At 41.4% G+C, this 72,089-nt stretch overlaps 1 protein-coding gene across 7 annotated transcripts; it reads left to right on the top strand.

Annotated features, from left to right (window-relative positions):
- Nucleotides 1-27,688: 27,688 nt before the first annotated feature.
- On the top strand, nucleotides 27,689-48,899 carry LOC121161074 (SSX family member 2 interacting protein). 7 transcript variants are annotated; one of them, XM_040987374.1, is made up of 14 exons: nucleotides 27,689-27,819; nucleotides 28,885-29,054; nucleotides 30,118-30,330; nucleotides 32,320-32,430; nucleotides 35,290-35,425; nucleotides 36,846-36,921; nucleotides 37,007-37,184; nucleotides 37,809-37,811; nucleotides 38,363-38,513; nucleotides 40,209-40,345; nucleotides 40,666-40,836; nucleotides 43,088-43,202; nucleotides 43,682-43,847; nucleotides 47,535-48,193. In XM_040987374.1, exons 1-14 carry the CDS (start codon nucleotides 27,777-27,779, stop codon nucleotides 47,707-47,709), a joined length of 1,845 nt encoding a protein of 614 aa, XP_040843308.1. In that variant the 5' UTR covers nucleotides 27,689-27,776; the 3' UTR covers nucleotides 47,710-48,193. The 7 variants fall into 7 exon arrangements, with proteins under 7 accessions (XP_040843308.1, XP_040843307.1, XP_040843305.1 ...); XM_040987373.1 differs by having other exon boundaries at nucleotides 40,663-40,836; XM_040987371.1 differs by lacking the exon at nucleotides 37,809-37,811 and having other exon boundaries at nucleotides 47,535-48,899.
- The last annotated feature ends 23,190 nt before the right edge of the window (nucleotides 48,900-72,089 follow it).

The raw sequence follows: 72,089 nt of genomic DNA, 5'->3' as shown, positions 1-72,089 counted from the left end.
GGCAGGGGGTGGGAGGAGTGGGTGGAAAGTTTACCTCAGTTTGAAGACTTCCATTCATTCCAAAGCAGGTTTTTGAATGAAAAAAAAAAAAAGAAAAGATTGCTATCAGGGCCAAGGCAGGCCCGAATATGTTGGTAGTAGGTGCCAATTAATAGGAGAGCTCTATAAACCCTGCTCTAAAACTTGCTAAAAGCCTTTGCAGAGACCTTCAAAGGTTTGTAGCAAATGGAGCTGGGGCAGATGCTTGGGTCAGCAGTTACATCGCTGCTTGGAACATCAGGCTTTTTATATCAGAATGCTCCACTTCCCATCCACCTTCCTACTAATGAGCACCCTGGGAGCCAGCAGATGATGTTCAAGTTTATGTGCCCCTGCCATCACCATAGAAGACTGGAGTTGAGTTCTGGGCCCCTGGCTTTGTCCTGGACCAGTTCTGGCTATTATGGACATCTGGGGGAAAAAGTAGCAAATGAACAATCTCTCTCTCTGCCTTTCATATAAAGCAAATTAAATAAGAGTAGAAAAAAGAGGTGAAAACTAAAAAAAAAAAAGTTCATTTTAGCATCAAGAATTTTGAAATTCATGTATAGTTTGTCTATAATATACATTTTCTATTAACTTTTTAGAGCCCTTTCATATAAACTTGGAAAACGTATTCAACTTCATTAATTGTCATCTGAAAAGAGAGGGAGTATTGATACCTTTTTTTATGAGATTATTGTAAGGATTAAATGAATTAATACGTAAAGAACTTCTAAACGTGCTTCATAAGTAGTAATTCCTAATAGATCATTAACATTAATACCAAGAAATTAGCATATATATGTTACATAAGCTAGCCTAAGGTGTGATTTGTAAGAAAAGTACTTATTTCCACAGCTAGTATGTAGCAAAGGCACAATTTTTGTACAGAATTTCTTCTCTATCTCTCTTTCTAACATTGCCTTTCAAATAAAGAAAGACAGAATGAGAGAAAGGGAGAGAGGAGATAGAGAGATAGAGATCTTTCATCTGCTGCTTTACTCTCCAAATGACCACACTGAGCAATGGCTAGGACAGGGTCAGGATGAAGCCAAGAGCCTTGAGCTACATCTGGTCTCCCATGTGGTAGCAGGGACGCAGGTACTTGGACCATTACCCGTCGCCTTCCTAGGTGCACTAGCAGAGGGCTAGATTGAAAGCAGGGTAGCTGGGATTCAAACCAGCACCCACACGGGATGCTGGTGTCTTAACCTGCCACACCATGACATGACACACTTCATCCCAGTCCAGAATTTCTTCTCTTAAAAAACAGATGACACAAAACTAAGGGAAATAGGAAGAATGCGCTATAAAATCATTCTTTCTAGATAAACCATCATATGTAAGACACTTTATAATCTGCTTCTTCTTATAGTGGTAAGAAGGGTTCAATCTGTTCTGTAATGGCCAGAGTTCCCATGATTGCATTTAGGGCACTTCCCATCACTCCCACATACACTTATGACTAAATATATCATCCAGTTCTGCCCTCCAGGTTCAGGCTTTGTCTTCCTACTGTTGCAAGGGCTTCAGGCAGATCATGTTCAACAGTTACATGAAAATTAGAGAGTTTTTCCCCCTAATACTGCTTTATTTCTCTAGTATGTCTTATTGTTCCCATTCCACCTCATTCTAAATTTGGGTTTTATGGGTGACAGCATATGCAAAAGTTGAAAAACACAAGAAAGAGCTTGAAAATCCTCATCTGAATCACACTGACTACAAGAACAGCTGCTGAGATAAAATGAATCCATGAGAGCCCAGCAACCAGAAGGCAATTGCTTTTCTTCTTAAAGAGACAGGCAGACTTACAAATGACTTTAAATCTGAAGCTGTTATTTTAGAACAATCTTGCATTTTCAATATTGTCAAAGTTTTTAAAATTTGAAATGTTATGTGTTTTACTTAGTATATAGAGAATTCTATGCTATAGTACTTCAGTTTGAGCAATTATTTGTTCACATCAAGAGAAGTACAAAATCAAGAAATAAAAAGCCATCAAGAATCAGATTTCTTCTCCACAAAGAACACAGGAAAGACATTTTTCCTAGTGAAATATAAATAATACAGTCAAATGCAAATTTATACAGATAAAACCAAATTGCCAACTGCAAAATTTAAAAAAATACAAAATGTTTGGTTGATGGCAACATCTTAAGGAGCCTTCTGTCGTGTGATTCATGCTACAGAAAAATCTTCATTAAAACTATCACACATAAGTCTGGATTTTAAGTCATGATACATAAAAGTGTTTTAAGGAAATCCAGCGTAATGAAATAAGATCTTTAACAGTGGAGCAACGAGAAAGTGCGTACTTGCTCTACAAAGATGTCATTCAGCATACCAAAAACCTTATCCTAGTTTTTGTTTAAAATATCTAGCTTCACTAGTACATTTAGGATATAATTTAATTTACGAATACATTATTTAAGTATCATTTTTCCTGGAAAATACCTATGCAAGAACTGGCAGGAAAACATAGTCTTGTGGCATGAAATTTTCAGAACAATAAGTCATGTTGAAAAAAACATTTATCAATATTCTTGAGTCTTTCTGCTCTAACTAGTAAGAAAAAGACAATTTAAAAAGATGTTTATGCCTTAGATATATCTTTTTAAAATATTTTATTTATTTTGGAAAGTCAAGATACACAGAGATAAGGAGAGAAAGAGAGAAAGATCTTCTGTCTGTTGACCCACTCCCCAAGTGACCGCAATGGCCGGTGCTGAGGTGATCCTAAGCCAGGAGCCTGGAGCCTCCTCCAGGTCTCCCACACAAATGCAGGGTCCCAAGGTTTTGGGCTGTCCTTGACAGCTTTCCCAGGCTACAAGCAGGGAGCTGGATGGGAAGTGGAACCACTGGGATTAGAACCAGCGACCATATAGGATCCCGGCGTGAACAAGACGAGGACTCTAGCCACTAGGTTATTGTGCCGGGCCCAGCCTTAGATACACATTATAAGGCATAAGCAATCCCATATTTTTCCTGCTTCCTATCTCTTCACTCCATTCAGTCAGCACTTTGTGGATAACTCCTATCCATTTCTCACGGACTTGTTTTGCTCACCAGGCTATTCCTACTGGCGATTCTTGAACAGGAACATGAACTGTCATACCCCTAGGTCCTTGACTGTCCTTTTCACAATGTACCATCAGACAAGGTGCCTTTGGATACAAATAACAGACAACCTAACTGAAGGTGGCCTGGAGCATAAAGCTATTATTAAACAGAATACACAGAGGAATGATGTCCTAGGTCGAGTTGGGAACTCAGTGAAGCCAACTACAGACTCAGATGATAGACTCAAGATTTCAGTCCAGGCAGTGTGAACTAAGCAGCTACAGTATACTCTACATCTTCCTGTAATACTTGTACTTTCATTATCATGCCATCCCAGGAGACTCTTGATTCCTATTGCCAGCAACGACTTTTTCTTACCTTATACTTCTCCATGATCATCTGACAGAAATCATTTGATAAATAGGCAACAGACCCTTGAAACCAACTTCAGATAGGAGGAGGCGAATGAGTCTAGGTATACAAATATACAACTTAGTTCAGATTATTCAAGGTGATGCAGTACCTTTTTGCTGTGTAGTTTTGAGAAAAACTTCTGTAAAACTAGGAACTGTCTGGGGTCACTAGGAGTCCCTCATTTCTTGGAGTATCCTTCGTTGGCTGAGCAACTGGATTTAAATTTTTGAATTTCAAGAGCAGACTGAGCTATACTGCTCTATATGAGGAAGATTTCAAAGCCCCTGGAGGAGCAAGGTTAGTTTGGGTCACAGAAGTGTATCTACACACACTCTAGAAGGGAAGAATGAGCCCAAACAAGGTGTTTTGAGAGAAGCCTGAGAAACGTTTGGTGACAGTTTTCTAGTACATTAAATTATATAGGCTATAGAATGAAGCTTTACAGGTTTTCATGAAAATCACAAAAATCAAATTAAATATGACATTGGTGGATACTACAGATGATGAGTTTGTGTCAAGAACTTGAGTTAAAATGACTGTATTTGAACAGTTTAACACAGGGTTAGAGCTGTGGTACAGTGCATTAAACTGCCGCTTGAAACACTAGCATCCCATATCAGTGTCAGTTGGAGTTCAGGCTGCGACACTTCTTGTCCAGCTCCGTGCTAATGCTCCTAGGTGTTACCAGATGATGCTTTAAGCTCTTGGGCCCTTGTCACAAACATGCAAGGCTTAAATGGAGTTCCTAGCTCCTGGCTTTGGCCTGGGCTAGCCCCAGCTGTTAGGATCACTGGGAAGTAAATCAGCAGTTAGAAGATCTCCTTCACTGTTTGTGTGTGGTGTGTGTGTTATTCTGCCTTTCAAATAAATCTATTAAAACATTTAAGACAGTTTTCAGAATTACTTATAGTGATAATTTGCCAAGTCTGTGCACTGAATTTCCCACAGGTTGTGGGTTTCTGCCTTAGAAACATGGTTTGAAGTAGTCCCATGGGTACCTGAGTACCTTTCTATAAGAGTAATTCAAAATTTCTCAAGTTTTTATGGATAATCAAATTTTACATAGCCCACATAAAATTAATAGATTGATTTGGGAACAAACGGAGACTTGAAGCAAAGTGTTAAGCACTTGGTATTCATGAGGTAGTCTTACTAAAAAAGAATCCTTTCAAAATAAATTATAGGGAAGGGCTGACACGGTAGTATGGTAAGCCAATCCTCCAGCTTCAGCAACAGCATCCCAATGATTCTAATCCCAGCTGCTTCACTTCAGATTTAGCCCCTTGCTAATGGCCTGGGAAAGCAGCAGAGGTTGGCCCAAGACCTTGGGTCCTTGCACCCATGTGGGAGGCCTAGAACAAGCTCCTGGCTCCAAGTTTCAGACTTGCCCAGATCTGGCTATTGTGGCCATTTGCGGGAGTGAACCACTGGATGGAAGATTATCTCTCTCCCCCACCGTGTGTGTGTGTGTGTGTGTGTGTGTTTGAGAGAGAGACATGGGGCAAGGCTGAGGGGGCTGCTGAAATATGAGGGACAGTTTGCTTCTCTGAGTGTTTTCACCTGGGTGGAATGAGGAAGAAGAATGAATAGCAGTGTTTTTTTTTTTTTTCTCTCCATGAAAACTCTACCAGCACTTTGTAAGTGACACACTGTCATTTAACTGCTACTGGCTGAAATCCAAAAGGACTGGCCAGAAATGAATCACTTTTGGAAAGGCAGCATGGTGCAGAGTTTCTTTGACAGAACAGCCAAGCCCAGCTACACTGAAGTTCCAGAACTCAGAAAACAGAGCTGGGGGTCTCTTCTCAAGGGCTGCTGCCAGGTTTGCAGGCTGAAGATTGCAACAAGGCCATACTCTAGAATTTTTCTCCTTTAAGGAGCACTCCCTGCTCATTCTAGTCCCACAATAAGGACTGGCAGATCTGTCAACCCTTGGACTCTGCTCTGTATTGCTTTGCAGTATGTTACAAATAACTTTAAATTGGTCTCACAAATAAAATGAGGCCATGGATATAAAAGTGCCTGGGCAGCATCACGCAAGACTTCCTGTGTCCTCTGGCCATCTCTGGAGAGGTAGTCCTGGCCAGAACCCAGAAGCACAGGAAGCAGAGATATGAAGCAGAGGTGACTCTGCTTGTGACTTGCGAGAGCATCCCGGCTCCAGAAGCTGTGCTGCTGTTGAAGTAACCTAGGTGGTCTGCATGATAGCAGGAAGTATCTTTCAGTTGGCCTCTTATTATCAAGATTTGAATATGTATGTTAGCAAAAGCCCTGTGGACTGCATACCTACCAGGGTATTTAGAATACTCATTTCGAAGGAATACATTTGAGTAGAAAAGGGGGTGCCTTACTAACTTAATGCATATGTTAAAATCAGAGCCAATTCATTTCAACAGAAGTAAAAAGTTTTTAAGTTTTAAAAACATAGATGAAGGAAATGTTCCCTCACCTCCTTCCCTGCTGCTGAGTAGTTCATTTTCTGTTACTATAACAGAATACCTGAGGCTGAGCACTTCATGAAGAAAAGAGGTTTACTTAGCTTGCAGTTTGCAGCTTGAAGGCTGAAAAGCCCAGGACCCAGAAGCTGTAAAGTTCTGCCAATGGTGAAGGTCCACTAGGCTGTGTCCCAACATGGTGGACAGCATCATGATAGGAGAATGAGTAAGAGGGAGATGCCGCAGGGTGAGACAAGAAGCCAGAGAGAACTTCAGGAGCCAGTCTCTTCTTGCCAACCTGCTTGTGGGAACTAACCAAGATTTCTAGAGAACACATTCCTTGGAGAACACATTCAAATCATATCCAAACCAAAGCAGTTAGCAGCCCTCCAGTGTTGGCCTGGAGGAACAAGGGCAATTGGGCCCGGCGCAATGGCTCAGTGGTTAAGGTGCTCGCCTTGCATGCCTGGGATCCCATATGGGCACCGGTTCTAACCCCGGCAGCCCCACTTTCCATCCAGCTCCCTGCCTGTGGCCCAGGAAAGCAGCTGAGGACAGCCCAAAGCTTTGGGACCCTGCACCCGCGTGGGAGACCCGGAAGAAGTTCCTGGATCCTGGCTTTGGATCGGCATAGCATTGGCCGTTGCACTCACTTGAGGAGTGAATCATCAGACGGAAGATTTTCCTGTCTCTCCTCTCTGTATATCCGCCTTGCCAATAAAAATAAAATAAATCTTTAAAAAAAAAAAAAAGAAACAAGGGCCATAGATGCAACACAACTGACAAGGGAATATGAGTGGAAGAAGACTGATCCTAGGCAAATAAATAATCGATTGATCAATCAATTGAACAAGTCAAGTCTGAGAAGAATGGATTGCATGTGGAGGCAGAATCTGAATGTGAACAATATTCAATCTTGAACTTCTGTGGTAAGAGCTTTCCAGACATTCTGAATGGTATGTGCAAAGATCCTGGTGGGCCAGAAGGGTACTGGTATGGCTGGCATTTTGTGTGCCAAAGGAATAGCTCCAAGAGGAGGATAGGGACCGGGACCACGTAATGCCACACAGGACTGGACCAGAAAATTCATTTTCACATTGTATGTGAAAGGTCATTGAAGGGTCTTATTGGGAGCAAGAGGAAAAGCAAACTGATTTTCGTTTACAAAAAAACAAGGTTGAATTTGTTTATTTATTTGAACATCCATGAGAAAGAGGGAAAAAAAAAGATTGAGAGGGAGTGAGCAAGAACTACTTAGGTCTGCTGTCCACTTCACAAACATCTAAAACATCCTTCCACCTGGGGCTAATTTAGTTGGGAGCCAGACACTTAGTCTGCACCAGGAACTCAATCTGGGTCTTTTCTATGTGGCTAGCAGAAGTTCTACCAACAGAAACATCACTTCTGCCCTCCATGGTCTGCACTGGCAGGAAAGTGAAGTCTGGAGCAGAACTGGCATCAAACCCAAGCACTCCTAAGTGTGAGACATGGACATCCCAACCAGTGTCTTAACTGCTAAGTTAACACCCACCTCTGGTTTTCATTTTTGAAGAATGATTCTGATGTAGTGGGTACAAAAATGGTAGTCTACATATAAGTTTATAAAAATCCACTGACATACACACACAAATATATAATTTGTTTTTTTAAAACGAATGCTGTCATTAAAGTATAGTGTTTACTCTGTAACTTGTTACTGGTATTGCTTTATTGCACCCCTCTTGGAAACTGCATTCATAGTCAGTTTACCGTCTATTTTGGAAAAGTAAGCATCTTGTCTGTTTACTTTTCTTTACTTATCCAAATTCAGTAACTATAGAAAAACACAGGGTTGGCCTCTTACCATTTAGGCCCAAAATGTGTTAGCTGTCATTCACTTTTGGATTGCTCCAAAAAACAGATCTATTCTTAAACACTTTCAGCAAATTCAGTGCCTGCTATCTACAGATGGGATACTCCAGGAGCACTACCACCGGAATGTGCGTATGGCCCAATGTATGAAAAACATTCATTCGAGGTTCTTAGTTTACTCAGTTACCACATAACATTGAGCACCACTTACATGCTGACAGATACGCATGCATCTTCTTACCAGATGAGGCTTTGCACTGCCTTGAGACACTGCCAGCAAGAATGCCATCACCAGACACTAAACCAACAGGGCCTTTCTGGTCTTATACTGTGAACATCCAAAGTAATGGGCTGAAACAAACATCCTTTCTTTACAATATCAGTTGTTTCATGTGTTTTGTTGTGGCAATAAAAAGCTAACCAGCAGCACAAGCACCAACCACAATGCACCTGACACTCTTTCAGGCATTGGGGATATATTAATAAAGTAGACAAAAAGCTCTCTTCCTGCCAAGCTCACCTTTCAGTAACAAGAAACAGACTAAACAACCAGAGTAAGTTAATTACATGTCATAGTTAAAGTTTATATAAGAATAAGGTTAGATTTGGAAACTTGGCAGGGGATTCCAACTTTAATTAGATGTTGTTAGGCTGGGCAGACTTGAGAAAGAAGTCCTAAGTAATACACACACTAAGGGGAAGAACATTCAAACACAAGGAATAGCCAGTGCTAAGGCCCTGAGGCAAGACTGTGGTCAGTAAGCTCGAAGAACAATGAGGGAACTTGGGGTTAGTTGAGAGACTGGTTGATAGAAATGCAAGAGTTGAAATCAGAGATGTGGAGGACAATTTATAAAACCTTACAGCCTTGATAAGCACATGACCTGAGTGAGGACAATCAAAAAAGTGACATGACCTGACATGTGCTTTCAAAGAAATACTCTGATTGGCCTCTGTAGTGAAAATAGAACATAGAGGAGCAAGAGTGCAAGTTTTGGTGTATTTTAAAAAATAATGGTATTTCAATCACATGCACTTAATTCTGTTGCTAAGAACAAGAAAAAAGCTAAAGTCAAGCATTGAAAAATAATTCCCATATTGTGGCTTTCTTCATTTTTTCTTATACTAGCAATATTCTACCAAGCTCAGTTTCTTTTAGCCCTGAACTAAATGTGACCTTATACCATTTTCACATTGCAGCCAGATTATTTGTTATCTCAGTCAGGATCTTCTTGGTTGAACACCTGAGTTGGTTTAAACAAGACACAGAGCTAAGGTAGGTTCATCTAGCCACTCAGTGACATTTGGATGCTGAGTTGCCTTTTGTGCATTTTTCTGGCTTTTCTTTCTTGGATTCAGGAAGTGTCACTAAACTTGTTTTTCTCACTAGAGACTGGTCACCTCCTGTCCTCTCCCCATATCCATATCCCTTTATGTCCAACCAGGATTAGGTCAGATGCTTACCTGCTTTGCTACTCACACACAAAGAGGGATAATCAAGTTAGGTTGAATCAAGAAATTTTAAATGTATTATTTGTAAAAACAACAACAACAGCAAAAAGAGTTCTTAGGGAAGATCCCTAAGTCTCCGACATGGTTGAAACTGTCATAGTACTAAGATTTTGTTTGGCTCTTTCTCATTCATTCTCCTACAAGTGCATGGTACAATTTTCCAGAGTCGACCTGAAATAATGAACTTTGAATGCAGAGCAAGAATGAGACTCTAGATGACTTCTGGTATTCCAAATCAGGGTGTGCAGCCTAGGGTTAACACTCCAGCATCCCACCTCGAGTTCCTGAGTCTAATAACCGCCTCCTGCTCTGATTCCTGTTTCCTGCTAACACAGACCCTGGGACAAAGGAGTGTTGTTTCAAGCCATTGAGCTCTTGCCACTTGCGTAGCAGACCCAGCTTGGATTTCCATCTTTAGCTCCAACCTGAGCCCCTCCCTGGCTCTATTGTCTATCCTTGGGGAGTGAAGGAGAGCTCTCTGCCTCTTTCTGCCTAAATTTTTTTTTAATTAAAGTAATAACATATTAACTTACTAATCTGGGGGAAATACAACCTTCTATAGAATCTGTTATTCTTGGGGTTGGCTCAGCAGTGTGGCATGGTAATCCACTGCCTGCAGTGCCAGCATCCTACATGGACCCTAGTTCCTGTCCTGGCTGCTCCACTTCTGATCCAGCTCCCTGCTAAAGATCTGGGAAAACAAAGCAGGATGACCCAAGTCCTTGGGCTTATACACCCACGTGAGAAACCCAGAAGCTCTTGGCTCCTGGCTCCTGGCTTGGAATTGACTCAGCTCTAGCCATTGTGGTCATTTTGGCAGTGAACCAGTAGATGAAAGACCTTTCTGTTTCTCCTTCTCTGTAAAAACTGCCCTAATATAAATAAGTAAATCTTTGAAAAATGTGTTATTCTTGTTAATAACATTTACTTTTTGTTTTAAAAATAAGTTAATTTTTTTTCATTTTCAATTCTAATGTGATATTGATACAAAGTCTATGTACACAAAAGCTTTTTAGAGTCCTCAACAATTTCACATGTGGAAAGATCTCCTTAGATTGGAACTGCTGTTTTCCAGGAGGATCTGATTCTTTTCAAAGTTGGCCAACCCTCCTAGAGCTCACCTCTGCCAGACTCAAGCCTTCCTAACAAAGGACTTGGGGTGGGAGCGGGGCAGACACTGCTCACTGCAGTGACTTTTCTCAACATTTCCAGCTAATCAGAAGAGTCAACTGGTCAAACTGAAGCTGGAAGCACTATTTCAAAGCAAAATGGTGATCAAGTTGCTTCTTCAGATTGAAACAGGTGTGATGTTTTGGGAATGTACAATTGAAACTTGGCAAGTTCTCTTGAGAGGGGATTGATAACCCCCACCCCTCTTGTACAGTCTGAGTTAGGAGGAGCAAGGTGATTTGATCCTTGGCAGTAGTAACTGGCTTCTGCCTTAGCCCCCAGCTTTGCACCGGGCAGAGGGCCTTTTGATGGTTTAGGCCAAAGACGAATGAAGCATTATCTTGGACCTGACCTTGTCACTACTGGCGTGCTCCTTTTCTGTCCTTGACCTTTCATTCATGGTTGTGTGTGTGTATGTATAAGCAAGAAATGGGGCACTCCTCCTCTTGGCTTTCAGTGTCAATGCTTCTTGTTTAAAGCTTCCTCAGGAGCTTCCTATTTTAAAATGGCAAACCTGTTTTTCTGCTCTTGAGTAAACCTTTTGGTTTCACAAAGAAAAAAAAATACCCAAACACGTGAAGTTTATAAAGCAACTCGTAAGTCTGGAGTTTCAGCATCTCTTTCTCTGCCCTCTCTGCTTTCCTGAAGGCAGACATGGGTTTGGCGGAGTGGGAGAGCCGCTGCACCCTGACCTTGGCCACTGCTCCACACCTGCCATGCATTTTCTATGCACATGTTTTTCAGAGTGGGTGTGGGACATTTTTGCATTAGCTTCTAGAGCACAAATGCCCTTACAGCCGAACTTGCACTGAGGTCCGTTTCTTTACCCTAATTTTACGTGTAACTTTGCCCTTGTTAGTGTTTGCATCCACAATTCTCAATGCCTGAAGTTCCCTTGTGCGAAGACCTAATTCTGGCTGCCAGGTGGTGTTTGTTAAACCCCTTCGCGTTTGTGGTGTTTGTTAAACCCCTTCGCGTTGGCAAACGCACATGGCATACCTCACTTTTTTGCTCCTAGGACAGGCGTTGGGATTCGGCGACCCCCTGCCCCCACTGAGCAGGAGGGGGCGGGGAGCAGAGCTCGGCCGGGTGAATCTCAGGGCGTAACAGGTGCCGCAGCCGCAGCTGCGCCCAGAACCCGCTCAGGCTCCAGGGACAGGGGTTTCTTCAGGGCGTTTTTTTGGGTGGTGAGGAGGAGACTCCGAGGCCCCCCACCCGGCCAATGCGGGCCGCGGATGTTCATCGCCTAGCAACTGGCGGAGCCAATGGGAGGCGGCGAGGCCTGCGGCGCCGGCGCGTGAAGGCGGAGTGGGAACCTCGCGGACCTGCCGCGGCCGGGAGGCGGTCGGGAGGCGGCCGCGAGGGGCGGAGCGCAGCGGGCCTGGGAAGGCGGGAGCCGGCGGCGGAGGAGGGGCTGCGTCCCGCCGCGCCTGTGCGGGCCCGCGGGGCTGCGGGAGCCGGGCGAGGACGCCGAGCGGTGACTCCCGGCCGCTCCCGGGGGCCGTGACGGTGAGCGGCCTCGCCCCGCGCTGGGATTGTGACGCGTCGGGTTCTGGAAGCTTGGAGGGAGCGGCTGGGCTGGGAGCAGGCGGGCGGGGGTGGGCGGGTGGGCAGGCTGGAGGTGAGCGCCGGCACCTGGCGCGGCGCCCCAGTGCTCGGCGAGAGGCGCGGCACGGCCGTTGGGGCCGTTGAGGGTGCGGGCGAGCTTCGACCCGGGTCGCGCTGGGAGAGGAGGTAGGTGCCAGCTCTGGGACCGCTCAGGTGCTGTCAGGGATGGAGCTGGGGTGGCGCCCGGCAGCGTGGAAAGACTGGCGACACCGGAGCGTGAGGAGGAAGGGATGGCCGATTTGGGGCTGCAGTGTGGTGACTCTCAAGAGGTTGCGGGACATTCGGGCTCAGCGATTTGAGAATGCCAACCACAAGAGGCGGTCGTAAGAAGGAGTTACTGGGTAGCCCGTGGCCACCCATGGCCTCTGCTGGAGGGTAGAGCACCTGACAGTGCTGTAGGGGAAGATTTGACCTCATGTAATAGGCGGGTATGTTTAGCTTTAGAATTTTGTCAACTACCCTGAACCCAGTTGTGATCTCTGCACCCTTTTGAGCCTATGCTAATCCCCCAGTTATGCAAGTCACTTGGGCTCAGGAAATGGGCTCTAAGTAATTTGCTCTCACCACTTGGGATATGGGAATGCTTACATTAATGCCACCCTCCAAGGTTCACGGTTGTGAATGCCAAGCTGTCATTACTGCTACTGCTGATTTCGCTCGTGCTGAATCTGAGAGAACTGAGGTTTCTACCGTTTTCGGACTATGATGGGGTCAGCATTAAGAGGTTTTCGCTAGCGTTGGTATGAGGGTGTAGTCTTCATCGAGTTTGGATTTCTGGGCTCCTCTGTTCCTAACAGTCAACATCTTGGGCTGTGAGTGGTGGAGGCCATGGAACCTTTCGAGGTGTTAGCAAGGATTGGCTAGGGTAGAAGAAATTTCTGGCAGCTTTTTCTGATTCCATTTGATCGTAGGTGGGAAAGGTTGGTGTGACTTGACACATTTTAGGAGATTTAAAAAAAAAAAAGTGAACATTAGAGATGTGGCCAGAAAAATACTTTGAGTTTGGATCAAGCTGTCTTGAAATGTAAAAGTAAGTGATTGATTTATGAGCTCGGGTCCAGCAAACAGAGCTTAAGCTGGAGCTAACAACCTACAGGCCTGGTGAGCTAGGCTGATTCATTCAAACTCTATGGACAAGAAAAGCTAATAATTAATTTGAGACCCTGTTTTGCCTGCTGTCAATAAAAGCCTCCAGAACAAAGTGTTTTTTGATAAGAGGATTACGAACTGATAGTTAAAATGAAGGCTCTGTTAGGGACTGGGGGGCCCCTTCCACCAAGTCATTTTATCTTTCCTTCCCTTTTCTTTTCACTTCTGGACAGTGGAGATAATAAAGCCCACGGGTTGAGAAACAGGGAAGAAACAGCTTGAGGACAGGAGCAAAGACTCAGTTTTTCTAGGATGAAATGTGACGATCTCATGGCACGTTGTGCCTTGTGACAAGACTTGTTAAGCTCGTTGTGTTCTAAACATACTAAGGAAGATATATGAGGAAATTAGAATGCTCACACATTGGACTGTGAAAGACCTAAAATCTAGCAAAAAGTCGGCTTATTTCTAGAACCTGACCTTGTCGACTCTTAGGCCAACTCTAGCTATGCCTTAGATATTTTAGGAGTGAACATTCAATTGTCTTCGCCGTAGTATGTAGCTAGAAATAAAAAGATGAGAAGACACTATCCCAGAATTGTATTATTTTATTCATTTCTTGTACTTAAGCTGGAGTGATTCCAAAGTCTCTTAGGGTTGCCTTCCCATGTCTCCTATAGTAGTTGTGAGCATTCCTTATTAATTTGACCATTTGCTCTTCATATGATGAGATTTTGATCCCCTGTGCAGTCTGGAGTCAATGGTAAAGGTACTTTGATTAGCTGGTCATGAAGGTACAGGGTATCTTGAAGTATGTGCAGGATGTGATATAGAGACATGTGGTATAGAGACGTGTACCCTTCATTATTGGTACTGGAAAACAACCTGGAAGGGTGGTGTTTGATGTTAGGCTGATTTTATGTGGTAGGGAGAGGGTGTTTGATATAGCATTTAAGGCATCTAACATCCCACACCAGGAGTCCCTTGGTTTGAGTCCTGGCTCTACTTTTTTGCCCACAAATGGGGAGGCAGCAGTGATGGCTCAAGTCATTGAGTTCTTGACAACACCTGGGAAACTTGGGTTACATTCCCAGCTCTTGTCTGGCTCAGACCTGCCCTGGCCCTTGTGGTTATTTGGGGGCAGGGATAAACTAATGAATGGGAAGTGAAATGCTTTTCTCTCCCTCTCTTACATCTCAAATAAATTTGTATTTAAAAAATAATAATATATGAGCAGACTTACTGAATTATGCTTTGATAATTCTTTCAGTAGAGACATTAAATTCTACACTGTAACTTGACGGAGCTGAGGATAAAAATATGTGTATTGCCTTGAGGAATTGTGTTTGGGAAATTTCCAGTATTGGAAGGGAGGGAAGGAAAAGGAGGTCATGGGGAAAGGCTTCAGCAAGAACTCAGCCATGTCTAAGAGGAGAGGAGGAGTCAGCCAGACACCTGGTGTGTCATGTAGCGCAGTAGACAGTTGTGGTTACGGGTAGTTTGGTGAAGTTGGCCCTGAGTTGGGTTGTGCTGGGCTAAGGTTGGAGAACAGTGCTATCAACTTTGACAGTAGGTGATTGGGAACCTTTGAAAGTTCTTATCTGGGTGAATTACCTTATATTTGGTTTGTACTTTTGAAAAGCACCACCACCCAAGTCAGTATGAGTGATTCAACAGTATCCAGAACATGGTTAGTCCAAGTAATGTCCTAGGCCACAGTTACACTTGAAAAATGCTTCATTGAAGCCCCCAGAAATGATTAACCATATCATAAGCTATTGTTGAGTATCTTCCTGCTTTTCAGACTGGGAGAATAGGGATACACAGATAAAGAAGATCCAGCTGTATCAAACTGCCTAATTCCATAGAGTGCAAACCAGAACCTGAGCATTGTTAAAAACGTGGGATTCTGAGAGAATAGAAATAGTGGTTTTGTTTGCTTGTTTGTTTTGTTTTTATTGGAAAGGCAGATATACAGAGAGAGAGACAGATCTTCCATACACTGGTTAACTCCCCAGATGGCCGCAACAGCCAGAGCTGAGCTAATTCAAAACCAGAAAACTCTCCAGGTCTCCCATATGGGTGCAGGATCCCAAGGTTTTGGCCCATCCTCCACTGTTTTCCTAGGCCACAAGCAGAGAACTTGATGAGAAGTGGAGCAGCTGGGATACAAACCAGCATCCTTATAGGATGCCAGTGCTTGCAGGTATAAAAGTAGCAAGTTGAGCTATCACACTGATCCCAAGAAGTGTTATTTCAAGTGGGCAAAAACAAATTTTAATAGCGTGTTCCTCATAAGATTTTGATAGTTAAGAAAAAAAAATGTTAGTACCAGAATGGTGCCTGGAAAAGTGGCTTGCATCTACCAAGCACTTGATAGTGTTATTTGCTATTAAAGTGTTAGAATTCAGTGTGAGTTGAATTAAGGATGGGGTGATGACCAAGGACTCCTAATTCTGCAGAGATGATGTTTGGTCTGTGTAGGTGCTGAAGTGTATCTCTGTTGGATGTCTTGGAAAGGCATAACTGGACTCAGTAAGTTATACACTGAATGTGGTACCACCCAAGCCCTTTTATTAACCTCACTCTTCTAACTCTATCAAATTGTCATTATTCTCTAGTACCAAAGGCACGGCTTTACAGGAGAGGATCACTGCCTCCATCTAGTACCCTGGTTGCCATGGACTGTCAGTTCTGCTTCTCAGCTGCCCATTCACCACCTTCATTGTCACCAGCTAAGTCAGTCACCTGGCACCTGGCCATAAATTCCCAAGTTTGTTATATTGCTTTTGAATATTTTTTTTCATATAATGAAATTCGTGTGTACTTTTTTGGGGAAAATTGAGCTATAAAGCAACAAAAAACCCTTAAAAATTTTGGCATAGTTCTTGGCATACTGATTTTAGAAACAGATTTGGAGCAGATTGGTTTTAAAGGATTATAGAACTGAATTTGAATCTTAAAGCAACACAAGGAGTCTTAATATTTGGCCAGTAGGTAATTATAATACAAAATAGGTACTAGTCATTGCCTTTGCTGTGTATCTCTGACTTGAGTTTGTCAGTCTTTTCCCAGTTGATTGTAATCTGTTTAATTCTAAGAGATGGCACCTTCCACATTATTCTTTTCTATACGATGTTCAAATTTTAGGAATGTTCCTGTGGATGGGCTCTTAGAATGTAAATACAAGACTGCATCTTACAGATCATTAGTAAGCACAACCAGTCATCTGCCATGTTATTTCAAAATGAGGAGGTGCACTCAGGGGATTTCTTCATTTGTTGTGGGTACTTCCTGAGTTTGGGGTGGAAACGAAGGTCAGTGAATCTGTGGAGTTATAAGCAGCTAGTTTTTGTTCTTAGTTTCCAGGTTAGATAGCTGTGTGTGTTTTCCTCTTCCAGGTTTGTGCCCCTTCTAGGTAATGTGGGTGCATTACCTAACGGCTTGCTTCACCTTCTTCCATGGGTAAACAGCGCTACTTCTACCCCATTTTGGAACCACTTTGGAACTGCAAGGTGCAGCTATGCCGGTAGCAGTGGATGGTGCGGGGACAGGTCTTCTTAGCACTTGGGCAAACATCCTTGGCACATCTGTGGTTGCTTTGTAAAACATCTGAAACTTGTCAAAACTGTTTATACTTTAGTGGGAGTGAAGGGGACAGTTCTTAGCTTTGGGTTCCTTGACCCCAAACCAGTTTATCCTTCATGTTGGTAGTAAGACCTAAAAACCAAAACTGTTTATTGCATCCTAAGCCATATTGACTCACTCTATAGAATTTAAATTGTGTGAAATATTTGAGGAATGATATATATGTATGTAAATTTTTTTCCAAGTACTTCAGGTGAAATGAGTTAGTCTGCTCTTGGATCATGACACATTTTTTAAAATTAATTTGAAAGAATGTCTGGGAGGGACTGGGAAGGAGACAAAATATCCATCCTTTGGGTCACTCACCAAATGACTGCAATGGCTGGAGCTGATCCAGTCTGAAACCAAAGACCAGAACTCCTATTTGGGTTTCCTACATGGGTGTTAATGGCCAAAGTACTTGATCGTGTTCCGGCTGCTTTCTCAGGTGCCTTGTCAGGGAACTGGATCAGAAGCCAAGCACCTAGAATTGAACCCAGCTCTCTAATATGAGACGATGGCATTGTGGATGGGAGTTTAGTAGTCTACAGTACAACGCAAACTCTGTGACACATTCTCTTGATTGGCCCATTTATTGATTTAGTTCTAATAATATGATAGGTGCCACCTAACAAAGAGCTGGGACCTTGACATTAATTTCTGTGTAACTATATGCACCCATCCATTCCCTTTTCTTATTTCCTTCACCTGAAACAACTGCTTACTGAATCTAGTGTTTGTCATTCTCCTGGTGTCTTTTACCATAGAAATTTATTGCATCTGTAATTTCTCATACACACACTATAACTATAGTTGACACTTAAACAGCAAAGGAGTTAGGGACACTGACCTCATGCAGATGTAAATCTGAGGATTATGTGTTACCCTCTGTGGTGGCAGCAGGGGCTGCTACACACTTAGCACAGCAGGAAGAGGTACACTTGGAATGGAGCCATGTCTACTCTGCTGACAAATTGTAACTATAATTTGGTGTATGCTTTATGATAAAATAGACTATCTTGCTCAAACATGTGTCATAACTTTTATTAGTTTTTTGTGTATATTCTTAGGCTATACATTTGGTCTGCTAATTTTTCCATATTGTCATAAATCTCAAGACCAAACTAAACTCAAACTACTTTGGATAAGTGGACCCATGCAATTTAGATCCATGTTTTTCAGGGTTCAGGTCCAGCATATGTTATATGGCCTGCCTTCTGCAGCTCTTTTCACTTTATCATGCTGACACTCGTCCACATTGTGTGTCACTGAAGGTTTCTGGCCTCTGTACACAAGTCCAGCTTGTGACCTTCTGTGGCTCCTAGGTGTGTGAGGGGTTGGGTTAATCCTTTAGGCTTGGGCTCTTTGCTCCATTGAGTGCTGCTGCTTGTGTGTGTCCTGCCTGGCATATGTCCACAAGTTTCCTTTGGGTTTACCCAGGAGTGGACTTGCTGGGCTATAGAGAATGTGGACTGGATAAGCGAACATTCAACTGATGCACTGTTGTTTTTCAAGGTTCCCCTACCCAGCCACCAAGGCTGAATAAGCTCGCTTAGCCAGACCCTCCCTAGGACTGTTAGTTTCAACCTTTGTTTAGTACAGGTATTATTTCTTGGAATCCATTTTGTAGGACCCTTCGATAAGAATCCTTTTATGGTACTCTGCCATCCAAGCTGTTTAAATACACATTGAGCCACATTTTATAGGCTGCAGCAGTGATTCTCAAACTTCATGCATCGGACTTACATGGAAATTCTGTTAACACACTGAGTTTTGGCCTATTTCCAGAGTTTCTGGCCTGGAGGGAACTTGATAGCAGGCTTCCCCCCTCCCATTCCCTTAAGATTCATTTTACTTGTGTGAAAAGCAGAGTTAAGAAGAGAAAAAATTTTCATCTGCTGGTTCACATTCTAAATGGCCACAGTGGTTGGTGCTGTGCCAGTCCAAAGCCAGAGCTGCTTATAAGTCTCCAGTGTGAGTTCAGGGGCCCAAACATATGGGCCATCCTCTGCTACTTTCTCAGGCCATTAGCAGGGAGCTGGGATGGAAGTAGAGCAGCTGAAATTCCAGTGGCCACTCATAAGGGATGCCGGCACTGCAGTTGATGTGTTTACCTGCCAGGATCCACCATGCCAGCCCCAACACTTGGCATTTTTAACAAGTTCCCAAGCAATGCTGCTTTTAGGACTACACATTGAGAACCATAGTGATTGAATTTGGACTAAGTCATTGACAAGAAACATTTCCTGACTCAGGAATTACATTTGGTGTTTAGTAAATGTTGTTGCTATTTCTTATCTGTTTTAGGAATGAAATGTCAAAAAACAATAATTTCAAAAATTTTATAAGGAGTTCTCAACTGACTTTTAACCGATAAGGATTAACTAGAGGGGCTGGCACAGTAGCTAATCCTCATTCTGAAGCACTGGCATCCTATATGGGCATCAGTTTGTATCCCAGCTACTCCATTTCCAATCCAGCTCTGTGCTTGTGGCCTAGGAAAACTGTAGAGGATGGCTCAAGTCCTAGGGCCCTGCACCCATATGGGAAAGCAGGCAGAAGCTCCTGGCTTTTAATTGGCTCACTGTGACCCTTAACGGTCATTTGGGGAGTGAACCAGTGGATGGAAGATAATTCATTCATTCATTCATTCATTCATTCTCTCTCTCTCAAATCTGTTTCAAAAATCAAAATAAATAAAACTTAAAAACTTACTTGAAAGCCTTCTAAATTAAAGCATGCCTGACATGTTAAGGCTTGTCTGTTCTTGGATGATAACATAGTTTGTGCTAATAGATCCTTGGGCCTTGTTGGACATTTGGTCACCAAATGTGGTGGGATCCAACCCTAGGTCAGTGATTTCCAGTCCAGGTGAAGTATAAAGGATATGATGATAACCTTGCTGACCAGGGAGTCAGTTTAGGGAATGGGATAAAAGTTTCCTGTGTTTGATCCATGCTGTAATAGTTAATACAACGTGTTCGGGAAACAAAAGGGGAATAGCAGTTGGGGGAAACATGGCAAGTTGGACTTTGTATTGATTATATTTTTTTTCAAAATTTTGTTTTGAATGGCTATAAAATTTAATATTTTGCCTATTATATAGTTTACATTATAGTGATTCTACTGGAATCATTACTGATTGTGGTTTAATCTCTGCTTGCAGTGTTAAGAAATTACCTCTGGGTATGTTCAGCTTGGAGAAGCAGCTCATTTGTCTTAGTTGATGTTTCCACTACAGGGCAGAGGTGCTGCTCTCAGAGATTGGAATGAGTGCTTTCACCCCCATGATGTCATTTCACACTGCTTGAGTCCCCTGCCCCTAAAAATTTAACTAGATGATACATGCTAATGAAACATTCAGGCCATATAAAGGTGTTATATAGAAAAAGTCAAACTCCTGGCCTTCCATCTCTCCCTGTACCTGACCCTCCCATGTCAGGAATGCCATTTGTAGCAGTTTGTGACTTTTACCCACCTTTCTTCTAGAAGCATGTGACTAGTTTGATGTAAGTAGTAATGTGCTCGTATTTTTCTCATTAATCCATCACTTTTTGTTTGCATTCTCTGCATGCAGATCAGTAATCCCAGAGTTAGCACTTTGTTAGACTCTACCACAGTGATATTTAACTGTTAGTCTATGATGGGTGTTAAGATTGTCTCTACTGTACTTACCATTACAAATAGTATTGTAGTCACCAGTGTCCTTATGTGTTAAGCTTGCCTGTCTGTATGACTCAGTATATCATAGTAGAAATACCTTTGATAAGCAGAGATTTACACATTTCATGTCTATAGATTGCCCTCTAAAATGACTTTTCATTTGTAGTAGAGATCTGTTTCCCTGGCATAATTATTTGATTAACTGTAGAACTTTTATATAATCTCTAACCAGTTTTTACCCAACACATGGAAGCATTATCTGTAAGATATCACGTGTTGATTGATTAGTCCAAAATATATGCTAATGTATGTATTTATTCAAAAGATAGTCATAAAGAGGGGCAGAAAGAGAACTATCCCATTGAGTCACTCTCCCGTACCCACATTAGCCAGGGCCAGACTAGGCCAAAGTTGAGAGCCAGGAAGAAAGGTCATCTTGGTGTCCTGTGCGAGTGTGGGAACCCGGGTACTTCAAGCCATCATCTGCTTCTTCCCAGGGAGCTGGCTTAGAAGAAGGGTTGGAACTCAATCCCAGGGAGTCTGGAATATTGGCATCCCAAGTGATGGCTTAACTGGTTGCACTACAGTGTCCGTCCCACGTTTTGTATTATTATCTGTGACATTCTACCAGTAGATCTGGTATTTGAGACTAGAGCTATTTGTTCACATTGCCCTGTGCTTATTATGACTGCAGTTGCTTTTTTTTTTCCCTCTCTCTCTCTCCATGACTTAGCATTAAGGTATAGCATTATGATAAAACTCCCGTCTGTGACAAATCTGTTCCATCTGAGTGCCAGTTCATGTCCCTGCTCTGCGTCCATCCAGCTGCTCCTACCACTGACCTGTGGTAAGGATGGAAGATGGCCTGAGTGTTCAGGCCCTTCCCATCTGTGTGAAACACCTGGATGAAGCTCCTGTCTGCAGCCTGACCCAGCACTGTCCAGTACAGCCTTTGGAAAAACCAGAGGATGGAGCCTCTGTCTCTGTAACTCTGAATTTCCAAATGAATAGATAAAGCTTTAAAGAAATATGATCCAAGTGCAATAATTTCAGATGGATTGTGGAAACAACCATTTAGAGAAGCTTCATGGAACCTTTTTTTTTGCTTGTGTTTCACTTTCTTTTTAAAAAATATTTTCTTTATTGTGGGACTACCACAGTGGCTCAGATGGCTAATTCTCTTCCTGCAAGTGCTGATATCCCATATGGGTACAGGTTTATGTGTCCCTACTGCTCCAGTCCCCAACCAGCTCCCTGCTCATGGCCTGGGAAAGCAACAAAGAATGGCCCAAAGCCTTAGGACCCTGTATCCACATAAGAGACTTAGAAGAGGCTCCTGGCTCCTCCCTGGCTCCTGGCTTTGGATTGGCTCAGCTCCAGCCATTGCAGCCATTGGGGGAGTGAACCAGTGGATGGAAGATCTTTGTCCCTACTTCTCTTTGCAAATCTGTTTTTACAATAAAAATATTTTTAAAAATAATTTTAGGTGTATTTACCTTCTTATTTTTATCTGAAAGGTAGAGTTACAGAGAGATAGAGAGACAGAGATCTTTCAACTACTGGTTCACTCCCTAAATACGCGCATCAGAATACAGCCCATCAGAAGCTTCTTCCTCAGGCAGCTGGATGGGAAGTGGAGCAACCAAGACATGAATGAGAGCCCATATGGGATGTTGGTACCACAGGTGTAGGCTTAGCCTACTAAACCATGGAGCCAGCCCCACTTGTGTTTTACTTTCAAGTGCTATGTAATAGATGTGCTGTACAGTGCTGAAGTGGAGAAGTGACAGGTGTATCCTGGCTTTACACCACAGTTGAAATGTGACTGTGGCAATCCTATTGATTTCTGTGAGACTTAGTTTCCTGGCTGTAGCGTAGAAAAATAAACATCTTTGGATGACATCAAGAATGAGATTTATGATCTTTGTTTCCTTTCAGAAGGGGTAAAGTTCACATATCTCAGTGCTGTCCAGTTTTCTCCAGATTCTAACCTGGAAAATGCTGCTTGGTAGTTAGCTCTGCGTAATCATTTAACCAGCAAAATCCAGAGTGCCCTTGCGTATTTTCATCCAAAGTATGTATATGTTGTTGGATGCTTTGGAATGAGACCAGCATACAGGAAAGGCAAAACTGTTCAGAAGTGCTTAGTAGCCTTCACAAGCAGGAAGATAACATTTTATACTCAGATTATTGCAGTTTTCCTGTAATGAGATTTTCTGTTATAAATAGGTACTGATCCCAATGTTGAGAAGTACTTAAAGGCAGTTTTTACAATTTGGAAATAATAATCATATCCACTTTCCTATAGCCCTTGAACCTTTTTACCCTAATTAACTATGTAAAGATTCTCAAAATATAATTTTAAAAAAAGGGCAGTTTTTAGGTGCCTGTGTATGTAATTACCCACTAGTAGTAAACAAAACTGTCTCTGGAGTGGGCGTTTTGCATATTGGGTTAGGCTGCCACTTGGAATGCCTGTGTTCCATATCCAAGTGCCTGATTGGAGGTCCAGCTGCTTTGCACTTCTAATAGAGCTTCCCTCTAGTGTTCCTGGGAGGCAGCAAATAGTGGCCTAAGGACTTGGGTTCCTGCCACTGAATGGAAGATCAGATCAAGTTCTGGCACCTGGTTTCAGCCTGACTTACTCCTAGCTGTTAAGGGGCATTTGGTGAAATGAACCAATGGGTAGAAGAGACTTATTTCTCTCTCTGTTATTCTATCTTCCAAATAAATAAATAGTCGATATTGTGACACAGTGGATTAAACAATTGCTTAAAATGAGAGAATCCTCACTTTGGACTACTGGTTCAAGTCTTTGCTGCTCCATGCTGTACTAGTTCCCTGCCAACGGGAAAACAGCAGATGATAATTGAGTTCCTGGCTTCAGTCTGGCCCAGCCCTGGCTGTTGTGGCCATTCAAGAAGTGTACCAGGAAATGAAGGGTAGTTCTGTATCATTCTGCTGTGTCTTTTTTATTTTTCAAATAAATAAAACTTTGGAGACAAAAAGTCTTTTAAAAAAAAGAAAAAGCAATGTCTTTGTGATATTGTGGGTTGGGGAGAGAGATCCTATTTATTATGATTACTTTGTAGGTTTTTTTCCCCTTGCTTATATATGTTTCAAAATTCCAATAATATTATATGAATGAAATGGCTTTTGTAGGGTAAATACATATTTAGGTGCTTAATCTTCAAGTTTCACTGATAATAAATTCATGGTTAAATTTGACGTATCTTGGAATCTGGACAGCTATCCTAATCAGTGATAGATGATATCATGTGTTGCTTAAACACAGATATATTCTGTAAAATCATATGCATGTACCTGAGCCAAGTAAGATACCTGCCATGGTCATAGATTATACAATCTCCTGGGACCATTGATGTAAAAGCAATTCATCATCAACTGCAGAGTCACCATGTGATGTGTGACTGTGTGAAAGGTTTTGTTACAGGTTATTTGAATCAAACAATAATTCAGCTTATTAGTATTGCTTTTATTTTAATGAAATTACAATAGTGTTAGTATGACCAAGTTTGTGTAACATATCCTAGATAGTGAGCTCCTCTATGTAATGGTTTGCTGTGATCAGTCTGTGCTTCAGCAGCAGCTGTGTCACAAAGTCCTTGATTGCTTAGAAGTTTTTGCACTGAAATGACTAATAGGCAGAATGAAGCTACTCTGCTCCCTGTTTTTTTTCCTCTTGCTTTTGGAATCGGAGTAATCTTTTAACAGCTAAGCTTGTGACCATCAACACTGAGGTTGTCGTTATGGTTGAGCTAAAATAGAATACTCTGCTTAAGTTAGCCTTTTGATTTTGGAATTGATTAAAAGTCTTAAGTTGTGTTTCTCAGAAAAACTGGCTGAGTAACATTTCATCACAATTCTCGTGTATAATTTGAAGCTTCACTGAGCAGAAGGGAATTCATGGAAACTTCTAGCTTGTGTGAAATTGTATACTGTTAGTTTCATAGGTCTTTCAGAGTGAGGTTTTGATTTTCACTGTGATTGTTTCACTGGACCTGAATATTTTTGCAGTTTTACATGTGTGTGGTTAGTTAAAAGACCAGGTAACACTTCACCAGCTAAGTTCACAGATACTGTAGTTAGACATAACTCCTGAAAGAGTAACTGACTTATGTTACAATTTTAATTAGTAAGTATATTATGAGAAAGGAACTTTGAGCACTATTGAATATTATTGCCAAGTATATCTCTTTTTAAAAATGTTTATTTTTATTTGAATGACAGATTTATAGGGAGAAGGGGAGACAGAAAAATGTTCCATCTCTTGGTTCACTCCCCAAAAGGCCACAGTGGCTGGAGCTGAGCCAGTCCAAAGCCAGGAGCAGGAACTTCCTCCTGGTCAGCCACGCAGGTTCAGAGACTTAAGGTTATGGGTCATGTTCTGCTTTCCCAGCCTACAGGCCAGGAGCAGGATGGGAAGTGAGGCAGCTGAACATGATCTGGCACCCATATGTGATCCCTGGTTTTTGCAAGGTGAGGATTTAATCATTGAGCCATGGCACTTCTATATCTTTTTTTAAATTAATTTTTATTTCTTATATATAGATATACACATATATATGTATATATTTATTTATTTATTTATGACACAGTTTCATAGGCTTTGGGATTCCCCCAGCCCCTCCCCAAGCCCTCTCCCATATTGAATTGCTCCATATAGTTACAGTAGTACAGTTCATAACCAGTCATGATTCCTTCATTGCAGGCATGGATCATGTGTAATGTCCAACATCCTATTATTCAGATAAATTCAACAGTTTCATTGGGAGACCATCCTTGGTCTGAAAGTAGAGCTGGCAGAATATCAGCCCCTCCAATGAGATGTCACTACACAACTTTAACAACAGGAAGAAACATTGAAATTAACAACATCATGAAGTTAATTATCGTGGTATTGAGTGACCAATATGTTAGAAAATGCAAGTTCTTAACCACATCCTGTAACTACTTCCTTGACATCTCAATTTTAGCATATATACAACTGGCTGCTATAAACCTTTACATATATATATATTTATATATATGTACAAGCACAAAAGGACTTGGAGAAATGGTTGTTCCTACTTTTGTCTGTATTTTTTTTCTGACTTGTAAGTTACGTAAAAGTAACCCACTGCTTAATATCTTTTTAAATATGTGTGTGTGTGTGTACGACAACTGTCTCTAGATTTTCTGAGGATGTATATATTCAACCTTATTTTAACTTTGCAAGATTAGGGTTTGCTTCCATGTACTGGTTGACCATTTTTTTTTAAAGATTTATTTATTTTTATTGGAAAGTCAGATATACAGAGAGGAGGAGAGACAGAGAGGAAGATCTTCCGTCCGATGATTCACTCCCCAAGTGATCTCAACAGCCGGTGCTGTGCCAAACCCAAGCCAGGAGCCAGGAACCTCTTCCGGGTCTCCCACGCGGATGCAGGGTCCCAAAGCATTGGGCTGTCCTGGACTACTTTCCCAGGCCACAAACAGGGAGCTGGATCGGAAGTGGAGCTGCCAGGATTAGCTCCAGCGCCCATATAGGATCCCCGCACGTTCAAGGTGAGGACTTCATCCACTAGACCATGGTGCTGGGCCCCTGGTTGACCATTCTTTTTTTTTATGATTTTTTTTATTGGAAAGGCGGATATACAGAGAGGAGAGACAGACAGGAAGTTCTTCCGTCCAATGATTCACTCCCCAAGTGAGTGCAGTGGCCGATACTATGCTGATCCAAAGCCAGGAGCCTCTTCCGGGTCTCCCACAGGGTGCAGGGTCCCAAAGCTTTGGGCTGTCCTTGACTGCTTTTCCGGGCCACAGGCAGGAGCTGGAAGGGAAGCGGGGCTGCCGGGATTAGAACCGGCGCCCATATGGGATCCCGGGCATGCAAGGTGAGGACCTTAACCACTGCGCCACCACGCTGGGCCCTGGTTGACCATTCTTAAGGCCCACAGTGGCTGGGGTCCAAAGCTCAGGGAGCCAGGAGCCAGGAACCCATTCCCTTGAGCCATTATGGCTGTCTCCTCATGGTCTGCATTGTCAGGAACCTGGAGCCAGGAGCCAGCACTCAGAATGCACCCATGCACTCAGCTGTGGGAATTAAAATGCTGCTGTTCCTAGTCCAAATGTCTGCTCCTGCTGTGCCCAGCTTCTGTCATAGAGAATCTTTAGGATTGTTTCACATCCCCAAAGCACTGGGGGTTTGGCATGGAGCTATCTGAGCAGCAATCAAAGAACCAAAATCCCAGAGCTCTCTGGCCGGGCGGCCAGCAGGTGGACCCTAGCACCAAATGGTATATTGGCCGCCCGGGGCAGTTCCCCATGTGGGCGTGGGAGCTGCTGTGTGGTTACCAGGCATGAAACGGCCTGTTCCAGGGCCCCCAGGCCCAAGTCCAGCCCTCCTGGTCTTGTCCCCAGCTCTAGCCCTGCCCTGAGCCAGCAGTAGGACCGCCCAAACCAGCTTCACAAAACTCTGAGACTTATTCCAAAGGAAGGGAGCCTACGGCTGCGGCAGGCCCTGGGCAGCTCCCCATGTGGGTGTGGGAGCTGCTGTGTGTTTACCAGGCATGAAACTGCAGGTCCAGGATCCCCAGGCCCAAGTCCTGCCCCTTCCTGGTCTTGTCCCCAGCTCTGGCCCCGCCCTGGGCTAGCAGTAGGACCGCCCTATACTTCTATTTTAAAGAATGTAATGGAGAAATGTTACTTGTTACTTTTTCTCCTTAGATTTATATTGTGAATCAAATAATGACATACCATGTATCTTTTATATGAAGTAATACAAGTGTCCCAGTGTGATTTGGGAAACCTTTCATCTTGGTCCTTATGTATTTCATATATAGGCTTACAATAATCCTTTTTTCAAAAGATTCATTTGTTTTTATTGGAAAGGCAGATTTAGAGAAGGAGAGGCAGAAAGGTCCTCCATCTGCTGGTTTACTCTCCAAATACTCTGCTTTCTCAGGCCACAAGCAGAGAGCTAAATGAGAAGTGAAGCAGCCAGCACATGAATTGGTACCCATATGGGATGCCAGCACTTGGCAGGGGAAGGATTAACCAATTGAACTATTGCGCTACCCCCAACTTAGTTCTTATTAAGCTGTACTGTGTTCTCTGTTCCTGTGCATAGAAAACATCAGAATTTTTCTACTTTGAAGTACACACAACATTTGCATTGGTTTTATTGACTTCCAAATTTTAAAAATATATGTTATTCTGTCATTTGGCTTTCAGGGAGATGCCTACTTAAAAGAGTGGCGACAGCTGGACCACATGCTTCACTGCTGAATTAGTTCCTCAGGTACCCTGACTGTGGACATTGCTATGGGAGATTGGATGACTGTTACAGATCCAGGTCTGTCCTCAGGTAACTGAGTCTCTAATAAATGTAAATTGCATTGTGCATCATAGAGGTGAATTTTTCAATGAAAATAGTCACAAATACTGAAGATGTTACTCGAGAGTATAATAAATGGCTATAAATGCCTGATTTTCTTCAATTTCAATAAAATTGTCAAGGACAGCTAGGAATATGCCATAATTATTAGAGCTAAATGCTCTGGGTAAATAACTATGTATTATTTTTAAGAGGAATTTTTATACATTTTAAATATATTCAGTGGCTACTCTGTTTTTTTTCTGATTTTTTTATTCTAAAGATTTATTTTATTTGAAGAGCAGAGAGAATCTTCTATCTAACTGATTTAATTACTAAGTGGCTGGAATGGCTAGGGGTAGGCTGTGCTGAAGCCAGGAGCTCCATCCTGGTCTCCCATATGAGCACTTTGGACATCCTTTGATGCTTTTCCAGGTGCATTAGCTGGCACTAGGTTAGAAGTGGAGCATCCAGGACTCAAACCAGTGCCCATACAGGATGTTGGCAGTGCAAGTGGTAGCTTAACTCGTGCCACAGTACTGGCTCCCAATTTATTTCTCTAATCACATAATGTTTTAGTCACACAGGCAAGTGGATTTTGTTTTATTTTTTCATAGTTAAGAATGTTTGTAAATGTTATGAATGACAGACAACAGATTGATAATCCACTGGTTCACTCTTCAAATACCTGCAACAGTCAGGACTGGGCCAAACTCGAGAAAGGAACCTGGAACTCTGGGTCTCTTGCATGGCTGGCAGAGATCCATCTTGAGCCCAAACGATTCACCTCAGGGTGTGCATCAGCTGGAAACTGTAACGGGAAATGAATGCCCACTCCTTGTCATTTTGATCAACTGAAAGTAGTGCAAGTTAGGATTGTATGTTGTTAGCTAATAAGCCTACTAAGAATGCCACGTTAATAGTAGTATTTTTTAAATGGTAGTTTTTATATAAAAAGAACTTTATCTTAATTTGAAGATACTTAAAAATGAGTGTTTTAAGAGCTTTGGTAATAGAAATTGTGTTAGTTACTGTGTTTCTTTGATTTTTTTTCAGAAAATAAAAATATCTCTCAGTATACCTCAGAAACAAAGATGTCCCCATCAAGTTTATACTCACAGCAAGTGCTATGTTCTTCAATACCTTTATCAAAAAATGTTCACAGTTTTTTCAGTGCCTTCTGCACAGAAGAGAATATCGAACAGAGTATTTCATATCTTGATCAGGTAACATGTTTCTCTAAGAAGAAATAGCCTGAATCATAAAATGGAATGTGCTATGATTATGAGATTTATCAAGTACGAGATTATTAGCATGTAGTGTAGCCCAAGATAATGTATTAGGATGAGAGAGTACTGTGATGATGTTCTGATCTAGACTAAGGTTAACTTTTATTTAGAGTAGCTTGGCTACCCCATTAATACCAAGGGCTCCAACACTGAGAATCTGTCCATTCATCTTCTGTTGCCATAACGAAATACCTGAGGGTGGTAGGTGCTTCACACAGGGAAAAATTATGGTGAGATTGTAGTTTTAGGGGCTTAAAATTCACTGTATTGAAACTTGTTTATGTTTAGTAGAAGCCCAGTGAGTTGGCTATCCTCACTTTATAACAGCTGCTCTAGCAAGAATTTTACTCGCACGGCAACACTAACAGCAACCTCTTCTAAGTACATGACTCCCAATAACCTAATCATCTTGTGTTTAGCCTTGCATCCTAAAGGCTGCACCACCTGTCCCATCACCACATTGGGGACCAAGTTTCCAGCCCATGATCTCTGGGGAGACAAGTCATTGCAGAGTGTAACCTTCATTGTATTACTGCAAAAACCTCAGTTCTTTACTGCAGGTCACAGGGGATTGTAGGGCTTGATTCTCAGTCCTTTGGAAGTTCACTGTTTAAGGATACTTTTCCTGTTTTTCTCAGAAAAGGTTTGTGTTTACCAAGCTGTCCAATAAGCAACTTAAAAAGTTATCTTTTTAATTTTATATATATATATATATATATATATATATATATATGTCAATCCTGTGCAACATGACATTTTAAAATGTCAGGATTATGGAGTGACTCATTGAGCTTTCACATATGTGTTACCTCCTTACAACTTTCTGTGGTGAGAACAGGTAAAATGTACTCCTCAGCAGTTTTCCAAGGATACAGTACATTGTTAGCTACTGACAGCCACAATGTACAACAGGGCTCTCCAACTTCCCCTCTGAGATTTTGTAACCTTTGACAACTCCCTGTCTGCAGCTGACATTTAAGAAAACATTTTCTCCTACCAGGAATTGACTACTTTTGGTTTTCCTTCATTGTACGAAGAGTCCAAGGGTAAAGAAGCAAAGAGAGAATTAAATATAGTTGCTGTTTTAAATTGCATGAATGAGCTGCTTGTGCTTCAGCGGAAGAACCTTCTGGTTCAGGAGAATGTGGAGACACAGAACCTGAAACTGGGCAGTGACATGGACCATCTGCAGAACTGCTACTCCAAACTGAAGGTAGAAACCTGCACTTCAATCTGGGTGTCAGTGCCATTTTACATGGTTCACTGTTGTGCATTTTCATTCACTTTATCAAACTTCATTCAGTAAATTTAATACAGTAAATTTTCATTTTTATTAAATTTTAGCATTATTTTAAGAAACTTTACACTTTTTTCAACTAGTAAGTAAAACTGAGTTTTTATAAATCAGTTTTATCTTCTCATATTTATATCCAAGGCATTGCTTTTATGAACTATTTAATGTTATGCTTAATCCAAAGAAAGGTTAGGAACTCTGTTCTGAAGAAAATATGGCCTCCTCTATTCCCTCCGAGCTTGCATAGTAAAGTAATTTCAAAGTTACTCTGAGAGGCTGTATCATTTAATTCCATAGAAACATGCTTGAGGTCTATTTGCCAAAAAAGTTAGAACTTTATAAAGTAAATGAGGTAGATATTTTCTAACTCTTTGAAGTCTCTAGAGTCCTAGAAAAAACATAGAAAAGTACTTTAGAAACTTAAGTTTTCTCTGTATCAAGGATGTTTTTTCAGGGCCATGGTCTTGGTATGCTAAAATATTGAACATTCCTAGTTTGTGTTTTTCTTTCTCTTATTTATACCCTTATCTAAAATGTGTGTGCATATATGTGTGTGTATTTAGAACAACATTTGTAAGCCTTGTAAAATTAGTAACTTAATAATTAGCCTGCTATAGGTTTACTGAATTTGAGTCCCTTCTGCATTTTTTGTGGCAGGGACAAAGGATATGTTTTTTCTGACCTTATACAGGCCCCAGGCCAGATTCTTCCCACCACTGGTTTAAGGAACTTTTCATTTGTTGGAACTCCCAAGAACATAGAATGTTTTTTCCAGAATGTCTTCCAATTTGTGATGTTCACCTGGATCAGAATCTTATTTTGAATTTTGAAAGTTTGTCTATTTAGCATATGGATTTGTTTCATTTGTTCAGCAAAATTTGTTTAGTTTTGTGTACTACCAGGCACTGAGTTTCAAAAATGAGTGAAACCTCAGTCCCATTTTCAGGGGGATTACAGTCCAAGGAAAGGAGACACATTGAGTGGTAATTGATGTATTAATTGTTCTTGCTGTGTGGGAGGGGATGAGGAGGGTATGGAAGGCTTCATAAAGAGTTACACTTTGATATTTGAAGAATAAAGTAGGAATTTGCTAGTGTTTGCAAAACGACATTTCAGGCAAGCTATGTAAAAAGCCTTGGGAGAGATGTGAGAGAGTACACTTTCACAGAACCCAAGGCAGCTCTGTGGGTGGCGGAGAGTATGGTGAATAAGAGCGGAGCCTGAGCTGCACATGGTGTAAAAGGCATTGTTCAGAAAACTGATGCACTGAGCAATTGAAAATGGAAGGCATCATGCGAGTACCCTTCTGGTCATAGTGTGGGAAAATTAGAGGGGTGGAGAGTTGTATTTGGGTTGGAAATAGGGGACTTTTAAACCCTGATGAGAAAAAGGATATCTGTTAGCTGGTTTCCATGGAAGGTTTGGACTGGAACTGAGGGAGTGCCAGTGGGGATACCAAGGATGGGATTTGGTGAAGAGTCAGGAAGTAGGATTGGTAGCATTTTATGAAAGATGGACTTGGGGCCATAAGAGTGGTGGATTGAAGATGCCTCTTTCCTTACAGTAGTGTTGTGACTGCCTGAGACTGGAAGGAAAGGAGTGTGATTTTAACAATGCTCAGTGGCAGCAAGATGATGTAGGGGACGATCTCTTGAGAAGCTTGTGTGTGTGTAATACATTAAATAAATACTTCTATTGTGATTAAATATATTAAAATTTAATGTGTAAATTTGCATTTTATAGTGTAGAACATATGATTTCTTTAAATAAATTGATAACTACAAATCTCCAATTTTAGCCAACAGATTTTGTAACGGTGTTTGTAATTTCTTGTTGTTAATCTTTTAAGAATTCAGTTGTTCTGAATCCTTTGTTATTGCTAATCAGAATTACCTGTGGATGTTTTAGGACCAGCTGGAAGCCTCCAGGAGAGAAATGATTGGGCTTCAGGAAAGAGACAGACAGTTACAGTGCAAGAACAGGAATTTGCATCAGCTGCTAAAAAATGAGAAAGATGAGGTGAGTGTGTAAATGAAGTGTGAAATTGTGTGTGTGTGTGTGTGTGTGTGTGTGTGTGTGTGTGTGTGTGTGTGTGTGTGTGATCTGTAGTGGCTATAATGGCCATCTTAATTTAGAAAACAGTGAACCTTTTATCCATCTTGTATCTTAATTAGTATTTTGGAGATCGTTGTATAAGATAGCATCACATTAAATTAGAAGGTTGGCAACCCCTTTCCTCCACAGCCCTCTAATACTGCCCCCAGCAGATCCATTTGATGCAGTATAGGTTAAGCATCCTAACCCTAAGATCCTAAATGCTAAAGTCCATGTCTGTCCTCATGCAGTGGGTTGCAATCAGGACAGGTTAGTAAAATAATTGTATACTAAATTACTAAAAACATTGTATAAATTCTGAAAGTATTATCTAAAATTACTTGCAGCCTTTGTGTATGAGAGACTTGTGTTTGAACTTGAATTCCATCAACAAGAAATCTCATGTGTACACAAATATTCCCAGATCCAAAAATTGAAACACTTCTGGTTCCAGGTGTTTGGGATAAGGATTGTTCAGTGTCCTGTCCTTCCTGGATTCAAATTGACTGTCTCTTTTTCTGGGAACCAGGGTCTGCAAATACAGATCTGTCATTCTCTGCTGTAACTGTAAGGATCCCTGCCATAGCTCTTTTAACAATATCTTAAATATTACCATTGCTCATCCAGTCTGACTACAATGCTGTATAAGCAATTCACATTAAAAGTCTTATTTCTAAGGAAAAGATACAGCTACAGTGGTTACTTACTAGTAGTTACTTAGAAAATAGTAAATCTTTTGAGATAATTTTAATTACTATTTTGGTGGTTATTTAGACCTGTAGTATTAATGCATTTGAAAATAATATTTTTAAAATATGTAAGAAAAATTTCTTCAGTCTGACTCTTAATTATGTAATAACTGTATAAATATAACTTAATTTCAGTGTTTTACAGGTTTTAACTAAAATTAAAAACTTAGACAAGTATTTCTTTAAAAAGGCCCTTAAAGTAATTTAGGTAGATACATTTTATAACATTTGTGTTTTAGTAGTATATTTAGTAAGTGGACAATTAATCTCTTAACAAAATAATAGTTGCATTATCAAACTACAGAAAAATGTATATGTGCTTATGTATACATCTGTATGTGTATGTGTGTATCCATCCCTGAAAGTGTTTCAGAGCATTTTAATTTGGTTTTTTGCTTACACTGAAGCAGTTTGATCCATCTTTGTTAGTGGTTGAGTTCATCTGCTCATCTCCAGTGGAGGTTGAGAGTGGCTGTACGATAGAATGTGGTTCCTATCAGGAGCAGCCTGGAAAGCTGTAGTAGATACACAGTGAAGAGCAATACCTGACACATTATAGATACTCTGAGGGATTTAAACAGGCTTACTATTTCTTTTCTTTTTTTTTTTAAGATTCATTTATTTTTATTGGAAAGGCATATTTACAGAGAGAGGAGAAATGGAAGGATTTTACATCCACTGGTTCACTCCCCCAGTGGCCATAATAGCCAGAGCTGAGCCCATCTAAAGGCAGGAGCTTCCTCTGAATCTCCTGTGCGGGTGCAGGGCCATGCTTCATTGCTTTCCCAGGCCATAAGCAGGGAGGTAAATGGGAAGTAGAGCAGCCAGGATACAAACTGGTGCCCATATAACACGTGGCACTTGGAGGTGGAGAATTAACCAGCTGAGCCAATGCACCAGCCTGTTTATTGAGAACAGTTTGCCTGATGCCATGTGCCACTGGCTGATAGATGTTGTCATAAATTGATGAGAAGTAAAGTGAATACAAGTAGGTATAAGGATGTCACTCCAGATGATGTGATAAATCATTTTAGTTTTAGATGAAGCCTTAATCATCTTTGAATTTAGATTTTATTTTCTGCCTTATCAGAAATTGTGGAGTAAAAGGTGTAGTATATAATTTAGCAATTTGATGTGTCTGGAAATTAAGAAAATCAAAACTTTGTGTTCACTTAATTGTGTCTTTTTAAAACATATTTATTTACTTATTTGAAAGACAGAATTAAAGAAAATGAGGGAAAGAGAAATATGTCTGACATCTAGTAATTCACCTCACCAAATGGCTGCCGTGACTGTCGCTGAGCCAAGCTGAAACCAGGAGCCTAGAACTCCATCCACTTCTTCCATGTGGGCCACAAGGGTCCAAGCACTTGAGCCACAATTTTCTGCTTTCTCAGGGCACATTAGCAGGGAGCTGGATTAAAAATGAAGCAGTTGGAACTTAAACTCACACCCATTTGGGATTCCGGTATTGCAAGTGGTAGCTTAACACACTTATTCACAATATTAACCCCAAATTTAATGATATCTTTTTTTTTTTAAAGATTTATTTTTATTATTTTTTTCATTGGAAAGGCCAGATATACAAAGAGGAGAGACAGAGAGGAAGATCTTCTGTCCGATGATTCACTCCCCAAGTGAATGCAACGGCCAATGCTATGCCGGTCCAAAGCCAGGAGCCTCTTCCGGGTCTCCCACACGGGTGCAGGTTCCCAAAGCTTTGGGCTGTCCTCGACTGCCTTCCCAGGCCACAGGCAGGGAGCTGGAAGGGAAGCGGGGCTGCCGGGATTAGAACCGGCGCCCATATGGGATCCCGGGCGTGCAAGGCGAGGACCTTTAACCACTTGCGCCACCGCGCTGGGCCCAATTTAATGATATCTTAAAGAATGGTTTCCTGTGGTTATGGACAAGGAAACATCATTCCAGAATTTTATAACTATTAACATGGTAACTTAAATGCTGGGATTGCTTGCTTTTGAATGTGGATTTTAACTGGGTTTATCAATCCTCATTTGATAGAAAATGCTTTTTTCAGGTACAAAAATTACAAAGTATCATTGCAAGTAGAGCTACTCAGTATAATCATGATATGAAAAGAAAAGAACGAGAATACAATAAATTAAAGGAACGTCTACATCAGCTTGTGATGAACAAAAAGGATAAAAAAATAGGTAAGCAACTGGCTGAGTACAACTGTAGGAGTACACTAATGTTATGCTAAGAAATGTGAAAGGATTCAGCCCAGTAACTGCTGGGGCAGTGTTTTCATGCTTTGTGCAGTTGGTTTTAGATGGTCTTCTTCTGTATAAGCCAGAAATATAGACAACTGCTTTGTGAAAGTTACTTTGCTTTGCTGCATTAGTTGCACATACTATTTTAACATAACCAGAATAGGGTTAATCATAGAGGAGCACAAAGCTGGGGACAATGTAATCTTCCAAAGAAAAGAACCAATACTATGAAAAAGCAGCATCAATTTCCAAGTATCAAAAAAATTAATTTGGAATTAACTTCATAAAATTGTTCTTGGACCAAATCATTCATGTCAGTTGAGTTCCTTTCATTATATTTAAATGCATTTTGAAGCACTTCGTTGTAGGGCTAGACTGTACAAGTTATGTGTGGCAAAAACATTTTTTCTGATGTTGTTCTCCAACTATAATTGATAACTGTTTCAGCGTGAATATATGCATCATTTCAACTAAACTATAGATTATGAACTAAACCCACATATACACATAAGTGGAGCTATACAGTACACTATGTGCTGGCCAGATATAATTCAGGAACAAGAAAGCCACATTTGTTCATTGAGGTGTGGTTCCTGTACGCATTTCACGCAGACTTCTAGCAGCATTTTGCAGTGGGATTCCTCAATTGTCTCTCCTAACTAAGCTGAGCTTGGGTTTCTGCACCCACGGGTGAACGTCTGTTTCAGACTGTGATACAGTAAGCTCTGCCTGCTGTCAGCAGGCATCACTGTTCTTCGTAGCAGAGATGGTGCAGTCACTTAAATATTTAATTTGAAAACTGTTAAGCAGTTAAGACAAGATGCAGTGATCTTTAAGTATTCTGAGTTAATAAACCTCGTGTCTTTGGAAAACATTGTGTTTTAAGGTTGGTTAGCATTGTACTCATTCTTTGATGAATGAGAGAGCAGGGTGAAGTGGTAAGAGTATAGAAATAACATCTAGTTGGAAAATTTTGAAATAGTTCAGTATAGAAACAGAACCCTTAGATAGGGGCTTAGCTGTTTCCCAGTCCATATCAATTGGAAGCAACAATTTCATGTTTGCAGGGGGGCCGGATGCTTTGTTCACTTGTAATATGTTATGTAGTTTAATATTTTTTTCAGTAGTCTTAACTCTTCTTGGGTGCCCACTTTTGTTGTTCTTACCATATCAATGAAGAAACAGATTTAACCTGCTTCAGTACTTTCAGGCAGTAAACGTAGAATTTGAAATTAGGCTGTTTGAGGTATATCTTAAGTTATCTACCAAGCTGATCCCTGATGTGTTTAGAGTGCATTAGAGTTGTCAACACCTGCATTTGTATGGTAAGAATTTGTTTTGTGTGTTCATGTTTGTGTAGCCATGGACGTTTTAAATTATGTGGGGAGAGCTGATGGAAAAAGAGGCTCCTGGAGGACTGGCAAAACCGAAGCCAGGTAAAGTCTGACATAACTAGACAGATTTAATCAGGCTTAACTTTTTTATATGCTATATTTTCATACTCAATAATTTCTTTCTCAGGAATGAAGATGAAATGTATAAAATTCTCTTGAATGATTATGAATATCGTCAGAAACAAATCCTAATGGAAAATGCTGAACTTAAGAAGGTTCTTCAACAAATGAAAAAGGAAATGATTTCTCTCCTTTCTCCCCAAAAAAAGAAACCCAGAGAACGGGCAGATGATGGTACAGGAACTGTAAGTAGGCCTCCCCCTTCTAATACAGTCTCAGATTGCTGCATAGAACAGTCAACTCCAAATGGGAATTCTAAGGAGGGCCTGATTGGTTTTATGAGTAAGGGATACTTGGTGATGTGCAGCCTTCAGTTTCCATGACAACTATGTAACCATCTCTCCGTCTGCAGACATGCCTGGGAAATCATGGAGATGACTTTCTGGGGACTTCCTTTGTACTAAGCACTGTGATAAACACAATATAATCATTGTCTAATTTGATCACATTTCTTATATGAGAAAGTATGTCAAATATCATATAATTTGATGACTTTAATACCATGCTTAGTGCAGTTTTATGGATGGGGACTTTGAAGTACGATGGTTACTGCTCAGCATTACACAAAGTAGAACTAGGACTAACATCAAAACCTGGCCTGCTCGAGCTTTATGGCCTCAGTGGAGCGGCTTCTGGCAAGGATGCTGGGCTAGGTGCCCTTTGGATTTAATTTAAAACATTGTGAAGTCTACCTAGAGAGTGAAACTCAGGTTAACTTTGGAAAACAAGCAGTCATGGGGTCCATAAATTTATTGAATGTTCATGATGTTTTATTCTCTTGAGAGAAAATATTTAAACTTTTTTAAAAGGTTGTCTTTTGGAGGAGAAGGGGAGACATGATTATTTATTCCATCTGTTAGGTGCTGTCGTAGTACGCTGCAAGATGTAAAGCAGACCAATTAGGGCAGCCAAGGAAGGAAACAAGAGAAAATGACGTTTGGCTTAGTTTTTAAAAAGCAGGTTGGTGTTCCTGAGCCAGAACACGTGGGGAAAGCATTTGACACGGGATGATAAATGCAGAGGTCTGAAAAAAGTCACAGAATGGCAGAAATTCTTTTTACTTCATTACTTTACAACTACGGTTAAATTCCAGGTTCCATGAAGTTTGCGTTAGTGATTACAGTCTGAAAATAGCAGTGTTGATGGAAAAAATTCATTGCCAGCAAGTCACTAAAACTTCAAACTTCTATTTGAGGATTATTTATTTTGTATTGTCACAGACTGAGCAAACCGATAAGCCCCTTTCACCTTGTTTTTTTTCCATAAACCGTCGTATGTGTGAGGTGCAACACGGCACTGACATTGGTAAGGCTGGTGATGGGGTCAGCTGCACCTCTTCCTTTTGTCCCTCTCCCCATTGCAGGCTGTCTCTGATGTGGAAGACGATGCTGGGGAACTGAGCAGAGAGAGCGTGTGGGACCTTTCCTGTGAGACCGTGAGAGAGCAGCTTACCAACAGCATCAGGAAACAGTGGAGAATTCTGAAAAGTCATGTCGAAAAGCTCGATAACCAAGGTAGCTATTGCTTCTCTGCATGTGAAGGGAGTCATGAGGCTCAGCGTCCTTTCGGCCACGTGGAAAGCCGCCTTGTGGATGCAGACTCAGCACTGTAGCTCAGTCTGGTGATCTGAAAGCAAGATTGTGCCTGCCTTTGGACATGGGGTTTGAATCTCAGTAAGAAAAGTACACACACTCCATGTGGCTCTCTTTAAAAGAGAGTACTGTTTCCAACTACTCTTAATTGCTTACGCAGCTGACACAAGACTTAAACCTTTCTTTTTTACTAATCTTGTAAATCAAGAAATACTTGGCATCATGAGGTATGACCTTTGCTTCTTGTATTTTGCAAAATTATTTTTTAACAGTTTATTTATTTGAAAAGCGGAGTTGCAAAGGAGAGGATCAAGAGAGAGCAGTATTTCCATCTGCTGGTTCATTTCCTAAATGGCTACAACAGTCAGGGTTAGGCCATGCTGAAGGTGGGAGCCTAGACGGAACTCTGTTCTGGTCTCCTCTGTATGGAGGGCAGGAGCCCACACCTCTTTCACTGCTTTTCCAGTGTCATTGATAAGGCCTGGCTCAGAAGTACAACAGCTGATGCTTGAACTCACACCCATATGAAGATGCTGGTAATGCAGTCATTGGCTTAACCTACTGTGCCAATCTTCAGTAATATCTGTACTTTCTGATCTTTTGCCTTGTTAGGTATATTTTGCATACTTTTCAATCAGGAAAATTAGATTATGCTCAATAGTGAAGTCTGTATAAAGAAAACGCAGTTTAAATTGTCAAAACCAGCAACTCAGTGCCAACTTTACATAATAAAAAATACTCAGCAAAATTACTATGTATGAAAATTAACTTGCATGAGATTTTATTATTTTGAGTCATCAGTGCCTGCTAACAATACCAGATGTGTTTGAATTTCATATTTGTTGAATTTAATCACAGCAAAATTTATACCACTGCATTTGAGGCAGTATTGTTATTTTTCTCTTCTGTGAATGTAACATATGACGTATTTTTAATTAGCACGTTATTGTATAAATGCAGATTACCAGTTGAATGTTGGCAGTAGCACTCTATTTGTGAGGATATAATTTCATCCTGGAATTATACATATGTGTAGTTCTGTGAACACCTAGATGCTATGCTTTTTAAATTTTTCATAGTTTTAAGATAATATACATTTAGTATTTTTATAGCCTATGGGTTTTTTAAAGATTTATTTTCCTTGAAAGTTGGAGTTCTAGAATGGGAGAAAAGGAGAGACAAAAAAGATCTTCAACTGCTGGTTCACTCCTCAGATGGCTGCACTGCTTAGAGCTTGGCCCATCTAGTCCAAAGTTGAGAGCCAGCAGCTGCTTCTGAGTTTCCCGTGTTCGGAGGCACATTCTTATGACATTCTCTGCTGCTTTCCCAGGCCACAAGCAGGGAGTTGGATCGGAAATGGAACAGCCAGTACACAAACTGGTGCCTGTATGGGATGTGAGCACCACAGGTGGAGGATTAGCTTGTTACATCACCACATCAGCACCAGCTTGGGAAATTGTAACAGGCCAAAGAAAAAAACTCCACTTTAAAAACCTGTTAGATTCTAGAAAGAGGGAAGTTCAAAGTCTTGATTTTTAAATATGTATCTCAAAATACCGAAGACTTAATGATAGCTGTTAAGCATTTGCCTTTTTTTCCCCTGGTTGTTTGTATTAGTTTCTAAGGTACATGTAGAAGGTTTTAATGATGAAGATGTAATATCACGACAAGACCATGAACAAGAAACTGAAAAACTAGAATTAGAAATTCAGCACTGTAAAGAAATGATTAAAACTCAACAACAACTTTTACAGGTAAATGAAACTTACCTTTCAAAGCTGTTCCCCTGGAAAGGCCAGAGTTTTATACTCTTACTAGATTTTTATCCTGTATTTGATACAAGTATACAACATTTTTCCAATCTAAATTAAGTTGTCTGCTAACAAATATATTACCATTCTTTTAATAGTTCATGCTTTGCTAGTTGACATAGTACCACTTGGGCATTGAGAATTCCTGCTTGATTTTGTTCAATTTCAGTCTTTGCACTAAAGCTTGACCTGCCGTCCCTTGCTTTCATTTTGGCTTGTTGGAGTGTTGCTGGGACTTACTAAATTTTAAAATTTAATAGCAGCAGCTCGCTACTGCCTGTGATGATGATACCACTTCACTATTACGAGACTGTTATTTGTTAGAAGAAAAAGAACGCCTCAAAGAAGAATGGTCACTTTTTAAAGAGCAGAAAAAGAATTTTGAGAGAGAACGAAGAAGCTTTACAGAGGCTGCTATTCGCCTAGGCTTGGAGGTATTAACAGCTGTGGGATTCATGAAAATTCAGGGGCGGGTCATCAGTAGGCTACTCTACATTCTGCTGTTAATTGCTTCTTTGCTATCTTGGTTTTTTCTTAAGTATTTCAGCTGACAGGCTGAGTGTATGAACTATCAGAATTCAGAATTTTTTTAAAGACATATTTTTTTATTTGAAAGGCAGAGTCACAGAGAAGAGACAGAGTTTTTCCATCTCTTGCATTGTCACTCCCCAGTGATGGCTAGAGCTGGGCTGCTCTGAAGTTAGGAATCGGGAGCTGCTTCAGTTTCCTGCATGAGTGCAGGGGCCCAAGCACTAGGCCATCCTCTGCTGCTTTCCCAGGCACATTAGCAGGGAGCTGGATTGGAAGTGGAGCAGCCAGGAATGGAACCAGCGTCTACATGGGATGCCAGTGCCATAGCTTGCCCCCAGCCCCTAGAGTATTATCTTTTTCACCTGACCAGATTTAAAAATGAGATTTTTTAAAAAAAACCTATTTAGCATTTCATCATTCTTTTCAAATTGGCTTCCTACTGTTGAGTGTGTAATTTCACACAAGAGATGGTATGTTTTGGGCATCTGTCATTTAACCATCACAGTAGTGTGGGTATCAGAAGACAGTGTACCCAAAAGCATTTTGTCTCCATCCCCAATCCCTCCCCAAGGGCTGCATGTGTTAAGAGTAAGCAGTAACAGTAACGATGTGGTTTGTTGTACTTATAGTGCACTTCAACTGATGGCCTCTTTTGTTGTTTTGTTTTGTTTTGTTTTGTTTTGTTTTGTTTTGTTTTGTTTTGTTTTGTTTTGTTTTGTTTTGTGGTGGCAAAGGCCTTAAAACCCTCATGGAAAATTTGCAGCTTTTAATTTTATTTTTTCATCAGTTTTTTTGAACCTTCTCTTATTGTCCTTTTAAAGATAGAGAAATTAACATCTAAATATAACTTAAAAAATTTAAATTCATACCAAAAGGCACGAAGTGAGAAAATGTGCTCCTCTATCCTCACGTGCACTCCTGAGAAGAACATTTCTGTTGGTGCTTCCTCTGGAAAGTGCCATTTGACTATTAAATGTTCTTTGTTGATAGTGGTTAGTCCTAGTACTTCACATCCACAATGTTCACCCTCCATATCTGATTTCTTGCTTCTGTTACATTTGTCCTTCGGGTTGCTTTTATTAATAGTGTGTGTAATACTGCTTTTTTATGCTTCAATTTTCAAACAATGTCAGTTTCTTCCTGCTCTACTTTTCAATTTGTAATATTAACAATTATTATTAGTTCATTTAAATTTTAAATTCTCTTATGTAAGTGTGTGATTCTCTTAGTCTAAGTGTAAGTGTGTCTAAACTTCAGACTAGAAAAGTGGAAAACCAGGCTAAATAAGCCAGTGTTGGGTGCAGTGGTTAAAATGCTAGTTGGAAAACCTGCATCCCAGATTGGAGTGTCTGGGATCAACTCCCAGCTCTGCTTCCAATTCCAGCTTCCCACTGATGTGCAACAGGGAGCTAGCAGGTGCTGTTGAAGCTCAAACAGTGGAGTCCCAGCCAATGATGTGGGAGACACACATTGAGTTCTGGGCTCGCATAGGCTTGGCCTGGCCCTTCCCTGGCTGTTGTGACCATACGGACAGTGAGCCAGCAGCAGATAGAGTATCTGCCAGTATCTATTTCTGTCTTTCTAATAAATAAAATGTAAAACAAAAAATCTGAGGTTTTCTCTTGCCTGTATGTTGTGAATCATCAAACTGATGTTCAGGATTTTGTTTTTATTGCTGGAGTTTTATTTCAGAATTTATCCTTTGAATTCCCTAATGTACTCAATTTTTAAAAGAGATTTATGTATTTATTTGAGGTGCAGAGTTAGAGAGATAGAGATCTCCCACCCATTGTTGGTTCATTTGCTAAATGGTTGGTTGGCTGGAGCTGAGCTAGGCCAGAATAGGAAGCCAAGAGCTTTGTCTAAATCTCCCACATGGTTGCAGGGACCCAGGCACATGGGTCATCTGCTGATGCTTTTGCCAGATGCATTAGTTGGCAATTGGAACCGAAGTGGGGAGGCTGGAACTCGAACCAGTGCACATAAGGGGTGCTGGTGTTAGTGACTTTTATCGACCACTGTCCTATTCTAAAACATATATAGGTGCAGTTAGGCAGATAGCAAATACAGATAACTAGAGAAATCACATGAAATGGCAACAGTGTGGATGCTGACATATTGATCATTGTTTCTTTGGTTTGTTTTTGATGGTAGAGAAAGGCATTTGAAGAAGAACGGGCCAGTTGGTTAAAGCAGCAGTTTTTAAATATGACTACCTTTGACCACCAGAACTCAGAAAATGTGAAACTTTTCAGTGCCTTCTCAGGAAGTAAGTGTGCCTGCTCATAAACTCCTGTCTGAAAACACACTTAAATAAAGCACAAGGGTTATTAACATAAAACTATGGAGATCACCAATAAGAGCTCTTTAACTGGAACTAAAAATCAACTTTAATATTTTATTTACTGTTGTTAAACTGGAAATGACAAGAAAACTATGCATAATAAAGTAACTTTGTCCTAAATGTGTCACAATCTCAGTTTTGACTATTCTCATTCTAGAAGTATTTTTTTTTAATGTAGTTCCTTCTAAATATTTGCAGAATGTACAGGAAAAATCACAAAATTAGTGAAATTCAAATTAACATTTTTGATTTTTTTACCTCCTTCAGAACTTTAATGACTCATGCCAGTTAGTTGCCTTGACTGTATTTAATGCTTCATCATTAATATGCACTGCTTGTGCACCCCTCACACCCCTACCCTTCCACCACCTACCCCTTCCACCCCTGCATTTTTTTTTCAACAGGTTCTGACCGGGACAATCTTATAATGCCCTCAAGGCCGCGGCAAAAGAAGCCTCATGGTGTACCTAACGGGTCTCCAGTTTGCACATCTAAGCTGACTCAGTCTCTTCCTGCCTCACCTTCTACTTCAGACTTCTGCCAGACACGTTCCTGTGTGTCTGAACATAGGTATTTGTCTGTGGGAGATTTTTCTCGCTCACTTTTCAAATTGCTTAACTTGTACTGTTAAGGAAAAAATGGTCTATCTGTTGTATTAGTGACAATAGAGACTTTAAAGAGGAGTTTAGTAGATTGATTTTTTTGGAGATTTATTTATTTGAAACAGTTCCAGAGAGGGGGAGAAGGCTAAGACAGAGATGTTCCATCCACTTGTCTATTCCCCAGGTGGCCACAACCGCCAAAGCTGAGCCAGGCCGAAGGTGGGAGCTAGGAACTCTGATTCTCCCACCTGGTTAGCAGGGGCCCAAGGGCTTGGACTATGGGGATGGGAAGCTGTATCACAAGTGATGGCTTTACCTTCAGTGCCCCAAAGCCAGCTCAATAGGTTGATTTCCTTATTCTACAAATAGTTTTCTCTGTCCCTACATGATTTTCTTTTCCTGCCTTCCTGCCTTCCTTCCTTCCTTTTCCTTTTCATTCTTTATTTTTTGTTTTCATCTGGAAGGTATAGTTAGAGGAGAAGGGAGTGTTCTTTATCCATTAGTTCACTCCCCAAATAACTAAAACAGCCAGAGCTGGACCTGTCTGAATCCAGGAGCCTAGAGCTTCTTCCAGGTCTCCCATGTTGGGTGTAGGGTCCCAAGAACTTGGGCTGTCTTTCACTGCTTTCCCAGGCACATTAACAGGAAGCTGGATTGCAAGTGGAGCAGCAGGGACCTGAACCACCACCCATGTGGGATGATGGCACTGCATGTAGAGGCTCGATCTACAGCACCACAGTGCCTGCCCCACTACATCATTTTCTTAGATACAATGTCAGACCCTGCTTCAGAGCCAATGCCAAGATTAATTTTGAACTAAACATAGAAGCAAAGAGTATTCTTAGTAAAGAAAGAGCAGTAGATACAGATGTGGTGTAATGGGTTAAGCCATTTCTAAAAACTGTCACCTGTGAAACAAGGCCTGGGAGCAAGTTCCAGCTAGTCTGTGCTTCCAGGCCAGCCTCCTGCTGATGCATGCCTCAGGGAGAGGCATCAAATGATAGCGCAAGTGCTTTAGTCCTTTTGTCCTGTACCAGTGCTGACTGACTGTTCTGCCCTTTGGGGAGTGAATCCCCAAATGGAAAATGTCTTTGTGTATGTCTCTCCCTTCCTCTCTCTGTATTTCTGCCTTTCAAACAAATAAGTCTTTAAAAGAAGGTAGCAAGGAGTAAAAAGAAAACAAAGGGTGAAGTTAGCAAGTGCAGTGATGATCTTTCCTCTTAAGCTGGGAGACAAGGTCCTGAGGGCCTGTGGTTTTACTAGTGCCTTGGAAAGTGAGATTCAGAGCTGCAAGCAAACTTGGCCTGTGGTAGAGAGAAATTGGTGTGGTAGAACTAAGTACTAAGCCAGCTGGCTGTCAGGACAAGAATTATAAAACAGATTTTAAAACCAAATATGAAGCTCTTTAAAAGAAGGATGAGACGCTGTAATTTGTAGTTGCTTTTCAGAGAAGTTGGGATTGGGACTGCAATCCAGCACCTGGGGGTGTCACATGCTGGGCAGGAGGACTCCCTGAACTGTAGGGATCCTGAGGCAGGACAGCACATGTCAGAGGTGAATGTAGTTAGTGGAATGTCTGTGGCCCAAACAGCAGCTGGGATTATGCCAGACTGAAGCCGGGGCTTCCTTCTAGGTTGCCAAACGTGGGTATCAGGAACTAAGGTACTTAAGCCATCATGTTGTCTCTCAGTGTATACAGAAGGAAGCTGGAATCCAATATGGAGGCAGGACTACAGTCATCACACCACAAAACCTATCCCATGCTCAGTAATTACTGGCTTGTGAGCAATATTGTTTATATAAAACTTTATTCCACTTCATTTGTGCATTCTCTCTTGCTCACTCACGCACACACATTTGGAGTAAATCTGTAAAGAATTTTAGTCTATATTTGCAGATCAAATATTGTTCTAAAGGCAATGGAAAAGCATTGGAGAGTTTTAAATAGAAGCTTGGAAACAATTTCAAGTTTTAAATAGAGTATGCTGTTTTTATTTTAGGGAAAAAGAATTGTAGGAGTCAGTGATGTAAACCAGGAAAACAGTATTGGAACAGAAATGAGAAATGGTGGCAATTTGGACAACAACCATAATGTAAAGATAGAAATGCTTAAACTTGGCGTATATTTTGAAGTTAGAATCAACAGGTTGACTGATATATTAAATATGGGAAGCAAAAGCTTATAGACAAAAGATAATGTGAGAATTTGTTCATGTAGGCTATTACAGAAATTCCCAAATTTGACACAAATTCCTTGTCACCATTTGGAAATAATGGATTTTATGTCTTAAGGATAGTGTAACTAACTTGTCTCAGTAGTCTTTATGTGTTTGAAATTTTTTACCTGACACAATTATTTTGGTTATGAGATATTCCTCAGAGGTGTCACTTTGAGTTTAATAAGCGTAAGACACCCTGTGTTTATGTGCTCCTGTCCAAGGACGTTGTGGATTAACTGTCAATATATATAAGACACTTAGTACATAGTACATTGTAAACCTTCAGTGACAGGCTATGGGAGGAAAAGATGTGATCAGGAATGTATTGTAAGAATGCTTTTTGTTTCTCATGTTCTGAAGCCTAGCCTCGCCAGCATCCATAGCATAGAAAATAAGATGTTGGTGCTTAAGAAATGGGCTATTCCAGCCACTCAGAATAAAACATAAGTGAGTCCTGTGAAAAATAGAAAAGCCTTGCAGCTTGACATTGATTTCTTGAAATGGTAAATTATTTGCATTGGGATCTCTACCTCCTGGAGCACCTTGGATTTGGGTTTATGTTTAGATAACAGCAAAATAATGTCTACAGCAATGACCCCTTTGCTCCTTTACTGTAGAAAAGAATTCTGTGGATAGGCTATGTCTTCATGGAACTCTCTTACTTACTTACAGAACTTGGCTGTGACACCTCTGAGGAATTGGGATTTTGGGGACTGACTCATTGTAAGCAATTCTTTTTGTAAAGGATAAATCTGCATAATCACAAATTTTGATTAAGTCTTTAGAATTAGAAGTAATTTAAGTTTTTTAGGGTTGCTGCATTATAAGGTCAGGTTAGTGGTAAAGAAAAATCATACAAGAATGTACATTTAGAAGAGTTTCTGTGAGAAAAATATGCTATATATGCAATTGGTAAAAATGTCATTCCCTATACTTCACAGATTATTAATCAATTAACCATATTTCTTTGTTTTGAGACTGGTTCAACCTAAATAATCTGTCCTCAATTTGTAGTCTCAGAATTACTTGTATAGGTTTTCATTAAATATCTAGAGGGACAGATAGACGTAGTAGGTGTGCATGAGCAAAAATATGGAAAAACACATTAGAGATCCGGAAATAGTGGCAGAAAGCAGTGTGTGGAATGTCAGTTGAAAAATCTCACATGTTCTCTGTCCACCTTAAGTTTTGTTTGGGCATGTGATTCAGAACAGACTAAAGGATAAATAAACAGGTTGGTTGATAATTAAGTGAGATATAAAACTGGCCAGTGAGGCTATTTGAAGCTGTTCTGTTTAATGTTCTTGATGATGCATCTTCAAAATATCCTTGGCACAGGGCAGGGGGGCCATGGGACTTCAGATGTTATTCAGTTGTACCTAAAGTGTATGAGGAACAGGGGAGACTTAGGAAGATCTTTCTTTTGTTTCCAGCAGTTCAATCAATGTGCTTAATATAACTCCTGAAGAAACTAAGCCAAATCAGATGGGACGAGAATGTACAAATCAAAAGTGGAATATGGTGTCAAGACCTGGATCCCAGGAAGGTGGCTACAGTGGCTGCTTCTCCCCCTACACAAATGCTCATGTGGAGAAAGATGACTTACCTTAGACTCGCCAGCCAGCCAGGATGTCTTCATGAACCTGTTCATCCAACTTCACATCTGAGTTGAAAACAGGGTACAGGGTATATCATAAAGTTTGTCATCTCTGATGACTTCAGGTGGTCTGAGTGATCTGTTTGGTCTCCCTTGTCTTCCCCCAAAGAGCTGAAACGTGAAATCTGTTTAAACAGATCTAAAAGCTTTGGACATGTATTTTTAGTAACAGAAGCATCTGGTTCTGTGAATAAAGGAATGTAAGGTGTTGGGGTAGAAACAAAGCACTAGAATGAGTTTCCTCTTACAGGTAATAAAAACAGCACTTTTAGGAAATCAATTATTGTAAATGCTTAATTTTTGTCTCAAATATAGTTGGAATTGGAAGTTTAGTCTTTACTTGAATGTATACTGTAGATTTTTAACAAAGCAAGTTCTATATTTATTATGTTTAGTGTGATTTGAAATTACCTCTTTCATATGTTTTAAATAAAGTGAAATTTATGTATGTTTTGTATATAGATACACATGATTATGTTAAAAGCCTTTAAGATATAGAAATTTCGCACAACCGTAAGTATAGCATTTCATGCCAATAAAGATTTTTTTGGTTAAATTCTGTTTATAGATATGTTAGGTCCATTGCCACATTGCATTTAAATTTTTTTTTAATTCATCTTGACAGTATATAGTCAAAGTTGTACCATGAAGCAGTGTTCTTTAGATAATCAACATTATTAATATTACATTTTTGAGATTTTTACATTAGATTTTTATTTTATATATGTAGAATATTAAAAGGACTATTGATTTTAGAGTACGGGGCAAGACAAGTAAAAATGACTTTGAATGGAACAATCTAAGAATATTGGTTTAAGGTATTTGGATGATGGAAGATAGTTAAGATATCTGGATGGTGTTGTTTCCCTTAATAGATGAATCCCAATTCAGTCATTTCTGTACCGGCTAGGGCTTTGTGTCATTGCCAATAATTTTAAAATAATTTGTTCTCAGTGAGACCCCACTGATGCTCAAGAACAATGACAATGTATTTTACAATCCATGTTCTCTGGACAATCTTTTGTCATTGCATTTTCAGAACAGTCTTAGACTCTTTGCTGTCTCTCTAATGTCCCTGATTGCATGTTTCTTCAAGAAAAGCATCTTATTACTGATAGTAATATTACTGTAGGTCCCAGATTTTCATCAGAAAGCTTTAAGTGCCTACCCTTGCTTGTCTTTGTATATAAACGCTGACGCAGATCCTGTCTGAGTAGTCAGGGCCACCTGCCTGCCATCTTCTCCCAAACCCTGTTGTGGTTGTTCCATCTAAATTTGTTGTATTCCCCCCTCCCCAAAATCGCCTATTTGTGTCATCTGTTTACTTACATGTGACTCTTTGGAGTTGGGTGGCATCAGCCATATTTTTAGGGCTGATAGGGTAACATTAAGAGTATCTTATAATTTGTAACATAGTAACCATATTTAGGCTGAGCTGCTGCCTCTTAAACATTAGTCACTCACTGCCTTCAGCTTGATGCATGACCACTTCTTTGCTATATAGAATATTACAGATGTGATGGAATTTCAGAGACACTGCCATATCCCAAAGGAGGAGACTTGGCTGAGCTCTAATTATTTTGTTGTTGAGCAATAACATGATCAAAGAAAGGTCAATTTAAAAAATCGCGATGTGCTTGTCACAAATTCCTCACCATCACTACCACCTGAGGTTTCCATGTGGTGTTTGCCAACTGTGAATATTTCGGCTTTCAGTGCCCACCTCTCAAGAGAACACTGTATTTCATGACAGTAATTTTTAAACAGTCGGTAGCTGTTTTTGTTGTATGTTTCCATTTTAAAGAGAACCTTGTTATCTGAAAGGAAAAATTGCTTGTCAAACAAGCAGTAAAATGGAAGTCAGGCTCATCTGACATTTGCAAAGACAACAGTCCGCCCGTTACCCTGGGCTTCGCAGAGTACTGTCACGATGCTCGTGTTGGAAACCCCTGACCACACACACACACACACACACAGTTCTTTGGGTTTTGTTTTTCTTTTCGCTTTTCGCTTTCCAGGTAGATGCCAGACCCAGACTGCAGTCTCTGCTTTAGCCATGATGGGATAATGGTACCACGGAATGCTGTCACTTCAAAGTCCTCCTCCTAATTCTATATAAGCACTTTCTTATTTAGCAACATGCATATCTAAAATGTTGGACCTCATATATTTTTACATGGTATATCAACTTTGAATTTTCAAAGCATATAAGTGACAAAGAAAAACTCTAAATATTTTATTTCTGAAATGCTTTGTTTGCTGTTTATGAGGATGAGAAACTTAGAAGAATCAATGATACCAGCAAGTCAGAACTAAAATTTAGCTTAGAGGGTATTTTTCTATGGAAGCAGTATATTAAAATGATTAATTTCAGAGCATAGTCTATAGCAATCTATTTGCTGCATGATGGAAATATTGTTATTTGGAAGATGTGCTCTATATTTCCTACCTTAGCCCACTGGGCTCATTCAGTTGGTTTGTTAGTAACATTGTGGTTTTGCTTTTTTTTTTTTTTTTTTTTTTTAAGAAAATACATTCCAGGAAGATGAGGAGGGAGCTCTCTGGAACCTGGGCCCAACCTCCCTGGTGAGCCCTAGGGGGTGCACCTGGATGATGGTGACGTCTAGCCTCTCTGCAGACTCTGTAACTCCTGCAGGTGCATTGCTACATAAGCAAGGACGGGACATGGAAATCTAGGCAACACACCCTTCTTTTCGTCCTTTCTTTCCCAATCTTTGATGAAGCATTTATCAGATACGTGCTGTATGTCAAACTTGTCCTTGCGGATAAGAAGATGAGCACACTGTCTGATACTGAGACTCTGAAATAAGTGGGAAAATAGCTGTGTAAACCTCACACACTGTAATACTGATAGCAGTTACACACTCATTCTGTTCTTAAAACGTGGACTGGTGTTTCTGTATGGGGGCCAAAGAACCAGTTTGGAACAGTGACATGGCCTCATTTTTGTGGAAGGTGTTAAGTGTGCTAGCTAATTATTTTGCTTTTATGGGTTGGTTGTCTGATAAAAATGTTTGTAAGAGTATAGGATTTTCTCGCAACATGAACATGAGTTATTACATAATAGAAAAAGCATTTGCATACTTCTGTGTGATGTGAAACACAATAAACCAGGTTTTTCCAGCACTTTTCCTAGGTATCATGTTCTTTTTTTCAGGCTGGATGTAAGTGTAAGAGTGGAGTGGACCGTTGATTAAATTAATATAAAACCTTTCTCAACTCACTGATGTGTTTTTTATTGTTAATAGTTACAAATAGATTTTAAAGAGTTAGGAACATATCATGTTTGTGATTACACCTAAACATCTTGGTAAATATCCACCACAATATTCATGTATTTAAGAAATATTTGTGCTTACTATAATGTTTAACACATAGTATGCACAGTATTGATATGTAATATAAAGTGATGGTAAAAAAAAATTTGTGCATTTCTTCACTGCAATGAATAGAATATAAAAGGTTAGACTCCTAAAGCTGTTCTTTTTTGGAAGGTAGGAAGCCTATTTTGTGATTGTCTCCAGTTCTATCTCACTTCAATTCTTGCCCAGAGTACTAGGTAGAATAGTCCATGCAAGAGAGAAGAAACACTGTGTTGGTGTGGCATAATGTAGACATGTTTTACTCATGAGACATCCAGGATGAATCCTCCCAAGTTGTGCCATCTGGAATGTGTGATCCCCAACATTGCCAGGTTAGCAGAATGGAGCATAGTACATGACATGGTTACCTGAGAAAATCTAGGAAAAGGGAATTAAATGATATACTTGTCCCACAGTAGATTTTTAAATGTTAGTAGTTTGTCTTCAGAATGTTCCGGAGATAGTTTTACCTATTTAGTTGTTTGGATATCACAGTATATTCTTTATTTTCACAATTCTGCAAAACATTGTTAAGCTTCCTATTTTTAGAGTTGATAACAGACTCAGATGTTAAGTGATGAACCCAAGGTCACAGAACTAGTGGGTGATAAACTAGACTTAAAAATCCTGTATTGGCAGGTGTTAGAGCAAACCAAACTAAACTGCAGTGTAGGACATGCAGATCCCATAGCAGAATTTTGTTTTCCAGTCCTGACAACTCCGCACTTGGGGTTTAGCTTGCTGCTAACACGCCTGCCAGGCAGCAGGTGCAGGCACTTGGGTCCCTGCCACTCATATATGGGAGACGGATAGAGTTCCAGGCTCCGGGATTCAGCCAGGTTCAGCCCCAATTGTTTCTAGCATTTGGGTAACAACCTAACAGATGGCAGATCTCTCGCTTTTGCTCTGCCTTTCAATAAACATTTTCTAAAAATGCTTCTTAACAGCCTGTTCTTTAAAATTTCCAATCTATTCCACGTTGTTGCAATGCCTGCTAGTATGGTTTTCTAAATGGAACTTGTTCATTTCTTAACTGAGTGCTAATAATTATCAGCACCGAACGTCATCATCTTTGGTCCTGCTGCAAGACTTGCTTTCTGCACACTGCTGCCCTGCCCATTGATTCAGGATTGAACATCCACATGTCTAACATGAGGACATAAACAGATTGGAAACTGAGAAAGGAGCATATGATCACGCAAAGGCCACTGAATAATCTGGAGCTCAGCCTGGATAATCTGGTTTCTGCTGCCCTGCCTTCAGTTTCCCTGCACACTGCTGCCCTGCCTGCATCTTCCCTGTGCAGCTTCCCTTCACGCAGCTTTCCTGCCTACACCTGCCCTGCAAACTGCTGCCCTACCTTTAGTTCACTCTTGGCAGTTAGTCTGTGTCTTGTGTCCTCTATGGCCATAAGCCCAGTGACCAGAAACTTCTGGTATTGTCTAAAGGTCCAGCAAGCTTTCAGAAGCATCTCATTGTGAAAGATGAAGTGATGGAATTAGCATCTGTCTGTGGGGGCTCAGTTTAGGGAGAATGCCTTCCTCCAGAGTGACTGTGCCTAGTCTAGCTTTTTCTGCTACATCAAATATTTCCATTCTTTTTTTTTAAATAATTATTTTTATTGCAAAGTCAGATATACAGAGAGGAGGAGAGACAGGAAGATCTTCCGTCCGATGATTCACTCCCCAAGTGACTGCAACAGCCGGTGCTGCGCCGATCCCAAGCCAGGAGCCAGGAACTTACTCCAGGTCTCCCATGTGGGTACATGGTCCCAAGGCTTTGGGCTGTCCTCAACTGCTTTCCCAGGCCACAGGCAGGGAACTGGATGGGAAGCAGAAGTGCCGGGATTAGAACCTGTGCCCATATGGGATCCGGGCGCATTCAAGTTAAGGACTTTGGCCACCGTGCCGGGCCCCAAATATTTCCATTCTTAATCCTTGTCTGCCAAGATGGTTTCAGTCTTAACTATGCTACCTGTTTAGCAAACAGCACCTGAGTGAACTGATTAGAAAAATCAATTTCTAAACCAGCAGGGGTAGAGCTGTCCTTATCCAGCAGGTATGAAGTCAGCCAGTTACTTTCTGAAGTTCCAGCTTTGCTCTCTCGAAGCCCTGCCTTGAACCAGTCTGCTAACCTGGTTTTTAACTTGATTATACATGATAAATTTTTATAGGTGTAATTTTTGATCAGTGAAGAGGTTCAGTCAAATGCTATTCTCACAGTTCCCCGGGAATGTAGTAATTTTGTGAAATAGCAGTTTGTTAACTATTTTTTTCTTGAAAAAATCCTATCTCTAAGGGCAAATAACATTTTTGTTGTAGGTTTCTTTTAGACAAAGAAGTAATAGTTTAATAAATAGGGCAAATACAAATTATATAGTAAAACTAAACTTTTCCAAACATGATTTTTCAGATTCTATCTGCATGCCTCCAAGAAAAATGGAAGCCCAAAAACCAGTCCCACAATGCTTTGGCATACACATTCCCAAATCCTGGCGGTAAATCACTGGACTTTGAAAAGCTTTGATCTTTTGAGTCTCAAGTACTATTGCCCATTTCTATCAAAGGCAAAGATCTGAGTTAATCAAATATGCTTTTAATTTAAATTCTTTGATTAGAAAAAAGAACCAGGGTAAATTTCAGAGTTGGCCTCTGACCCAGGTGCTAAGTGCCAGGAAGTGCTGTATAGCTGCGACACAGCTGCAAGGACCGTGGCCTCCCCCCCAGCTGTGAGGTCAAGTGTCTACACTTTGTGAATCTGCAAACATCGCCTAATTGTTCATTGATTATAGCTCTAGTCCCCAATTTGCACTCACAGAATGAGTGAAAAGGGGAGCTCTTCTTTGGTAGGCCTGTACCCTGGGTATAAGTAGCATCATATTCCTTCGGAAGACCACCTCCAGGATACCAGGTTTTTTTTTTTTTTCTTTTTAAACATTTATTTATTTGAAAGGCAAGGTTACAGAGAGTAGAAGGGAGTTATTCTGTCTGCTGGTTCATTCCTCAAATTTGTATGTGTTCCTCCATTCACCTGTAGTACAAACCGTTATTGCGGGGACAGAATCTTTTGGAATTTTTACAACACTAAAGTTCCTTGAAGCCTTGTGGGCTAGGCACATTCTACGATTTGGTAAGCCATTTTTCCTCTATGTATAGGAGTAATTTTCATAAGTAATTTAAAGATGAGGAAACTGCAGCAAAGAAGAGTAAACTTGCCAGAATCCCACAGCTGAGTGGGAGCTACCATTTCAAAACCAGGAATCATATTACAATTTTGTTGGGACATGTCTTCTGCTTAGTCTGATGGACTTCAAAGTTAGCTTAAGTGTTCTTATCACCCCTTAGCTGTTGAACTTACTTTTCTTCCATTTAGTTGTTCAGTACCTGTTAGGATTGCCCAGCCAGGTGTTGGGCTCCAATATTCTTATTTTATTTGAGGGACAGAGAGGTGCCACCCACTAGTTCACGTTCCAGATGGCCACGACATCCAGAGCTGAGCCAGTCAAGCCAGGAACCTGGAGTTTCTTCTAGGTAAGTGCAGCAGCTGGTGCTTGAACCCATGCCCATATGGAATGTCAGCACTGTAGATGAAAGTTGAGCCTACTGTACCATGGTTCTGGCTCCAGAGTCCGCTTTGATGCTGGCCTTAAATGAAACTCTCCAAATGGATTTCTGGCTCAACTTGTGATGCCCAGCAGTGCTTAAGGAAGAACAGCTTTCTCTGAGTGCACAATTGTGAACCCAACAGGGCTGGGGTGTCTGCAGGTTACTACATAGAAAGTTGTGTCTGCAAGATTGGCCTGGCTAGCTCTTGGCAGAGCGCCCATGAGCCTTGGCTTGCTAACCGAGTTTCTCTATGCTTGAGGCCTTGGGCTGAGCTGAAGTGGTAGGACCTGGCAAGCTTATTCCAGTTATGTCATTAAAGGTGAATGCTTCTTGTTGCCTGAGAGGCAGGGGTTCTGAACAGTGAGTCACAGAGATGGTGTTGCAAGCTCGTCAGGTTGACCCCAGCAAGCATTGTGGCTCCCCTTCCATATGTTTCACACTGTCGTGACTTCCTTGGGAAGGGACAGATGGAAGCCTGGGCTTGGCTTAGAGCTCAACGGCTTGTCTGAATCTGCAGATTCCTTCTAGTGATTTGTCAAGCTTCACAGTGATCTGTGGGATGCTTGATACAGGGATGAAGAATTGACTAGAAAACATGTCCAATGGACAATGGACATATGCATTGGAAATAAACAGCAAAGTCTGGGCTGAATATTGAAAGTCAATCTGTGGATGATTATCACTGTGGACACGAGATTACAAAGGCGAGAGAGAGAGAAACTAGAATAAGAAGCAAAAGGTGAAGACAGACAATGCTGGCATTTAAAAGGCAAGTGTAGAAGGAAAGGCCTGTTTCACGTAGTGAAGAGATGAGAATTGAACTTGAGTATCAAGAAGCTGTCAGAAGCCATCCTTACAGAGCGGAGAATTTTCAGGAAGTCCAGAAAAGATCATTGACCATTAAGATCAAGGCAGAAAACAGCAAGACAGACAGACTGTGCTCCTTAGTAACTTCAAAAATCACCTGCCTGCATGTCCTGAGTCAATCAGTCTCTTGGATGCCTACTGCCCATTGAGCCCCAAGTGCCTCGTGCACAAAGGAGACCCCAAGGTCACCAGTTCTACTTTGAGAGGTCAGCTTCCTGGACAAAAGTGGGAGGGAGCAGTGGCTGCAACCCAAGCTGTGTCTTAAATGGTGGTTAGGAGGGAACCAGTAGGAATATGGGCAAAGCATCACTTAGTTGGGCATAGGAGAGGGACCGGAAATGAAGCAGGCAAGAAACCCTGGAATTGGACCCTGGAGGGGACGATGAGAGTTATCTTGAATGCATTGAAGGACATGATGCAGAGGCATGAAATCCAAAGAATCACACTTTACACTGGTGGTTCTGTAGAGAATGACCTGAGAGGCAAAGCTCTTAGAGTGACAGCACTTGTCACAGGCTTTATGAAGTTCTTTCGTTTGCAGTTTCTAAATGAGTTTATTCTGTTGCCTTAAATAATGTCCCTGAGAAAAATAGGACCCTGTGTTGTGCTTTTGTACATTTCTTCTTTCTTTCCAAGCTGAGCACGTGGTTCCTAATAGAGCATTTGGAAAAATATATTTTATGCTGTGACCCTTTCTTACCATGCATGCCTTTCAGGAAATTGGAAGGAGTCTCTATTGAAAATTGATTCCAGAATTGAAATTATCCTAGGATTCAATATTTTAGGAGGCAAGTCTTCTACTGCTATAACTAGGACTGCACTATATTTCTGGAAAAATCCATTTCTATTAACTTCATTTAATTAATGTGGGGGTTTTAGCCATCCCTTCTAATATTATAACATGGATAGGAGTTGTTGTATCAGATTCATTCTAGATGATGGCTAAGTTATCTTAGGAGCAACAGCTAAGACCTGGCCTCCAGCACACTGCTAGCACTAAATCTGCACTGTTACCATTGGCGATATACCTAGGGAACTTGTGGCAGTATGGGGGTCTGGAGGGAGATCCTAGGGCTCCCTTTGGCAAGCCCTGGGACAGAAAGACTGGACCCTCCTCACCTGGGGGACTCACAGTTGGTGATGCCAGGAAGCAGCCATGACTAGCATACGTTTCTGCTGGTAGCCACCCTTAGGGAAGGTGGTGATAGTTATGAGTTCTCAGGTGTGCTGGTCCAGAAAGGCTTTCTTCAGGAACTGCACCATGGATGATGCCTCCCAATCAAGGTTTCTCTGCCTTTTTTAAATTAAAAGAGACAGAGAAAGATATTTTTCATCTGTTGGCTTGAGACTCAAATAGCCACAACAACCAGGTCTGTGCCAGGTGGGAAGCAGGAACCAGTAGCTTCATCCTGGGCTCCCTCATGGGTAGCAGGGGCCATCTTCTGTCTATTCAGATAAATTAGCAAGTGCTGGACCTGGCACAGTAGCCTAGTGGTGAAAATGCTCGCCTTGACTGTGCCAGGATCCCATATGGGCACAAGTTCTAATCCTGGCAGCCCTGCTTCCCATCCAGCTCTCTGCTTGTGGCCTGGAAAAGCAGTTGAGGATGACCCAAAGCCTTGGGACCATGTACCCACATGGGAGACGTGGAAGAGTTTCCTGGCTTCTGGCTTCAGATCAGTGCAGCTCCAGATGTTGCGGCCACTTGGGGAATGAGTCAATGGACAGAGGATCTTTCTGTCTCTCCTCCTCTCTGTATATCTGATTTTCCAATAAAAATAAATAAATCTTCAAAAATATTAGCAAGCACTGATTAAAAGTAGAGTTACTGGAACTTGAACCAGTATTCCAGTATGGGATGTTGAAGTTGCAAAATGGTGTCTTATTCCACTGTGGCACATTGTCGCCCTCTTCTCAAATTTAACCTGGTGTGTTTTTGTAGAATGAAAGGAGACAATCAGGAGTTTCAGAATTAGAGTCTTCACCTAAAAGAGTAAAATTAAACAACTAATATGTAATCATGTATTTTATTTATCCCACTATATCTGAAATATTATCACTGCTAATATGACAAATTAGTTCACATTTTTATACTAATCTTGAAAATCCAGTGTAAATAATATTTAATGTATGTCTGAATCTGGACCAGTTGCCTTTCAAGTGGTCAGTTCCTTCCATGTTCCTGATGTTCTACCGAGTAGGAAGAGAATATGTCAAGAGGAAATGAATGTTCCACTCCTTTTAAGTGAAGGCAATTTATTTTCTGGAGTACTCTAAGGAAACTTTTTGCTGCCATTTAATTCCATCCTCCGTTTGCCAATGAAGCACTTCGTATATAACAAAGACTCAAGGGGAGAGAAAAACACAAATGGAATAAAATTGATGCCCTTAGTTTGGTGAAACGGGCACTAAGATAATCACCAGGTTTGATGATGTTACCTAATGTCTTTGGAAAACTTCAAGACAGAACTGTACCTCCCCATGGCATCGCGTTGTTGACTTGCTCATCCCCGTCACCACATCAGTTCTGTTTCTGGGACCTGTATTTCTTCAGATGTCACTGTATTCCTTTTCTATGGCTGCGCAGTGAATCTGTACAGACATGGAGGCTTAGGGGCCAGGGGTCATCTCACGGGTTGTGCTCCAAGTGTCTGCCCAGACTGTGGTCTCCATGCTAGCTCCGTGGAAGCTCGAAGCTCGAAGCTCACCCACGGTGTTCTCAGAAGTCAGCCCCTTGCAGCTGTGGGATGGAGACCTTCAGCTTCCTGCTGGCTATGGTCACTGGCCTACTGGTCACTGCCATTCCTCTCCAGGTGACTGTGTCCTCATAGGGAACCTGTGACAGAGCAATTTGCCTTTCCAAAGCTAGCAACAAGTCTCCAGCAAGAGATACCCTACAATGTTCAACAAGCTTCCTCTAACCATTAGGCAACTGTGTGTGTAATGATAGACACATCATTGTGTATGTATTGCAAGCATGCCATCAGCTTTGCTGCGGCTTTGTTCACCAGAGTAAGACAACGTCATGCAGGCGGGAATCAGCTCATGTGGAGTCCGCCCACACTTTTAGCCCTAGTTCCTGTGCCAGATCTCTAGAATAGTGAACCTTTCAGGCATTCTCTTAGTCCTCACTTTGGTCACCTTAGATCTCTCAGATTACAGTGAAAAGAGCTTCAGATTATACACAGACCTGTGATTGCTGCCATCAGGAGGTGTGCAAGGGGAGCAGATTGATTTCAGGCGTCTGAGTTTTCTGTGCTGTGTGATAATTTTATCTCCACTTGGATTGGATAAAGCTGGGTCCAGTTTAGTGCCTAAGAGCGCACCACTGGATAAACACAGTGAGAATAGTGCTGTCCTGGCAGAGGTCTGAGGCCCAGGGGGCACAAAAAAAACAGAATTCCAGAAGCGCCTCACAAACATATCTAGTGGTAAACTTATGTGCTGAGCTGTTGTTTAGACATCCTTCTGGGTTTCCTCTGTAAAGACCATTACCATTTATCTGGTTCATACAGGAAAATAAAATAATGCAAATTTTTGGAAAACTGGTTGAAATTGGTGGAAAGAGCAACGGACATGAATGACAGGGCTTAAAGTGAAAGTCCAGCTGTAAGCATAACGTTTCTCTAATGTAGTCGTTTTAAAGTAATGTATACACCAGCTGCTGGCCCAGAAACTGCCAGCCAGACCTCCATGTTCATGGCTATCATGGAGGGGCCTCTGGACAACAATGCTCTCTGTCCTGGGCAAAGTCCTAGGCCCCTTGTCTGTTAGCCACATCCTCAAACAGCATTGGCTTCCAGCCCCTGCTGTGTACTCCACAAACAACAGATCAAAGTGCGGACAATCACTCTGAACATGTGAATTTTCAGAAAATTTTCCCCTCCATGCACATACACACACAGTAGCAGAAACATTTCAGGTGAATTCACACAGACCATTCTTACTTAAGTTGTTTCTTTCCAGTCTATGCACCAATTTTTAACACCTGGACTTTCCTGGACAGTAAGCATTTCCAAATAAACAACCTTACATACCTGTTTGTTTGTTTAGGATAAATTCCTGATTGAAATAGTTAAGGCAAGAGATATGTATACTTTTGTACTCCACGTATAAAGGAGTTTCAAAAAGTTCATTGAAAAAAATGAATTAAAATAGGTCTAATTTTGTGCAAAGATTTTTTTTAAATTCATGTGTAGTTTCTTTTACTTATAATACACACTTTCCATGAACTTTTTGAAAACCTCTTGCATACCTGTGATGTATGTTGTCAAATGGCACTTGCACTAACACCATATGAATGAATCCAGATGCTACTTTTTTATGTTGTTCCTATATTTGCTGCTTTAATAGTGTGGCTTATTCTCCTTAGCTTTTATTTTTTCAAAGATGTATTTTTTTTTTTATTTGAAAGGCAGAGTTACAGAGAGAAGAAGAGAGAGAAAGGGATCTTCCTATCCACTGATTCCCTCCCCAAATGGTTGCAATGGTCAGAGTTGGGCTGGTCTGAGGCTGGGACCAAGGAGCTTTTTCTGGATCTTTCAGGTCAGTGCAGGAGCCACACACTTGGACTATCTTCTATTGCTTTCCCAGATGTATTAGCAGTGAGATGAATAAAAAATGGAACAGCAGGAACTAGAACTGGCATCTCTGTGGGATGCCAGTGCTACAGGTTGAGGCTTGGTATATGCTTTCCCATGGTGCCAGTCCTGCTTTTGCTGCTTTTACTACTGAAACTGAAGGAGCGCTTTCACCATATTTATTGGTCATTTATGTCTTTTCTCCATAGAGTTTGTTGTTGTTGTTGTTGCTACTTTCCAATAAGATCTACTGTGAGCACTCCAATTTAAAACTACAAATCACCCTGATCCTTTCTCCCACTGTAATTTTCATATTTTTATTTATTAAAAAATACTGCTTCCTCAGCCAGTTCTGGGAAGTGGAATGAATATCACACATGCAACCTCCTCCTTGGCTTAGACAAGACAGCTCTTACATCTCGGAAGTCGCCTTTGGATGAAGGGGATGGTTACTGGACCTTCATATAAAAAAACATAGCTAAAGTAAATAGAGTACAGAATTAGCCAAATTCCTAATTTGCTTTCTTTTTTTAAAGATTCGTTCTTTCTTTATTGGAAAGGCACATTTACAGAGAGAAGGGGAGACATAGAAAGATCTTACATCCGCTGGATCACTCCCCAAATGGCTGTAACAATTCAAAGCCAGGAGACAAAAAAGCTTCTTCTGGCTCTTCCACGTGAGTGCAGTGTTGGGCAATCTTTCGCTGCTTCCCTAGAATAGAAAGTGGAGCAGCCTGGACACAAATCAGTGGCCATATGAGATGCCAGCCCCTAACGGTGGAAGATTAACCAGTTGAGCCTTTGTGCCACTCCCTGAACTCCTAATTTCCAATTCACGTACATATACACAAGCATAGAGATATAAATGTTAATATATACTCATGCATAAATATCTCAACATGTTAAATATTTTAACATATCTGAAATTGATACACTTTTTGAGAAATATGTTTTAAGCGCAATTTGTATATTAAATGTACTTGGTTTGCTTTCCTGAAAATTTGTCATTAAATTCATTATGATTATCCAGTTGAGTACATGTTAAAATTAATACAAAAATAGGTCCTAAGGCCCGGCATGGTGGCGCAAGTGGTTAGGTTCCTCGCTTTGCACGCCCCCAGATCCCATATGGGTGCCGGTTCTAATCCCGGCAGCCCCCGCTTCCCATCCAGCTCCCTGCCTGTGTCCCAGGAAAGCAGTCGAGGACAGCCCAAGGCTTTGGGACCCTGCACCCATGTGTGAAACCTGGAAGAGGCTCCTGGCTTCGGATCGGCATAGCATTGACTGTTGTGCTCACTTGGGGAATGAATCATCGGACGGAAGATCTTCCTCTCTGTCTCTCCTCTCTGTATATCCGCCTTTCCAATAACAATAAAATAAGTCTTTAAAAAAAAATAGGTCCTAGCACAATTGAATTTGTCTATCCCATGTTCATAAATTCATATTTCCTTGCACTGAGTCCCATTTTCACTTTCTTTGATGCTCCTGGTAGTTAAGTCTTGCCCTGTAATTTTTGCTTTTAATTTTGGTTTTGATACCTCTTTATGTCTTAATAACAAAAACAATGTATTTTTTCAACTGTCTCAAAAATAATCTTTTATTAATGCAGGGAGTACAGTTCTTTCCATTCATACATGAGTACAGTAGTGGCTTTCCTAACTGCAAAAGCCATCTCATTTAGTTGAGTAGCACTAGTGAGCAGCTCTGAGTTAGAAATGTGTGTATTCTACCGTATAAGGGTGCTGCGTGGGGCTGTTCAACACAACTGTAGCAATGTATTTTTGTGAATGAGATTTGGCAATGTAACATACATCCTCTAGAAAAGACATGGTGTAATTAGTCTTAATATTTTCTAAAGTTGAGACTGTGGGTTATTTCTTGAACAGCGTGATGTCGGGATCTTTTTTCCTCACAAGTCTTTATTAAACCAGGGAGGAAAAGCACAAGAAGGTGATATTTGACAACTTCAGCCCTCTTGAAATATTACGATGTGAAGACTGCAAAGGTGTCTCCGAGAAGCACAATAACAATCTTATACTGTTCTAAGAACTTAGGATCCTGTAGATAATGCTAGTTTGGCAAATTTTTTTTCTGTCAAAGGAGAGATAATAAACAATAGATCAAATTTATGATATTAGTTATTTTTATAATGATAGGAAAATTTTCATAATGTTCTTATAAATTAGACTTTTAAGAAAATATTAATAATCAGCTTTAGTTTGTCCTGTCATTAAACGTAATTGCAAATATTAATTGCTTAATACTGATCTGCAATGAAGTTATACATACTTCACCATTGAAAATGCCCTTTCACACAGATATGTATTGTCCATTCTAACATCCATGCATGAACATGTAATTTTAATTGAGCTTTCTTATTGTTTAGAAGGCACTATACATTTGGATTCTTGTCTTACTGTCAGCCTTTTTTGCTTGTTACTAAAGTGCAAGTTATCATTTGCAATTTAAAGTCAGACAGAAGCTCTTTAACTGCATAGTTAAATGGACTTTGAAATAAGGACATTTTCTTTGCGCTTGCACCAATGTCCAAATAGTGCTGTGGAATTATGCTTGGAGCTCAGAAGATACACCTGCTATCAATTTGTGTGAGAATGGCTTTCTTTTACTTTTAATCATTGGCAACATGAAAGTATACAAAGAAGCATAAAGTAATTTGGGTTGTTTTTAGTTATGGTCAAAACACCATCACAGCAAAATAATTTTCCCCATGTAAGTGTTGCCTTGCCTTGCAATTTCAGGCTGAATTCATTAATGCCCATTAATGCAGCTGCAATAAAACCTCATTTCCACAGTTATTCATGTCTGAAAATAGCGAATGAGGGTGATTTTTCTTGTTTAAAAAAATTCAAACTTAGTCCTGTTATAAAAAATTACAGTAAAAATTTACTGCTGCTAAACCACCAAATTGATTCATACAGGAAAGTTTGGATATTCAGCTGCTTTTTCTGACATGCACTCATGGAACTGACAATGGTTAGTCAACAAAAATGAAGGAAATTCACTGCTGGTAACACTGATTTAATGGCCTGTGGCTCTAGTATCATTGCAAAATAGATTCAGATGGAATCAACTCTGTGTTATCTGCTGCGCCACCATCAAGTGTACCACATCTTAGGAGAGTCTCCTTCATTTGTGCTGAATCAGTGGTCTCAACAGCTCTGAAAATATTCTCACATGTAGCTGTTCCATGCTAGCTATACCCAGCAGCTAATTCTTTTATAACTTCACATCTGTCTTTGAAATTAACAACTGGACAGTAATGCCCACTCACTCCTCATCAAGGAAAACCATTCAAAATCACCTTCCTTTTGTTTTTAGAATTTATACATTTACTTATTTGTGCATTTGAAATACAGAGTGACAGGGAAGGAGAATGAGAGCTGGTGTGGGGTGGGGAGAATGAATGCCTCCATGTGCTATTTTACTCTCCAAATGTCCTCAACAGCCAGGGCTGGGCTTGCCAAAGCCAGGATCCAGGAACTGCATTCACGTCCTCCCATGATAGTCACAGGAACCCAAGTAACCGAGTCTCCCAGGCACATGCTCAGGAAGCTGAATCTGAAGAGACAGGCCTTCATCCCCAGCACTCCAACATGTGATGCAGATGGTTCATGCGCAGCTTACCCTGCCAGACTGGAATGCCCAAGCCTGCCTTAATGGTCTGCCTTGCTGTTGGTGTTGCTCCCAGTGCCTCTAATTTTTCAAGTGTTTTTTGCTGCCAAAAAAGCAAATAGCCTCAATAAGCTCATTTTGCTAGAACACATAGCTTCAGCCAACTCAATTAAATGCATTTAATTAACTTACTACTGTTAAACAACTCTTCTCACTTGGGTAACAAATGAATCCTTTGGAAACTTCATTTTGTTACAGTCTTATTTTTAATTGTAATTTTACCATTTTTCTGAGCCTTATTTTCACAAGTCAGGAATCTGTGCTGAATTCTTAGTCTGATAATGTTACCATACATTGTACTCTCTTAGCACAGTCAGAACATCAACACATAATAAAACAATGGTTTGATGCCTAAGATGATAAAAATAACCCACACCCCACTATTCTTTAAGACCGTAACAATAAGGATTTGCTTTTCTTCTTGTCTTGTCTTGCTGTGGCGGTTATGCATAGGAAGCAGTTTTAAAATTTTTAAACACTACTATGAGATGAAACACGTGTGACTTCAACCATTGCCATTTTATAACTGCAGTTAAAAGCATGCAGTTGTAACTGAGCAGCAGTGTCATTCTGTGACAGCACGCAGGCCCTGTCACAAGTATCAAAGGCACCAGAGAGAGCAAGCAGAGGAATGAAAATGGCTGTGTTTCTACAAAATTTTCATCATAAGCACTGAATCTGATTTTTCTGTAATCTGTGCATTTTACCAGATACTCCTTTGAGGAAAATAGGAGGGGGCTTGATCGAGCAAGGATCTGTCTTGCTTGGTGCTAGACAAGGAGATATAGTTGACAGCAAATTCCAGGTCAGTTTGATCTACAACTTGCTGATCAAATTCCACATTAAGTGTTGGAAACCCAGATGGAGATAACTTCTTCACAAGGAGAATTTCGCAAGTTGTGTAACACACCATTGAAAGAACATTGCCAAGTGTCCCAGCACAAGACATCAACATGTAGTTGGAAACACAGGACCAAGTGTCCTTCTTTCAGTATATGGAGATGGAAATGCCTGAGGAGGTAGTCGGCACCCCACACTCATGGCTGGTCTATCTGAGCAGAAGCGCTGCAGCTGCGGTGTCATGGGTAAGGCTGACAAGTGCGTTTGTTGGCACCCTATGTGGGCACAGGTTCACGTCCTGGCTGCTCCATTGATGATCCAGCTTTCTGCTAACACACCTGGGAAAACAGCAAAAGTTGGCTTGAGACTTTGGGCTCCTGTACCCACACCAGAGACGTGGAAGAAAGGATGTGCTCATCCAGGCAAAAGTAAAATCCCACAGAATTTCAAAGAGAACCCTCACTTCCAAGGTCAATGTGCACTTCCAGAACATTGCTTATTTACCTTCTACAACCTTAAAATGCTTGTGGTTCCTTTGGGGTTTAAATGTTCTTATATATTTATTTAAATAGAGGGGAGCGAGCAAGCGAGAGAGAGAGAGAGAGAGAGAGAGAGAACCTCCTGTCTGCTGGTTCATCCCCCAAAATGATGCACAGAGCTGAGCCAGGCTGATGCCCCAAGTCAGGAAGTCCATCCTGTTATCCTGCATGGGTGAGTCTAGTCACTTGAGCTGTATCCTGCTGCTTCCCATGAAGCCCATTAGCATGCAGCTAGAATGGGGGCAGAGCTGGCACTCAAACCCAGCCACTCTGATGTAGGTGGGATATGAGTGTCCCAACCAATTCAGTCCCAACTAGTAGGGAAACTCTAGCCTCCTTTTCTGGTTCCTGTTTTAAAATTCAGAGGGCCTATTATTTTCTGCCTGTGTGTATCCCGCCCCATAAGAAGCCAGGATGTCAAGAGCCAAAGGACAGGTGCCCTTGAAGTCCAGGTGAGTTTGCCCTTCAAGATAATATAACCAAAGCACACTAATAAGGGAGGCTCTTCTGTGTTCAATTGTAGAATCTACAAATGCCAAAGTGTGAACAAATCTAAATAAAACAAGACATAAGCTGTAGGAGGACATTGTGACCCTGGAAGGTCAGCGAGCACAGGTTTACACTTCATTGGACAGTATTTGCATGACAACAACCAAATGGCTACCTTTGGTATAAACAGCATGTAAATGAGAACACCTGATGGAATATACAAAACAAAAGGAATTCCAATCAAGAGAGGGAAACAGTATGGACTCTCAGTGTATAAGGTCTGATGCCCCTAATAAACTTCGGCTTTGACCATCAGTCAGGGTCCACGCGTGTTATTATCGGCTCCGTGCACCAAGTCCATCGCTGCAGGACAGCGACAATAAGCCACATGGCTTAATAGAAAAATTCATATAGCTTGACCAGCCAGGTCAGAACTGCATGTCCATCTTCTCTTGGGTCAAATGCAAATTATCTGAGTCTTGGAGATTGCTTCCTTAGCCTAAACCAACCCAGAAATTTGTCTTTAGTTTTGAAAAGGAGATCTGCAGTCTGCAGACCAGAGAGCATTTAGCAGCAAACTGGTCAAGTGCTATTTACAAAGGTTCAGGCCAGAAGAGTGTGACAAACAGCTTCCCAGAGACGGAATCATCCACCCATTCTGAGAAATGGAGAGACAATTTTAAGTGACTCATCTAGCATAGATGCAGCCTATTAAATTGTCTATTTTTGAAATTTATTTTATAAAGCTTTCAAAGGCTTCTAAATACATTTTCAGCTCTGTTATGGCCTGTGACAGCATTATTAAAAAGAAAATGAGTCTAAATGTGTAAAAGCTAATGGGCTCATCCTCCCACTGTGAAACATGAGGCAGCTAACATCTTCTACCACTTTCTCCTAGTCTCCTACATGCAGACATTGACTTCGTGGGACGAACTTGATGGTGGGAGGACATGCAGGTTAGAAACCTTATAGAATTATACGTTCAGGTCCCGAGTCTGTCATGGACAACCTGTGCTCTTTGGGGAAAGTGGTTCAACCTCTCTGAGCCTCAGTCTGTTCAACCACAAGAAGGACAAGCCCAGTTCAGAGCTTGGGAATGGTGCAGATGACATTGCCAATACAGGGTGAACACTGTTTGGGTCAGCGCTGAGTCAAGGCCCCTCCACTTAGCTGACTATTTTATCAGTGTGGAGGCTTCTACTCTGAAACAGGAGAATCATGTGTAGGGAGGTGCAAGGCTTTTAAGGTTAAGAAACTCACAAATGAAGTTTCCAGATCACACCTCCCTCCTCCTCCGGCATTTGGCATCCACAATAGGCAGGATAGCATCACCTTCAGACAACACCACTATCTCTTTTCTGGAGATGAATGAATAGAGCTTAGGCAAGGTTCAGAAGTTCACAGCCATCACGCAGTTACAGAGCAGCCCAACAAGAAGCCAGCCTATGACACTGAGTCCTGCAGAGCCGCCCCCATCCCCCAACTCCATGAAAAGGGCAAGCAAGCCGCTGAGTCAGGAACAGAGCAGAGTGTCTCTTGAGTGGCATCCACGTGTCCACTTTCACTGCCTCAAGTCTGACCCTGGGGCAACTTCTGCAGGGAGCTCAGCTGCCTCAGGCCCCTCCCCTGCTGAGCAATGTGTGTGTGTGTGGGGGGGGGGAGGGGGGCAAGTCTCCATTGCAGTGCAAATCTCACCATGCATCCCCTGCTGCTCAACACCATCACCTCAGGGGCCAGCCCTGTGACAGCATGAGGTAAGCCCATCTGCCTGCAATGCCAGCATCCTCTGTGAGCACAGATGCAAATACTGGCTTGCTCCACTTCTAACCCAGCTACCTGGTAAAAGCAGTGGAGGATGGCCCAAGTGCTTGGGGCCTTATCACCTGTTTGGGAAACCCAGATGGAGTTCCTGGCTTCTGGTTTTGATCACTGCAGCCATCTGGAGAATGAATCACTGGACAGAAAGGATCTCTAACTCTGCCATCCTCTTCTCTCTTGCTAATCAGAGCAGAGGGAGGGAGGAGATACCCATATGCCACCATAAACTATGAAGTAGACACCCTCCCCAAATGAGACTTGGATCCCCCAGTCCAACCACACCAGGAAGAGACAAGCAAGCTCAGACCTCCACACAGAGGATCTCTTTCTCTCTCCCTACCTTCCTCCCCCTCTCTCTCTCTCATGAGTTTAAAAGAACATTTTGCTACCATGAAAACCATCTTTCTTCCTCAGGTATACCAGCCATACCATGCTCACCCCCAACAGAAGGGTGAGTTTAGCTTATGTGACTTGCAGCCAGGCAGGGAAGGCCATGCTATCTCAGGGACTTGACCCATGAGCAGCAAGCCAAGAGGCAGCCAGGGCCTGCGGCAGAGGGCAGAGGTCCCCTCCTCGGGCTGGGCCTTCGTTCTCTTTCCCCATGTGGTCCTCTCAACTCTGGTCTGGACTCCTCCAATAGCATTGCCCAGGTGGCACTCAGGTGATTTTAATACTGGATTTACTCATTGTGAGAGAGGAGTTAGAGTGGGTAGCAGGCAGTTCGGGTATTCTGGGTCCCCGAGTAAAAGAGAATTTCCCCACCATGTCTTGGATTCACCAGAGCACGTCTCTTCCAAGGGACAGGGATGCTATTAGTATATCAATTCCCCACCTGAAGTATGGCCATCTCCTCTGGCCACTGTGGGAGGGCCTCAGGCTGATCTCTTTATCATTGAAAGGAGATATCACTGGGGTGATAAAATAATCCACACCCCACTATTCTTTAAGACCGTAACAATAAGGATTTGCTTTTCTTCTTGTCTTGTCTTGCCGTGGCAGTTATGCATAGGAAGCAGTTTTAAAATAAAACAAGAAGTAATACACATCTGCCTAAGGCCTGGAATGTCCTATGTCTGGCACCTCTGTGACTTTTTGTCCCAAGGCCAGGTACCTTGGAAGCCAGGAATTTTCTTTGTTTATGGAGAAACATGTTTGAGGGAAACCTTTAAAATGTACATTCCCCACCATTAATACGGATTTTGCTTCTTGTCCTCCTGCCAGTATGGCAGAGCACTGGGGTCCTTTTCCTCCTGCCACTGTGGCAGGGGGTGAGGGTCCTTTCTATCTCAAAACCCCCTCCCGTCGCTAGGACGGGAGTTTCTCTTCTCTGCTTTTCTAATAAATCTTGCGTTAAAACTAAACTGTGTCCGCACGAAAATTCTTCTTTCTTGCAAGATAAGAATTTGAGGTTGCTGCCATACTCAGAGTCAAAAATCCTGCAACAATTGTACATAGTGGAAAAAAAAAAAAGAAAAAGAAAAAAGAAAGAAAGAAATACCTCTTACAAACTTTACTGTGCTCGTTTCTGGATGATTAGATTGAAGGTGTTATTATCTTCTTTGTGCTTTACTGTGTGTCCAATTATTTTACAATGAATATGCATTACTTCAGAGTATTGAAAAACTGATTAAAACAAAGTAAGCTGAAACTCCTGGAAGACAGCACTTAACCACTGGTACCAGTTCATGTCCAGCTGCTGGATTCTTTCTCCAGCTCCCTGCGAATGGCCTGAGAAAGCAACAGAGGATGGCCCACGTCCTTTGGCCCCTAGAAATTCCTGTTTCTTGGCTTCAGACTAGCCCACCTCTGCCCTTTGCAAATATTCAGGGAGTTAACCAGTGGATGGAAGAAATCTATCTCTGCTCTCTGCAACTCTGCCTTTCAAATAAAAATAAAATCAGCCTTCAAACACATACACACAGCCAGCAACAGCAGCAGCAACAACAACTCAATCTCAAAACCAGTTGGCTTGACTCAGCTGGTTTCCTCTTGCTCAGAACTGGCAATTCTGACCCTTTCCACAAGAGGGCGCCACAGCGAAGGCGCCGCAGTGAGCGTCCTCACTTCCGAAGGACTCGCAGTTTCTCTGTCTCCTTTCCAGAAAAGCCTTCCAGAGCCCGGAGGAGGTCCAGAGTGCCGGTGAACGCGCCTCGGTGAACTGCGGCCCTGGGCGCAGTAAGACACAGAAACGCACCCCCTCTGCCCCGTGCGCTCGCCCTACCCCCGCGTAAAGGCCCTATGTGCCTGCGCAATGAGCGTACCGCCTCCCACATCCTGCAAAGAGCACAGCTCCGCACCTCAGGGTGACCTGACCCGTAAACCTGCAGCCCTGACAGGCCCTGCTGCCTCTGACCCCTCTCCGGCAACGCATGTGCCGCGTGCTCCCTACCCAGGGCCCGCGGTAACCAGGACCGCCTAAGAGATCCCATTGCTGCTAGAGGGATTTGGTTTCACAATTTTAGCAAAACCAGAACAATATTACATTGTAGGTCAGACCCAAGTCAAAAAGTGATGAACTCAAAAGGTCTTTTGGGGGGGAGGGCTTACAAAGGGAAGTTTGCAGGGGGCTGCTTTTAAAAATTCATGGAAACTGTATTTAAAAAATAAGTTTGTTTTAGCGCAAAAATCTTTTGAAGTCAGTATGTATACATATACACGATCTTTTTAAAGTTCATGAAAACACGTTAGGAAAATGTATGCTTCATAACTTTTGTGTCAAAATAAACTTTTTTATTGCATTTTTTCATGAATTTTTAAAAGTACCCTTGTATGTGATTTATTACAAATCGATGAAAAATTTTTGTGAGGGTATTGCGTTGGAAGTTGCAAACAGATGCTGTGTTGCAAGCACACGATGAATAAAAGGGGAAGAAAATAATGTGTATACTTAGTAAAATACAGCTCAAGTTCAGGGCCAGAGTTAAGCTGCCACTTGCAGAACTCTGCATCCTGTATCCCAGCTTGGGTTCCAGCCCTGGCTGCTGTGTAGCCACCCTGCTCCCTGCTGTTGCCCTTGGGGAGGCAGTGGAGGAACCCTGAGTTCTTAGGCCTCTTCCACATCCATGAAAGGAATCCCTGGCTCCTGCTTTCAGTCAGTTCAATGGTGTTGGTCTGCCATGTGGGGAGTGAATCAACAGGTGGAGGAAAGATCTCTTTCCCTCTCTAACCCTTTTCAAATACACAAAATATATTTTAAAGAAAATTTACAGGAAAGTAGCCAAAGTTCAGGGTCTTGGGCAGCAGCAGGTGTGTTGGGTCAGAGTTCCTCCTCTAAAGGCTTCTTGGTTCTGCTTGAAAAGCTGCCTCAACATTGTCATAATTCCCTTCTTATTTTTCACAACATACATGGTAATACATTGCTGTGAAATATCCAAACACTATCTATGCAAGACAAAAGCAGCCTGCATTTAGCACCCTCTTAGCAACTGCTGTTTCAATAAGTCACCGTTAACAGTAGGCTCTTTTATTTCTAATGTTTTTGGACTTACTTATTTATTTATTATTGAAAAGTCAGTTCTGCAGAGAGAAGGAGAAACAGAGGAAGATCTTCCATCCGTTGCTTTACTCCCCAAGTGGCCAGAGCTGAGACAATCTGAAACCAGCAGCCAGGAGACTCTTCCTGGTCTCCCACGTGGGTGCAGGGTTCCTAGCCTTTGGTCATCCTCTATTGCTTTCCCAGGCCACAACCAGGAAGCTGGATGGGAAGCAGAGCGGCCGGGACATGAACTGGCACCCATATGGGATCCCAGTGCATGCAAGGCAAGGATTTAGCCACTAAGCTATTGTGCCGGGCCCTAGCTTAAATGCACTAGCACATACACATGTCTATCGGGTGAGTATCTGTATACACACTTGTCAGCTAACCAACTGTCTATCCCTGAAAGGTTATTAATCCAGGTGTTAACAGAGCATCTGGTTCAGCAGCTGAGGTCCCACTTTGGGCAGCTATGTGCCTTAGTAGCATGTCTGGATTCAAGTCCCGACTCGGCTCCTAGTTCCTACTTCCTGCTGATGCACAGCCTGGTAGTCACTGAGTGCCGACTCAGGTTGGTGGGTCCCTGGCACCCTAATGGAAGAATGGGTTCCTTGTTCCTGGGTGCCGAAGGGCGTTTGTGGGGTGAACTAACAGAAGGGAGATTTCTCTCCCTTTCTGCCTTTCAAATAAGTAAGTTCATGCAGAAGTGGAATTTTTAAAAAGGTAACTAACAAAGTTTACAATGGTAAGTTCTAACTGGAAAATAGTGAGTGATGTTTTTTAATGTTCTGTATTGAAAATGTGTTTGGAGGAAGGAGATTTTTTTTTTTTTTAATTCAACTGCTCCTGGGCTGTCCTCGTTTCTACATAAATAAATTACAGGAGGGGGCGGTTCTGAGTCTTCCTGTCTTGCATGGAGATTTTCATGGCGATTTCCCTTCACCAAAAAGCACATTGTGTCCCCTGGTCACACAGCTGGCTGTTTGTAACTTCCTAGTTAATGATTATAATGGCCCTGACCACTGCAGAGGCTTTTACCCACATC

The sequence above is a fragment of the Ochotona curzoniae genome, unplaced genomic scaffold (genome assembly GCF_017591425.1).
Source record: "Ochotona curzoniae isolate NIBS_2020 unplaced genomic scaffold, NIBS_Ocur_1.0 contig_4612, whole genome shotgun sequence".
NCBI lineage: Eukaryota > Metazoa > Chordata > Mammalia > Lagomorpha > Ochotonidae > Ochotona > Ochotona curzoniae.
The sequence above is the reverse complement of the archived record's forward strand: the minus strand, read 5'-3'. Positions and strand labels throughout refer to the sequence as shown.

Bases quoted from the DNA above. Each gene is read 5' to 3' on its own strand.
- LOC121161074 (XM_040987367.1), top strand. From the start codon at position 27,777: ATGGGAGATTGGATGACTGTTACAGATCCAGGTCTGTCCTCAG. The intron at 29,055-30,117 runs GTAACATGTTTC...TTCTCCTACCAG, and splicing joins GTATTTCATATCTTGATCAG to GAATTGACTACTTTTGGTTT. The intron at 35,426-36,845 runs GTAAGCAACTGG...ATGTTTGTGTAG, and splicing joins CAAAAAGGATAAAAAAATAG to CCATGGACGTTTTAAATTAT.